Consider the following 71,017-nt stretch of genomic DNA (forward strand, 5'->3'; position numbering starts at 1 on the left):
ACGACCACATCCCAGAAAGCCAGAGGAGTTGGTCGGAGCTGCCGAGCAACGACGACATGGAGCAAGTGAATGAACTCCTCGAATTGATAAAGGGCGTGAAGACCAATGGTGGATTGGTGGCGGCAAGTTTCATAGTGCGCCGCATATAGCCCTGCAAAGAGAGGGCGCACCCAGGCTTTGAATTCAAAGGGGAGACCGACGGTACCCGAGAGAGGCCAAAAATACTATCCAGGAACATCGTCGAAGAGCAGACTGCCAAGTTGTTCGCTCCGCTAGCCTCCTTCAGGTTGTCAGGGTACACAAAGCCCTTCAATTGCAAGAATCTGCCTCCTCAGGTGAATATCCCGACTATATATTTCTGAGAAGTTTTTTGTTTTTATATGTTGTAATTTGCTGAGCAATAAACTGATCCTACTCATGTGAAGATCCATTCACATGACAGGGCAGTGTATTTCTCAGGTGTGCCGAGAAACGATTGGCCGTCGTCAGTGGATGCACGACGACCAGTTCAACCTGAAGAAAGCTCCCTTGTCGTCCCCTTAGAGTCCTAAGGTATGGATACTGGTCGGATGGAGAGTCCTCCCCTGGTGTCGGCGAAAATCTAGGGGAAGAGGCCGGCGGCAGATGAGCCGGCCCAAAAGAAGAGGAAAACAGTGGCTACCACTCCCCACAAACTAGGCAGCATCTCACTTGACGATGATCAGACCAATCGAACACGAAGGACCGCGGTGTTCGATTGGTCTGACGATGATGAGATTATCGTGAACCCTCCCCTAAGGACGAAAAATCCTCCACACAGTCCACACGTAGAGGAACAACCTAGGGTAGGCGAAGAAGTCCATGAAGCTCCGACAAGGAGAGTCCCCGAGCAATGAGCGGAGGGAATTTCTACGTAGCAGACGACGGAAGTCCCCGGGGGACGGGCAACGGAAGTCTCTGAGCAACAAAAGGAAGCAGACCCAGAGCAGCAGGCAAAACCAAGGCCGACCGAGGAGGAGCCAAGAATTCCCTTGCCGAGCACGAGAGTCGACCCCATGGCTGTGCCCGGAGGCTCAGGCTGGCACCGCCGGTTCAAGAAATTGAACCGTCAGACCAAACCGTAAGTGTCCTTGTGCTAACTTGACTTTGTTGTATTTTGCTTACTTCTGTTGTGACTGAATAACTGATTTGATACAGTGCAAGGCGAACAACAGATCCAGCCCCACCCGCTCAGACTGAGCAGCAACCAGAAACTGGCCCTGGAGCGGTGGAGATGCCAGTAGACCACATCCTAGAGTCCATGAGTGCTCAGGAGCACGTGGGGGAGCCAATTGCTGCCCCTGGTGGGCTTGATGGCAGCGAGCGACTATCTACAATTGTGAATGAGTCGGCGACAGCACCTTTGGCAACGGTGGAATCAGGAGCGGAAAAGCTTTCGGCGTCGAAGGAGCAGACGGCAGTCCCCGATGCTTCGGAGGGCATGGTTGGACCTACTATCCGACCATCGAGGCCCCAGGTGGTGCCCCTAGCTGCAATAGAGGAGGACGAGGTGGAGGAGATTGTGCATGATGAACCTCAACCCCAAGCAGTCTGGATCCTCCAAAAGCGCAGTGATGAAATAGTGATCATCGAAGAGGAGGACACCACCAAGGAGTTCAGGAGACTGGAGACTGCCCTTACTGGTGTGATGAAACAGATCAAGGTGAATACTTCGTCTAGAAAGGTCCTGGTTGTTTATTGGAATTGGTTAACGATACTGTCATCATGCATTTTGTAGGAAATATCTCGAGTTGTCGAGCAGCGCCGCCAGCTGATAAAGCGAATGGAGCCCCTTGCTGAGGAGAACGAAAAACTCAAAGAGGCCAGGAACCTCTCGGAGAAGAATATCCAGAGGGCCCAACGCGAACGAGACCTTGTGGAGTCGAACGCGCGGGACCTGGAATACCAAAAGGGGGTCCTGACCGAAAAGCTAGCGGCTGTGTCTGAGCAGGTACGGAGCCAATCCAAGCAGCTGGCCGCTATCTCTGACCAACTAAAATGTGCTTCCGAGTAGCTGGAGAGGAAAACCGAATAGCTCAACAGTGTATCCAAACAGAAAGCAAGTACGGTACATCAACGAATGTACTTTTGTATTGCTGAACAGCCGCATTTTCATTGACAACTGTTGTGCTTGTAGAGCAAGACGCTGAGCTCAGCCAGATGCGCCAGGCCGTCGATCAACTTCACCAGGAGAAGGCAAAGGAAGCAGAGCAGGTGGACAAACTTGCTGAGGAGTTGAAAGGTGAATTCCTCCTTGTCGGAATTACTGTTGAAGTAGCTTCCTTGTATAATGGATCATTGTAATGCTTGTAGGCTATCATCATAAAGCCAAAGCACAGTTTGACGTGCTGGTGCAGGAGGCCAAGGTCCAAAAGGAGAACTTCGATACTGTAATCGCCGCAATTAAGCCGATGCTTGATTGCGTCGACCTGGAACCGGCCGCTCAGCACGATGGCAGGCGGCAATGTCCTGACACCATAATCCAAAGGTGCAAGGCAGCATGGGAGAACTTCAAGACCTTCAACCGTGACGCCATTACGACCGTCGCTACCCATGTCCTCGTGGTTGTTTGGTCCCATTACCCAACCATCGACCTTTAGTTGATAGGGGGTGGGTTCGCCAAAGGACTGGACGATGCAGGGACCCAGCAGCTGGAGGACGAAGTGCAAGACGCGGCGAAGATGCTAGCCAACGACATAGATCTGTTCAGTGAGATGGATGGTAATGGCGGAGCTCAGTAATCTGCTCATAGATTACCATCTGTAAAAGCTTGACAGTGTAATTAGAACGCGCGAAAACACAAGAAACAATTATTTATCGAATAAATGTTATAAGGTGCATGTATATGTAATATATGCAGTTTGCTTGTATTTTGGCAAAAAAGATCTTCACAGTTTCAATCCTGACGCAACTATGCGTAGTTCAAATAACGTCCGAACAGTTGGTCTGCAACTGATCCCTATGGCCTTGGCCATCCCATAGTCCATAACATCGAGCACGGAGCCCGTGCTCGTGTAGGAGTAACAGGCGTGACCCAGGAACCACAGCCGACCACCCATGATGCAGAGCGTGGAGCCCGTGGCACGTGTAGGGAGAGATCGGTGACTGGGTCTTTTCCATAAAAAACAGCGCGGAACGTGTGCTGCTCGACAGTTGTTGTACGAACTTGGAGATGAAAGCAGTATAAGTGGCATTCGAGCAATGTATTCTATGTTGAACTCTTGGCCTTGGCTGACCCATAGTCCATAACATCGAGCTCGGAGCCCATAGACGTGTAGGACAAATGGGTGGACCAAGGAACCATAGCCGACCGCCCATAACGCAGAGCGCAGAGGCCGTAGCACGTGTAGGGAGAGATCGGAGACTGGGTCATCTCCGAAGAGAACATAAAAGAAAAGATGTTGCTCTCCGATCGAGAAAAGTGTTCGGCAATTTGGAGAGAGCGTGTTCGGCGATAACGTTTGGAGAAATCATGTTCGGCGATTTTGGAGAAAACATGTTCGGCGATTTGGAGAAAGCATGTTCGGCGATTTGGAGAAGCATGGTCGGCGTAGTTATGGCGATTACGTATTGGAGTTCGTTATGAAGTAGCATGGAGCTCGGCGACCACAAGTGGATGTTAAACCATAATAGAGACAAATTGGAGACAAGTTATAGAGACCAAAACTTTACTCAATATAGAATTGGAGAATACATATCTAGAGTGTTTCAAGGACAGAAACATATAAGGTGTTCGATGTGCCATGAGTTGGGAACATCAACTCCTTCTAAGTCACTTAGGTGATAAGAACCTGGTAGAGTAACCTCTTTGACGACATAGGGCCCTTCCCAAGGGGAAGAGAGCTTGTGCAACCCTTCAGTTTTTTGTTTTCTGCAGAGAACGAGATCGCCGACAGCAAATTAACGACCTTTGATGTTTCGGTTGTAATACCTCCGCAAGCCTTCTAGATATTTAGCTGTATGGATGCAGGTGATTAGGCGTTCTTCCTCGGGCCTATCGACGTCCTTAGACTGAACTGCCTTGGCCTGCTCTTCATCATAGTTTTCCACTCTAGGTGCTCGGAAAGTAACGTCCGCTGGTAGTATGGCTTCTGAGCAGTAGACCAAAAAGTATGGAGTCATGCTGGTGCTGCGACAAGCTTGAGTATGCAGTCCCTAGACTATAGCTAGAAGCTCCTTTTAGCCATCTGCTCGGGTGCTTTTTTTCTTTCTGATGCAGTCGCTTTTTGAGGGCATCAAGGATCATGCCATTCATCCGTTCGACCTAGCCGTTGGCTCTTGGATGGGCGACGGAGACATACTTGACGAAGATGCAATGGTCTTTGCAGAAGTCCTAGAAGTGATGGCCAGTAAACATACTTCCGAGATCGGTGATGATGCTATTTGGTAGACCAAATGTGTGGATGATATCTTCGAAGAGCTCCACTGCCTTCTTTGCAGTAGCCGAGATGAGCGGTTTATATTCAATCCACTTGGAGAACTTGTCGATGGTGACATATACATACCAGAAACCACCTGGTGCTGGTTTGAAAGGGTCGATCATGTCTAGTCCCCAGCATGCGAAGGGCCAGGAAGCTGGGATGGTTTGCAGCTCATGTGCCGGCATGTGTATTTGCTTAGCGAAGAATTGGCATCCTTCACAATGTTGGACGAGGTCTTCTGCATTAGTGATGGCTGTGGGCCAATAAAAACTAGCTCGGAAAGCCTTGCCGACCAGTGTTCTCGAGGCCGCGTGGTTGCCGTAGGAGCCAGAGTGAATTTTGAGAAGTAGCTTTACTCCCTCCTCTTGGGTAATGCATTTCTGCAGTATCCCTTCCTTGGCACTTTTTCTCATCAGCCTGCTATCCACCAGCATGTAAAGCTTACTTCGATGAACTAGGCATTCAGTTTCAGTCTTGTCGGCGGGTACCTCGGCACTGGTGAGGTACTTGATGAATTGCTCCCTCCAATCGGCGACCGGCGAAGGTACCGCAAGTACCAACTGCTCGACAGGGGGAACTTCTTCGACTTCCTTATCTTCTTTGATGGATGGCGCTGGGAGATCTTGAACAAAGACCCCCGGCGGTATCACGGCGTGAGAAGAGCCCAGCTTGGATAAGTGATCGGTGAGTTGATTTTGGTCACGTACCACATGGTGATACTCGATGCCGTAGAATTTTCCTTTGAGTTTCCTGATTTCGGCGCAGTATGCATCCATCTTGTCACTGGAACAGGACCAGTCCTTGTTGAGCTAGTTGATAATCAGTGCAGAGTACCCGTACACCATGAGGCATTTGACGCCGAGCTCGATGGCTATACGGAGACCATGGAGACATGCTTTGTATTCCACGGCGTTGTTAGAGGCCGGAAAGTGTATACAGAGTATATAGCGTAGCTTAGCCTTGGTCGGCGTAATGAACAGAATGCTCGCACTAGCACCATTGATGTTAAGGGCACCGTCGAAGTACATCACCCAGTGTTCGGGGCAAGTAACGGTGATGGGCTCTTGGATCTCGATCCATTCAGCGATGAAATCAGCGAGCGCCTATGACTTAATGGTAGGTCTGCTTCTGAATTCGATGGAATATGTGCCGAGCTCAATAGCCCACTTAATGATGCGGCCATTGGCCTCTTTATTGCGGAGAATGTCCCTTAGAGGGAACTCAGTGACCACGGCGATCTTGTAGTATTCGAAGTAGTGTCGGAGTTTGTGCGACGTAATAAGAATGGCGTATAACAGCTTTTGTACCTAAGGATAATGAGTTTTGGGCTCATTGAGTACCTCGCTAATGAAGTAAACCAGACATTGTACTTTATAGGCGCGCTCGGTCTCCTCGTGTTCGACGACAATAGCTGTGCTCACAACGTGAGAAGTGGCGGTGATGTATATTAGCAGAGTCTCATCTGGTCTTGGCGCTGTCATGATCGGCGGCTTTGTTAAAAACACCTTGAGCTGCTCAAAAGCTAAATCTGCTTCTTCCGACTAGGAGAAACGCTCGGAGGCCTTGAGGAGTTTGAAGAATGGTAGCCCTTTTTCGCCGAGGCGTGATATGAAATGACTTAAAGCAGCCATGCAGCCTGTAAGCTTTTGTATATCCTTGACGCATGTTGGCCGTTTCATATTGGTGATGGCAAAGACCTTGTCAGGGTTAGGTTCGATACCTCGAGCACTGACGATGTAGCCTAGCAGTATATCGGATGGAACTCCAAAGACACACTTTGAAGGGTTCAACTTCCATCGGTACTTGTTCAAGTTGGCGAAGGTTTCTTCGAGGTCGGCGATAAGGTCATCGGCTATCTTGGTCTTGACGACCATGTCATCGATGTAGGCTTCGACGTTGCGGCCGATCTGTTGGTCGAGGCACATTTGGATGGCCCTTTGATAGGTAGCTCGGGCGTTCTTGAGTCCGAAGGACATAGTTTTGTAGCAATATGCACCGAAAGGCGTAATAAACGATGTCTTGATCTGGTCTTCTTCCTTGAGGGAGATCTGATGATAGCCAGAGTAATAGTCAAGGAAGGAGAACAGTTCATAGCCAGCGGTAGAGTCTACAACCTCGTCTATCTGAGGCAAGCCGAAGGGGTCTTTAGGGCAGTGTTTGTTAAGATTAGTATAATCAACGCACATTCTCCATTCTTTATTCTTTTTTCGAACAAGAACAGGGTTTGCTAACCAATCCAGATGATACACTTCTTTTATAAACCCAGTAGCTAAGAGCCATTTTATTTCTACCCTAATAGCCTCCTTCTTGTCTAGCGTGAATTGGCGGAGTTTCTGCTTGATCGGTTTGGCGGTCGGTGAGACATTCAAGGAGTGCTCGATCTTCTCCCGTGGTACCCCCGACATGTCTACAGGTTTCCATGCAAACACATCGGCGTTGGCACGTAGGAAGGAGATGAGCGCGCCTTCCTATTTGGGGTCAAGGTGAGCCCCAATCTTCACAGTCTTAGAGGCGTCGTCGAGGCCGAGGCCGAGGCCGATCTCCTTGATTTCCTTGGACTTGGCGGAGGCGCGGGGAAGCTCTAGCTCTAGAATTTCCATGTCATCGGTGGGTATTGTCTTGGCTTCAGCGACCACGCTAGCCATCTGGATGGAGAGGTCGGTGGCTTCGGCGAGAGCGAGACTCTCTGTCTTGTAGGCGTAGGCAATGGAAAGGTTGGCCCACAGAGCCAGGACTCCTGCAGGCGAAGGCATCTTCAACACCAGATACGCATAGTGTGGTATGGCCATGAACATGGCTAGAGCTGGCCGGCCAAGTATGGCGTGGTAGGCGGTGTCGAAGTCGGCGACGTAGAAGTTGATATGCTCTATGCAGTAGTTGCTTGCCGTGCTGAATTGTACTGGTAGGGTGATCTCTCCAAGTGGTCTAGATGCCCTTCTAGGTACCACACCCCAAAAGGAGGAGTCTGAGGGTGTGAGATCTATTATCGTGAGGCCCAACTCCCTTAGGGCCCTGGCAAATAGTAGGTTCAAAGCACTGCCACCGTCAACGAGGACTTTTCTAAAGAGCACCTTCTGGACGGTTGCGTCAAGGATGAGGGGGAAATGCCCTATGTAGGGTATATCTGCCCACTGGTTGGCCCTGCTGAAGGTGATGGGGACCTTGGACCATGGGCAATAGCTAGGGTCGATGGTGGTTTCCTCTGAAGTGACGGCGAGCACTCGTCGGGTGGCGAGCTTTCGTTCTCTTCTACTCTTAGTGAAGGCGAGGCCCCCGAAGAAGGTGGCGACCACCTTATTGTGGTCTTGAAAGGCATTGTTGTTGCCCCGAGGTGGTCAGCGACCTCTGGCTCCATCGTTGGTGTTGTCATCGAGTCTCTTGTCATGAAACTCCTTAGCTAGGCCAATACAGTCCTTCATCTCGTGTTTGGCGTTCTTGTGAAGAGGGCACGGGCCATCGAGGATTTTTTGGTACTATTTGTCGTAGTTACACTTGGCGCGAGGTTGACTGACGGCAGCGATGATGTGTTCTAGCCGGCAGCGGTGATTTTGTCTAGGCCTGTGTCCTCCTGTCCGATCATGTCCGCTGTCGTGATGGTAGCTACGGTCATCGGGGTGGCGGTCGCTATGGCATCGGTCATCAGGGCGATCGTCGTAATGGTGAGATAGGCGCTGAGTGCCTGCATCCTCATTGAAATGCACCTCGGCTTCCTCAGCGTTGGTGTACTAGTTGGCGGTAGTTATCATTTCACCAATACCGGTGGGCGGCTTGCGGTTGAATTTGGAGCAAAGCTCGCGATGGTGTAGTCCTCGGATAAAGGCGGTGATGACTTCAGCTTCCGTGATGTTGGGAATAGAGTTCCTCATCTTGGAGAAACACCGAATGTAGCTGTGGAGGAGCTCGGATGGCTTCTGGTTGATGTGGCTGAGATCATGCTTCGTGCCGGGTCGAGTACACGTTGCCATATAGTTGTCGGTGAAGACTTTCTTTAGCTCTTCCCATGATCCGATGGAGTCCGGCGCGAGGCTGGTAAACCAGCTCATGGCGGGTGGTGTGAGCATGATGGGGAGATAATTCACCATGACGCTAGTGTCTCCCCCCGCGGCGCGAACAGCAGTGGCGTAGGCCTGCAGCGACTGAGTCGGGTTCATTCTTCCTTCGTAGGGCTCGACCCCGGAGATCTTAAAACCATGGGGCCACCGAAGCATTTGGAGTGCCCTTGTGAAAGCTGGAGGTCCCTTAGGGTTGTCGACACCATCGTTTGTGGCGTTGCGGTTGGGGATAGGCTCGAGGGCTGAGTCCGGGTTGTCGTACTCCTTTTCGTACTCCTGGTGGTGACGTACTTTGTCTTCATGGCAACCTAAGCAATGTTGCTCGATATGCTGTCGCGCATCCCGGAGGTTGCTGAGATGTACTCGAGCATCCTGTTTGACCTCCTGGTAGTGTTGGCGATGGTGTTCGGCGTGATGCCCCCCGAGACCCCCTGGAGAGGTAGCGATTGGTCGGCGAAACGGCTTTGACTGGGGCGGTGATTGGATCTTGGTGCAGCAGATCGGTGAATCGTGCTCGTAGAGCACAAAGGTCTCTGATCCTCGTAAATCTCATTGACCTAATAGTGAGCCGCTTTAAGCATGGAGGCGATCTTGGAGAGCTCAGACGTTTGAGGGAAATGAGCGAGCTCATTGGCGGCTACTGCCAAATTGGCGCTTGGAGTCTTGAAGACGTCGTGGCCGTCAACATAGAGGAATTCTTCATCGAGGTCGGGGTGGAGCGGGAGTAGTCATCCTTGAGAATCGAGCCGATTATTCTGAGCAGCCTTGGTCCTTGTGATGGCAGCCTCATTTTCTCGCCGCTACGCACGGTTGATGTTCTAGTTCTCCTGAGCAACACGCTCCTCCTCGGTTTCACTGTTCCGAGGAGGGCTGTCAATGCTGACGTTGAAGATCACACCCCCTGGAAGGATGGAAGGAGAAATTGCTCAGAGAAGGTTTCGGCGAGGGTCTTCGTAGAGCCCTGAGACTCGGAGCCCGGAGTTTCTTCTGGGATGGCTTGGAGGGGCGCCCCGGGGCTTTGGCCTAAGTGTAGCATGTTGATGGCTGGCGGAAGCTAGATGGCGACCTGGTCGGCGAGTAGACGGGCGCAGTCCACCTAGTCGGCGAGTTTGCCCCTTAGGGCATGTTGGTAAGCAGCAGCGGCGTTGGTGAATCCGAAGGGTAGGGCCGTAACCCTTGCAGTCTCCCGAGCAGCCTTCGATAGATCTGGATCGGAGGGTGGTCGGCACTGAATCAGAGTGTCTATAGCCGATTTGGCGATGGAGAGACAGTCAACGAGATTCAGTCCGACCCAATCGATAGACTCGATCAGACCATCATTGTTGATCTACCTCCTCTGGTAGCGAGGAAGCGGGCGGTGAGTCATTGCTGAAAGAGACCTCTGAATCAGCTCTGAGATTGGATCTACAGTTGCAGGTGCGGGGGTGGTCGGCACAGAACCGATCTGCCCTGGCTCGACGAGCTCTCCAACTCCGTCAGCGTTGATGACCCACGAGATGGATCCGACCGTGAAGATCTAGCCAGGCTACGGAAGGGACGAAGAGCCTGCGGAAAAAGCCATCTTGTTCGACAAGGAAACAGCACGCACACCCCTACCTGGCGCACCAACTATCGACAGAATATCGTCGGCAGTCCTCTGAGGGGTATCCCATGAAGGTAGATTGATCAGTAGAGGAGCGTGAGATCAAGAACAAGAAGGCAACATAAACACATGAGTTAGACAGGTTTTGGCCGTCAATATGACGTAATACCCTACTCCTGTGGTCTATTGGTTTGTATTAGCTATCATATGATATGCCGCGATTTTAGAGGGGGTCCCTGCCCGCCTTATATAGTCCGGGAGGCAGGGTTACAAGTCGGTTAGATCTAAGAGATAACCAGAAAGTAATAACTAATTACAGGAATCTTGAGATCATACATATCCTAACAAATCTCGTAGTATCTTCAGGATATCTTTCCTCTGACTTGCGGGAGGCGCCGAGCAGAGTTGTGCCCTATAAGGCTTCTTCTTGTGGGCTGGGCCACCCCCAGGGGCGTAGCCCATGTGGCCTGCCATGGGTATCCGGGGTCGTACACCCCACAGATTTAGATACAACAACCAATATCTAGTGGATTTCACCTCCGAAGATGCTAACTTGAAGACATGCCTATTCACCAAAACATCACTTGGGTCGCTATGGCATAGAAGACTTGCTCATATTGGGATGAGCTCACTCAAGAAACTTATAAAGAATGAATTGGTGAGAGGGTTGAAGGATGTGAAATTTGAGAAGGACAAGCTTTGTAGTGCATGTCAAGCCAACAAACTGGTTGCAAACACTCATCCTACAAAAGCTTTCATGTCAACAACAAGAGTGCTAGAGCTCCTTCACATGGACTTATTTGGACCAACAACATATAAGAGTTTGGGATGAAATCTTTATTGTCTTGTGATTGTTGATGACTACTCAAGATATACTTGGGTGTTCTTCCTTCATGACAAGATCAAAGTTGCACCATGCTTCAAGAAGTTTGCCAAGAGAGCACAAAATGAGTTTGAAGTGAAGCTCAAGAAGATTAGGAGTGATAATGGCAAAGAGTTTGACAACACAAACATTGAAGCCTATTGTGATGAAGTTAGAATCAAGCATGAGGTCTCTGCAACATACACTCCTCAACAAAATGGTGTAGTAGATAGAAAGAACCGAACACTCATTACACTTGCAAGAACAATGCTTGATGAGTACAACACACCCGAAGCTCTATGGGCGGAAGCTATCAACACCGCATGCTATGCGTCCAACCGCCTATTCCTTCAAAAGTTTCTTGACAAGACATCTTTTGAGCTGCTCAATGGGAAGGAGCCGAACGTCTCCTTTTTTAGGGTGTTTGGTTGCAAATGCTACATCTACAAGAACCGGCAACACCTAGGGAAGTTTCAAAGATGTTGTGATATTGGTTTTCTTGTTGGCTACTCATCAAAGTCCAAAGCATATCAAGTATGTAATCATGCCACCGGCTTGGTTGAAGAAACATATGATGTGGAATTTGATGAATCTAATGGCTCCCAAGGAGCACATGAGAATCTTGATGATGTAGGTGATGAACCATTGAGGGAGGCTATGAAGAACATTCCAGTTGGAGACATCAAGCCTAAAGATGATGAAGATGATGTACAAGTGATTAATCCACCTTCTTCATCAAATGTGCCACAAGATGGTGACAAAGATGGGAGAGTAGAAAATGAAGATACTCATGTCTCTCATGATCAAATAGTGGCACAAGCACAAGATGTTGATGCTCCACAACCTCTCCCTCATGTGGTTGATAGAAGAAATTCACCTCTACTACAAGCTCATCCACAAGATCTCATCATAGGGAGTCCATCAAAGGGTGTAATGACTCGATCTCAAAAGCTTGCTTCTTTTATTGAACATCACTCTTTTGTCTCTTGTGTTGAACCTAAGAATGTAGAAGAAGCTCTTCAAGATTCTGATTGGATAAATGCCATGCATGAAGAGTTGAACAACTTCGCCCGCAATGAAGTTTGGACTCTTGAAGAGCGACCATAAGGTGCAAGGGTCATTGGAACAAAGTGGGTGTTCCACAACAAGCAAGATGATCAAGGTGTTGTTGTGAGGAACAAGGCAAGACTAGTTGCAAAAGGGTTCTCTCAAGTTGAAGGGTTGGATTTTGGAGAGACCTTTGCACCGGTTGCAAGACTTGAAGCCATTCGTATCCTCCTTGCATATGCATCGCATCATGAAATGAAATTATATCAAATGGATGTTTAAAGTGCATTTTTAAATGTCTTTATTAATGAACTAGTCTATGTTGATCAACCTCTCAGGTTTGAAGACCCTAGATATCCTAATCATGTTTATAGGTTGTCCAAGGTGCTATATGGGCTTAAGCAAGCCCCAAGAGCTTGGTATGAGCGCCTTCGGGATTTCCTCATTGAGAAGGGCTTCACCATTGGGAAGGTCGACACCACACTATTCACCAAGAAGCTTATGGAGAGATCTTCATTTGTCAAGTATATATTGATGATATCATCTTTGGATCATCAAATGAATATTCTTGCAAAGAGTTTGGTGAATTGATGTCGACCTAGATGAGGGACATAAAATGGTTGATCAAACTCTCTACCGCTCTATGATTGGTAGCTTGTTATATTTAACCGCATCTAGGACCGACATCATGTTTAGTGTGTGTATGTGTGCTAGATTTCAAGCTAATCCTAAGGAAGCTCATTTGATTACCATTAAAAGAATCCTTAGGTACCTTAAGCACACACCAAGCATTGGCCTTTGGTATCCCAAAAGAGCTAGATTTGAATTAGTTGGCTATTCTGATTCGGATTATGCCAGTTGCAAAGTTGATAGGAAAAGCACATCCGGAGGGTGCCATTTGCTTGGTAGATCACTTGTGTCTTGGTCCTCCAAGAAACAAAATAGTGTGGCTTTGTCCACCGCCAAAGCAAAATACATTGCCGTGGGTGCATGTTGTGCACAAATACTTTATATGAAGCAAACTTTGCTAGACTATGGTGTAGTTCTAGAAAAGGTACCTCTTTTGTGTGATAATGAGAGTGCGGTAAAATTTGCTAATAATCTGGTTCAACACTCTTGCACCAAGCACATAGATATCCGCCATCACTTTCTTAGAGATCATGTTGCTAAGAATGATATTTCACTAGAAGGTGTAAGGACCGAGGATCAATTGGCAGATATCTTCACTAAACCGCTAGATGAGGCTACATTTTGTTGGTTGAGGAATGAGCTCAATGTGCTTGATTTTATCAACTTCACTAGAAAATGAGCTTGTGTTGTCCCTTGCATTGCATTGTAATATACAACATGTTTAACTTTTGGTAATGCATTTAGGGCTTGTCTAACATGGTTAAGATAACCGTCGAAAAGCGTGTGAAGAAGCTTAACCTTGGATCAAACTTGACAAGCAACTAGAATTACTTTCAAGTATTGCATTGCATATGCATGTATGTTGTTTTGTCATTTCTCTTCAATCACCCTTTTATTGCCTATTTTCTTAAAAAGAATTATAGCCTAAGGCAAAATACTTTGAAAAATTTGAGGGTTTGAGAGAGGTCACTCACATCAGTCCCAATTGGTGTTTATTTGGGTCTTATTGAAGTTGGGACTTGATTGGGAACAGGCAGCGCGAAGGAACATTGAAGATCTACTGAAAAAGAGTGACCGGACGCTGCACCGGACTCTAGAGTCCAGTGTCTGGTGAGTTCATAGGAGGTGAACCGTTGCTGCGAAGGAGTGACCGGATGCTAAAATAATTCTTTCCTTGCTTCCAGTCAGATGATGTCCCTACGTCTGGTCAAGTGAAGAAGAAGATCTAAGGATCGACCAGACTCTGGCTGCGTCCGGTCAGTGGTGATCGAACACATCCGGTCATGACTTGGGAGGTTTTGGACCTCTCTGTTGTCAACCGGACTTCGGGTAGCAGCGTCCAGTCGTTGCCACCGGAGCGTCCGGTCGTTGCCACCGGAGCGTCCGGTCAGTAGAAGTCGTGTGGGTTCCTGTCTCTATTCCGTTTCCTTTTCTCATCCATCACGGGGGCCACCATATAACCGCGCCATTGACCTAATCTAGCAACCACCCATGCCGACTTCACCGATTCTCGAGCCACCGCTTTGTGCCCAAGTCACATCACCCGTGCCCTAACCCTCGCACCACCGTGCTCGCTTCTGCTGCCACATAGGCACGCCTCACCACCTATCCCACCACCGCGCTCGAGCCGTCTGTGCCCGTGCCACTACTTCGCGAGTGCGCAGCATTCCCTTGCCGTTGTGCTCTGCTCCAGCACTGTCGTCGCACCAGCAACCACATAGCCATGCCCTAGCGCCACCGTGCCAGCCACCCTAGCCATGCGCCCGAGCCACATTGCTCCACACCAGTGCCCTAGACCATCACTGCCCCTAACCCTAATTGCCGATTCCAGTGGTGCCCGTGATCAGTTCCTCTTCTCTTTGGATGCCGTTTCGTTAGGTAGCAAACCCTTGACTCTAATTTCGTATCTAATGCTTGCTTCTTAGAGTTTCGTATCTCTAGATTTATATTGAAATTATTCATATATCTAATCTATTCTATTGTGTAGCAAGTCAGTGTGTTTGAGGTCACTTTGGCAGTTGTCAGTTAACTCGAGGCCAAGCTCATGAGTACGGATCGAGGCCAAGCCTCGGAAGTGACAGTTGGCAGTTGTTTCTTGTCAGTGGTAGTTGCTCTTTTTAGGTCCAGCAATGGCACATGTTAAGAACACCGGAGGTGGTCCAGGTGATGAGGATCCGAGGCCTCCACCTCGCTTGCCAGCTGAGGTGAAAGGCAAAGGGACAAAGAAGACTACATCAAAGAAGTGGAAGTTTGCAGATGCTAATACAGTGAGAGCAGCAGCAGTAGCAGCCGCCACAGGGTGTGCAGAAAGAGGAGGTGCTCGGAGTGGTGTTGTCATTGCAGATCAGCCTTCACTAGCATAGAGGGTAGCCATTAAGCAGGTTGAGCATCGTCATGGTAGTCCAGCTAGGACTGTCATGCTTGAGGGACGACGTGTTGTTTTGGAGGAGACTCAGCCTCAGGGGGAGCCATAGCAGCAAACACAAACCACTAGTGCAGTTAGAGGGTGCTGAGCAGACTTAGGAGGGAGAGCAGACAGAGGAGACAGAGCCAGCATCTTAGCCACAATTACGCTGCTCTAGTCATACCCGTGCTCAGGTGACACCGAGGCTAGAGACACGACGGAGGGGTTCTCGTCTACCTCCTAGACCATAGGGTCTGCCTCCAGTGACTCACCTGGATTTGAGGGCCACCACGGCCAAGCAGGTGCAGTAGCTCAAATTCGTATAGTTTGAGGACTGGTTCCCGCCAAGGAGGGATGAGCGTGCTTCAGAGGGTTTCTATACACCACTATAGGAGGATTTCTATAATGCATATCTTAACAGTGGGGTTGCATTCAGGTCTTAGAGGGTCTATTCTATTGAGGCTATTAGCAGGAGAGCAGATCCGTCCTCACCTCTCTTACTTGCCAGGGCTGACAGATTTACTTGGACGGACAGGCAGATATGTACCATCTTGGGTCCATGAGTTCTGTGCTACACTTTGGATTGACTCAGCTCACAGGTTCATACACTTTGCATTCAGAGGCCATGACTACAGGCTGATGAGCTTTAGGGTCAGAGAGATCCTCATGTTACAAGAGTCACCCATTCGTCTTCATGAGGTTTTCTATGGACACACAGTGCCTCCTAGATGCCCTCACGGCGGTCTGTTGCCTCCCACTGATCTCATCCGACCTTGCTTCACAGAGCCATTCAGCGAGGGGTCGAGTAGGACACCTAGGCTAGACTGCTTGCTGCTATCATCAGGAGGACCCTACTATCGAGGATGGGACATCATGAGGGGTTGACTCGCATTCAGTTATGGATACTGAACTCTCTAATTGAGCCAACAATGTTTGATGTATGGGATGTCATTCTATCTAAGATGGAAGATACACTTGCAGAGGGGTTTCGAGGTCACCGACAATTGCCCTAGGCTCACTAGATCACTTTTCTAATTCACAGGGCAGTCATAGTGAGGCCTCCTGAGATGTTGGCAGAGTATTCTGGTGCTACTACTGAGTTTCCAGCTTATAACATGACTCAGATGCTCCATCACAGCAGAGTGAGGAGACCTAGCCAGCTGAGCCATCGACTAGAGGTGCCAGAGTCTGCAGCCCAGCAAGATGAGATTATCAGGGGCATTGCCACGACAAAGGAGGAGCAGCTAGATGCATAGCAGGAGGGTATGGTTGAGAGTGATCCTAGTGATAGCTTAGATGATGACTACCAGACTATCCCTCAGATGCCTCCTCGACGACATGACGGTGAGGCCAGTGGCTCCAGCTCAGCTCCACAGGCACCACAGATAGACCTCTCTCTTCTTGCGATTCTTGAGCTGATGAGGCAGGATCAGGCTCGCTAGGCCTAGGAGACAGCAGCTGCCCTTGTGCAGGTTCATGCCAGACAGGACAAGTTCCAACGACAGCAGTAGGCTATCTAGCAGTAGCAGCAGTTACTTGGATTTATGCAGCATGTTGTTACTGCCATTGGAGCTCCACCGCCACATCTCACACCTTAGCTTGGTCAGCCTGCCACCACTACAATGACTCTAGCTTTTTAGCCTAGTGGGCTTCAGAGTCAGGGATAGCCAGCTACCTTGTTCGCTTCACCTTCAGAGCATGTGTCCCAGTGGTTTGCTTTGCTAGTGCCAGGCTTCACACTGGCTTAGACTTCCTCGTTGCTTGTGATAGACATCCTAGTTTCTAGGAGCCTTGGTGCTATATTCAGTGAGTTGATAGGGTAGCCTACACCGCTAGAGCTATCTGTCCTTGGACCTTCCATCGTTGCTCCAGTCACTGGGACTATAGAGAGGCTCCCATCATCAGTTGCATCATTAGAGCCACCTGCTATAGTCATACCTGCTGAGCCACAGGTCGCACTAGTTCTAGATCTGATCCAGACTGCTTCAGCGTCACTTCCAATGACAAAGGGCCAGACTGCTCAGAGCTCAAGATTAGATAATGATGCTACCTAGTTCTAGATCGCTCATCGCACCTCAGCGCCTAACTCGTCCGCTGCTGCCCCACCAATAGACCCTTAGTTTTTGGTGTTTGACACCAAAGGGGGAGAGAGATCGAGTATGATAGACTTAGGGGGAGCGATATATCTAGGGGAGCTTATTTATTACATCTGGTTTTTTATGTGTGATACATTATTATGCATTCATGTTTACTTTCATGCATTGAACTACATATGTGTGATCATGATATTTATGTGATAGTGATATTAATGTGATATTTATGTGATATGTGACATGTGTGCTCTCTACTTGAATTTTTTATATGTCATGTCACTTGGTTATGCTCATTTGCTTTGCTTCCGCATTTTACTCCGATGCAAATGAGCTTTATTACATGTACTCATGCTTATTTTATATCAATTGAGTACATCATGTTGGCTTGGGTCATATAAGCTTGCCTAACTCTTTTGTTCTTATTGTCAAAAGCTTATATGAACCAAGCATGTTGAAAATCTCATCTCTTTCACATACTCAAGGTTGTATTGTCATCAATCATCAAAAAGGGGGAGATTGAAAGCATCTAGGCCTCTAGTTGGGTTTTGGTGATTAATGACAATACGTGATTACTATGACTAACATATGTTTTGTAGAGGCAATTAAGTTAGGTCATGGTAATGGCAATTGATTGGGCAATCATGGTTATCATGCCTCTATGATGGAAATCGTTTCGGTTTTCAAAGGATGGACAACAAGGTTAAGGATGGACTAGTTCTAAGTGTCAATTGGTGTTGAAGAGACACATAGAGTAGTTTAGGACTTTGTTTTTCCTTTGGCCATACTATTAAGGGGGGTATGGACTAGTAGCTTAACCTAGGTGAGTCTAGTGGGTTAGGTGTGGTGCACACTTGTCCAATCTAGCACTAGGTAGCTCCTAAATAGCCCTAAGATCAATTGGAGCAAACTTCATTCACATATGATTTTGAATTGGAAGTGAATGGAGGGTTAAATGTTGACTGGACGCTGGTTTCGGTTGATCGGACATAGGTAGTAGAGTCCAGTCAGTTCATTTGATCATGGTGAAGTCATCTGGTTGCGACCGGACATTGAGTGAAAAGTGACCGGATGCTGGGTGCCAGAGTCCGGTCAACTCCAGTAAGGTTCTAGAGACGGAGAATCCTGATCGGACGTGTCCAGTCAGTGCTGACCGAACGCTGGTCAGGTTCTAGCTACTGACCAGACGCTGAGTAGCAAAGTGACCGGACGTTGGGTGCCAAAGTCTGGTCAACATCAGTAAGGTTCTAGAGAGTAGATTTTGTGACCGAACACGTCTAGTCAGTGTTGACCGGACGCTGGTCAGAGTCCGGTCACAACTTAACTACTTAGTTGTGGGGAGAACTGACCGAAGCATCCGGTCACCTTGACCGGAGCACCTAGTCACCCCATAGTGGCACATAATGGTTCGTTTTGAATGAGGGTGTATAAATATTTCCTCTATTCATTCAAGGGAGTACTCTTGCCCATTTCAATAGCTAAGAAACACCCTTGAGAGTGCCAAGGAGAACAAGAGTCTAGTGAGGTGATTGAGATTTGAGAATCCAAGATTAAGGCCTCATTAGCAAAAAGAGAGTAGCAAGTGTGCATCCACCCTTATCATTAGGCTTGTTGTGGTCAAGTGAGAGTTCTTGCTTGTTACTCTTGGTGATCGCCACCACCTAGATGGCTTGGTGGTGATTGGGAGTTTGGTGATCATCTAGTGGAGCTTGTGGATAACCCAACTCAAGTTGTGAGTGGTTGAGGGTGATTCACCACGATAGAGTGTCAAAGAATCAACCGGTAGAGAGCACTTGATCCTTGCGCGGATCAAGGGGGAGCTACACCCTTGCGTGGGTGCTCCAACGAGGACTAGTGGGGAGTGGCGACTCTCCGATACCTCGGTAAAATATTGTGGTGTTTCTTCTCCTCTCTTTACTTTAAGCATTTACATTTGAGCAATTCAATTCTCGTCTTTACATTCTTAGAATTGCCATGCTAGAGTAGAATTGGAACTTAGGGTGCTAAACTTTTATGCGGTAGATCAATAGAATCACTTTCTTGGCACAAGGGGTGAAGTGGGCTACGTGTAGGGTTTGTTTATTGCAAAGAATTTTAGAATTAGCCCAATTCACCCCCCCCCCTCTTGGGCATCTTGATCCTTTCACTGCTGCTGATGCTGCTGCTGCCCTCCATGTCGCACGTCACGATGCAATCACGGTCGTAGTCGCTGTCACTACCGTCGTGCTTGGACGTTGGTCCCCTGGCCATGACAACCGCGCCGCGCCAAGGCATGTGCCAGCCGAACCACTGACCGCACCCGCCACCCTTTTTTCTCGCTGCGCCTCTGCTTTTCGCCGCCATCAAGTCACAATCACGTTGAGCCAGAGAGCGAGCACCTCTCATCAATTCCTCATGCCCGCGTCTCCGCCTTTACATACTCTTGCTGATTGCGCCCTCCCCACCTTGATTGCTGCTAGGCTGAGCTCCAATTTTGGAGCTTTGCTTCCGCCACCACGCTATTAAGGCCCAGCCCTGTCTAGAACCCTTCATCGCCATGCGCACCTAAGCTGCACTCCTACCACTATCTCTATGCTGCTGATGTGGCCGCGCCACCGTGACCCATCATTGAACATGCCTGTCTCGCTTGGGGCATCTCTGATCGAGCCATCGCCATGGGTAGGTTCATGGTGAGTCACTGGTGCGCACCAGCTATTTCTACCACTTCTGAAAGGTCGTGGCTCACCAGAACCTAGCTGCTGCCACTGCAGGGTGCCCGTCGTTGTGGAGAGGCCATTCTACTGTGTCCCGTCTCATCCAATCGCTACCCAAAGTTGCGTGTCATCCTGTAGGTGAGGATTGACCTCCTAGGTGTGTCGGAGGGGCTCCGTATTGGTCGATGTGGCTGCCCCATGCTAGCTAATGCCACGCCGGTGAGCGCGGGGTGTCGGGGACTGGCCGGATGTAAAGATGGGTTAGGGCGAGGGCCTATCGGCATAAGGGCTGACTATAGGAACAGGGCGCATAAGAGCTGCGTTAATACTAGAAAGAGCAAGGACATTTTTGCAAAAATGCCACATGCGCAGGCTCCCTCCCGCCGTGGGCCGACCTATGTGCATGTGTGTGCCGCGCGCGAGCGGGCCGCGTCCGCGTGGTTGTGGGCCATGCTGGTGAATTTGTTTTTCCTTTTATTATAAAATAGAAATAGCCTTATATTTTAGTTTCTGCGCTGAACTTTGATAATTAACAACAATTCATATAGGTGTCCAAAAATCATGAAACCAATTTTGTTAGGCTCTTAAATTCTTTATCTATCTGTTAGTATAATTAATTCATACATATTTTTGATGAAACTGAGGTCTATTAAATCAATTGGAAATACTTAATATTATTAGGTTAATAATTATAGGAATTTTTGTGGCAAAATGGTAATAGCTTTAGCTCTAAAAAATTTATGGTAGTTTTCTGGTATTATTATGTGCTTGCTATAATTTTTGTAGCCTTAGAATAGGCTAAGCTTTAGGGTAGTTAGATACTCCTTGCTTTAATATATGTTAAATCGGTAGTAGAAGCAAGAATATATTTTAGTTGTTAAGTTAATACGTGTTAGATGAATTTGTACCTTGTTTGATGAAAATACTAGTTAGCTTAGTATCTTAGTCATTAGAGTTAGCTTAGTAGATTAGTAGATGTATTCTTATTTTAAGAGCTGATGTTGCTAAAATACTAAGTGTTGCATCATCGTTGCATGCATGTAGAGAACGAGTTAGTGGAGTTCGTGACCACCATAGAGCAGGAGTACGAGGAGGTGATTGAGGAGTATGAGGAGGAGGTCCTCATATAGGGGGAAGCCTCGGAGCCACCGACGACTGACATAGCTAACAATCCGCCTACCCAAGGCAAGCCCCGGTGCATAACCCTTATTTTGAATAATCACTAGATATATATATGTGATGTGCATTTATGTTACAGGATTTATATTGAAACTACATGCATAGATAAACCTACCTATGAGTCCTACTAGCATAGGTTGAGTAGCTGCTATGCTTAGGCTATCGGTAGCGTGAGTAACGTACCGTTACTCACAATCGGTGATTATTATTATTATTACTCTCATGATAAAATGATGAAAGGAAATGGAGACCGAGCAGGGATATGGTATGGGCATTGGTGGGTGTAATAGGTTGTGTCCCGCAGCCAACGAGACATAGCTTGGTTACACTATTTTCCCTGTCCGTGTCGGGTAAGGACCGTCCGTTGCTGTGGATGGTAGTTAGGTCTCAGACTTATTATCCTGAGCACATACTTGCTTATGGGAGCGGGAAGGCTTGTTGCTCTCTTGTTGTGGGTTCCGGCTCTTTCAGGACCAACTGATTGGAGGCAGGGATGGTGCAAGTCTAATCACCACACTGAGTCTGGGACTCAGGAGTGGGGGCTTAGAGTCCAAGTTTGGACGGGGACCTAGACCCCTTGACAGGAGAGTGGTGGGTTGATCTTGCTTGTGCCTAGGGTACAAGCGGGGCATGTATTTCGGGGTACCCAGCTGGGATACATTGGTTTGCAAATCGCCGTGTGATACGGTACGACTTGGCTATGGTCTAGCATCATAGTAAGAACTAGAAGATGAAAGAGGATGAATGGATCTGATTGCTCAACTCTTGCTTGAAAGTAGAACAGGTGCTTACATAGAATGGTTAGCTAATGAACTAATTATGACTACTAATAAAACACATATATAAGGATTCACTACTAGTAATGCTTTTCGCAAAAAGAAAACCCAACAAACCATAAAGCTTATCATATTCTTTGGAGTCGGGAAATTATTGCCACTAGTCGGGTAAGTCTTGCGAGTACATTGTGTACTCAGGGTTTATTTACCCCTGTTGCAGGTGCAGCTTGCGGAGTGGTTGTTGTGTGGAGGATTCTTCTGGTGGGCACATACGGATCCTTGTATCTTATCATTAGATGTTTATTTCAATTCTGCTGTTTAAATTTTGCACTCTGAACTTGGTATTGTAAGAATGTATTTCTAAGAACTCTTGTTGTATGAAATAGACAAAGTATTGTAAACTCGTTCTCATTATTAGATTCTGGATTAAAAACATAGATTGTTCGAGTTCTCCCTTGGGGTGTGCTCGACGGAACCGCCTGGTGTAGCTTACTTTCGGGGTGCTTAGTGTCTAGTGGAAGACAAGCGTCTCCAAAGGTGTGTTATTTCGGACGGTTCTGCCACATTACATCTCCAATAACCTTGTAATTCTTGTATGGTCGTACCAATGGTTCATCTTGTGCCAATGCAATACTAACACGCACCATCAAAAATTCTTTGCCTAGCTGAACACGCTCAATTTTCTATGTTGGATCACAACTTAGTACTATAGCAAAGGCAACATCCTTGCTTTGGTTTTTCATGCTCTTTAAAAATACTTTTGTGCCAACCTAGTTCACATAAAAAATTGTGTGAATAAATAAGAACACAATGGAAACATAGTACAAACATTAATTAGACACTCATACCTTCAATGAATTGGCAGCTGGAAAATTTTTGGTACCATGCTGATATTTCTGCAAAATTATATTACGTGGAATATTAGTTTGTAGTTACATGAATTGTTAGGAAATAGGAAATAGAAATTCTTTTTGGAAGATGTGTCTTATACATTAGCAAGTACAGCTGCACTAGCTCCTGTTGACATCTTCTTATTCTGTGGAGCAGATAAAAAGTCACAGCAAGTTAGCTAATAATTTGAAATTTGCATATAACATCAATATATTGCTAAGAGATTATTTACCTAGAAATAAGATGCTTCATGATTTGAGCAATTGGAAGATATTTCCTGGTCCACAACCTATAATATATGCTAGTTTGATTACAACACTCTGGTCATCAATTTAATAAAATTCATATAACAAAATAAATGACACTGATCACCTTGGCTGTAGTATACTTGTTTTTGTCCAATCTTATATCATTTTGGTTTGATTTGGCCTATAATAAAATCATAAATAGTAGTCAATCTCTGCAAAGTATGTGCTGCTAGAAATAAGTATATGAATTTTTTTCTCAAACAGAAATAAGTATATGAATTAACCTTATGTGCAGCAGAAACTTTATTGGCTTGTACTTTTTTTTCATGATGGGCATTAGCTTTCTTGCTCTATAGTTAGATACAACAAACAATCAGAATAGGTGACTTTCATTACTATACAATGGTAATGAAATAAAATTGAATTATTGAACCATAAGTCTAGTATAAATGAATTTGCATGTTATGTCAAGATGTACTAAAATCTTTTTTTAGAATGACAGACAAGTCAGGAGATTTGAAAGCAATATATGTAGCATTGGTATCCACAAATACAAACACAATGAATTGCTTTTCATCCATGTTAAGTTATGTGCACTAACCTTATCTTCAGTAGAATAATATTTGTAGTGTGTCCGCTCAACAGTAGTAGTTTGCTCCCTCTGTAATGGAAAAGAATAACTAAATTTTCTTTACACAAATCTAGTTGGAGAATCATGCCCATTCAATCATACTGTTATACAATTCAATTGATCAACCATGCCAAATTCTTCACTTTGAGGGTCACTATATACTCGCTATTGAGAGACAAAAGATAATACATCAGAACTAATTATTCAAAAAATAATTTTACATAAAAGATTATGTTCTGTTAATGCTCCATAGAGACATACTTTTAGTTTTGAATTTGGCACATCAGTATTAAAGCCATCTTGCAATGGAACATCTAAACATTCCTGTGACAAGAAATCAAAATTTTAGTACAGAAAATGATTACTGTAGAGGTTCTGTAAATTTAACTGTTGGATATGTCTTTGTTCCAAGATTTTTGTCTTATGTTGTAATTCTAGTATTGTAGCATCTTGATTTTGGACTTGACGGCCAAACTTTTCCATTTGAAGTCTTAGAGATACAACATCTTCACTTGATTTGTCATCCAACGAAGTCATATTTATATTCTTAAGGCGTTTTGAAGTTGACAGGTCAAAAACTTGATTTGGATTTGGAACAAGTCCCAAGCCATGCACATGACCAGGCTTCTCTTCTCCTAGTACTCTATTTAGTGCATCTCCTCTCCATGCAACCTTTCCTTGATTAGTGTCTGCTAAATCTGGTTGTTGCCCTATGAGTTTCTTCAAATCATCCTGTACATAGCCATAATATGAATCAAATAAATTTGTAAAGGTAGTAGAATAAAAAACAAAGTTGAGCATTCATAATTAAATTACCACATGTGCATTCGTGTCCTTCTCGCTTTTAGTCTTGTGTGTATGAATATACAAAACAGCCCTGTGAGGGTATTTCTTTTCAGGATCTTTTTCCTTCTGTTGAACATGAAAAATAATATCAAGGACATGATAATTATTATATCATATATATGAATGCAGCCAGAGGTGTACACACAATTAGAGTGGAAAGAATATTACCCACTCCTCTCTATTTCGAGCAAAACTCTTTGTTCCAGCAGTATCGGTTGACTTCTTCTTTGTACAGTTTATCCTATTTGCCTCACTTATATCATGTCCCAAAATAACAAAATACAAACAAAAGCATTTAAGTTATGCAGAATTTTTGGAAAATTTAGTATGCATTGAGAACCACATAAATCAAACAATATGTAGGTACCTGTGATTTTTGGGTCATCTAGTTATTGACAAGTGCAACCCACTGGTCAGTAATTACACTGGGTGGCACATTGTTGCAATTAGTTTCCATGCTCTTGTGCACATCAAAATGAATTGATTTTAGATTTGACATGTGTTGCCTCCATCTCTCTCCGAGGGTTCGCAGTATCCATTTTTTCATGCGTAAAGGGTAAAGAAATCTCATCTGCACACCAATAGCAGAAGGCATATGGTTAAAAATTATAAATTAGATATTAAAATTTAGCGAATAATATTATCGCATAACCACTAGAATTGCATACCTTTACTTGCTTAAGTACATCCTTCTTATTTTTTCTTCGTTGGTGTTTCTTTATTTCTTTCCTATTAGAAGTCTCTAGTCCTTGTAGCTCAAGCTACACAAGCACCCATTTGTAGCCACCGTGCCAAGAAATTTTGCTAGAAATCCAGCTTCTACTCCAATTGGCTGATCAAGTTCATTACATGCAACCACAATTCTATGACCTTTAGGAAGGTTCCAAATATCTTTCAGTTTGGTCCTCCCACGCTTTACTCTACCTTCAGGTTCATCTAGCCAACAGTACATTGCAAAAAATAAATATTCACTGAGAAAAATTGCAGGAAATCAGTTTATATTAATTAGAATTGTAGGTTATGAGTTACCTTGGACATTAACCTCATTGTCAATCTGGTCTCCTCCAGCACTAGTATGAACTTCAGTTGCTGCAACATTTTGTTGAGGGCTCTCTTGCCTAGTATCTTGCTCTAACATATATTCATCATTACTTTGAATTGTGCGCTTTCTTGTAGTCACCGTGTCGGCTGCACAACATCATCACTCCCTTTCCTCGAGTAACATCAACCCATTCACATTTAAACAACACCACTGAGAATCTTCCATAATACTCTAACTCAACTATATTAAGTATCCTTCCATTGTAGGTAATATCTCCAAGGATAGGGTTAGTATCCCCAGCAGAAGAATAACTTAATGTTTTTGCAGTCACAACAACTCCATTATTTTGCGTCACCTTGTCATAACATTTGGCTCTGAATCTGAAACCACGGATGCTAAAGGCTCTGTGTCTTCTTGCTACATCCAATGGACTGTGAGCCAACCATCTAATGTCATCATCAATGCTATCGCAACCATTTTTTTGTTCCAACTGCATGATCTGTATGATCACAAAATATACTTAAGTCAATTTTTCCTATTTTTTTAAGAAAAAACAAACCCTAATACCTACATGTTGTTTGAACCAGTCAGGAAACTCTTTATTTTGTATATTCTCAATTTGTCTCAAAGATAGACGACGTTGACGATTTCTTGTTTTGAGATCAGTGGCATGCTCTCTAAAATGGAAATTAACATGGATTCAGTTTTAATGGAACATATGTAATATGTTGATATGTGTCAGTAACACTTACTTCAAGTACGGAATGATAGCTTCACAATTGTATAGTACATATCTATGTGCTTGTAGTTTCTCTAGATCGGTTAAAATAAAACTGGATGGTCTTCCCAATGGTTTTCCTATAGGAGGAAACAAAGAGGAATCATGTCCATATAAGTTAGATTCAAGATGATCCTGGTTCTCATCATTCCTTGATGGTTTGTTATGCTTTGTGGAGAAACCTTCCAGGTACCTAGAACAAAACACCATACAATCATCTGCCAAAAATGAATTTGCCATTGAAGCCTCTGGATGAGCTTTATTGCGAACATATGACTTCAGTTTACATAGGTACCTGCAACATATGGAAAAGCATCAATTTAGTAGGTTATATATAACAAATGATCTAAGCAATGAACTTGTATTAGTTAGACTCAGTACCTTTCAATGAAGTACATCCATCGATAGCAAACTGGTCCACCCATCTTACATTCAGTTGCTAAATGTACGACTAAGTGAACCATAACTATAAAAAATCTAGGAGGAAATATCATCTCCATTTTTGTGGGGTGTACGACCCCGGATACCCACGGTAGACCACATGGGTTGCGCCCCTAGGGGTGGCCCAGCCCACAAGAAGAAGCCTTGCGAGGCACGACTCTGGTCGGCGCCTCCCGCAAGACATTGGGAAGATATCCTAGAGATATTACGAGTTCTGTTAGGATATATATCATCTCAAGATTCCTGTAATCAGTTATTACTTTCCGGTTATCTCTTAGATCTAACCGACTTGTAACCCTGCCTCCCGGACTATATAAGGTGGGCAGGGACCCCCTCTAAAATCACAGCATATCATACGATAGCTAATACAAACCAACAGACCATAGAAGTAGGGTATTACGTCATATTGATGGCCTGAACCTGTCTAAGTCATGTGTCTCTGTTGCCTTCTTGTTCTTGATCTCACGCTCCTCTGTCGATCAATCTACCTTCGTGGGATACCCCTCGGAGGACTGCCGACGATATTCTATCGACAGTTGGTGCACCAGGTAGGAGTGTGCGTGCTGTTTCCTTATCGAACAAGATGGCTTTTTCCACAGGCTCTTCGTCCCTTCCGCAGCCCAGACAGATCTTCATGGTCAGATCCATCTCCTGGGTCATCAACGCTGACGGAGTCGGAGAGCTCCTCGAGCCGGGGCAGATCGGTTCTGCACCGGTCACCACCACTCCTGCAACTGCAGATCCGATCTCAGAGCCTATTCCGAGGTCTCCCTCGGCGACGACTCACCGTCTGCTTCCTCGCTACCAGAGGACACCGATCAACAATGATGATCTGATCGAATCTATCGATCGGGTCGGACTAAAGCTCGCCGATTGTCTCTCCGTCGCCGAATCGGCACTCGACACTCTAGTTCAGCGCCGACCACCCTGCAATCCAGATCAATCGGATGGTGCTCGGGAAACTATAGGGGCTACGGCCCTACCCTTCAAATTCTTCAATGCCGCCGCTGCTTACCAGCATGCCCTAAGGGGCAAACTCACCGACCAGGTCGCCATCCAGCTCCCGTCGACCGTCAACACCCTACACTTAGGCCAGAGCCCCGGGGCGCACCTCCAGACCATCCTAGAAGAAACTCTGGGCTCTGAGTCTCAGGGCTCTATGGAGACCCTCACCGAAACCTTCTCCTATCAATTTCTCCTTCCACCCTTCTTGGGTGGTGCGATCTTCAATGTCAGCATCGACAGCCCTCCTCGGAACAGTGAAACCGAGGAGGAGCGCGTTGCTCGGGAGAACCAAAACATCAACCGCGCGCAGCGGCGAGAAAACGAGGCAGCCATCGCGAGGGTCGAGGCTGTCTGGAATAATCAGCATGACTCTCAAGGAAGACCGCTCCCGCTCTACCGTGACCTCAATGAAGAATTCCTCCACGTCGACGGCCATGACGTCTTCAAGACTCCAAGCGCCAATTTGGTAGTAGCCGCCAACGAGCTCGCTCGTTTCCCTTAAACGCCCAAGCTCGCCAAGATCACCGCCATGCTTAAAGCGGCTCACTGTTAGGTCAATGAGATCCGCGAGGATCAGAGACCTTCATGCTCTACGAGCATGATTCACCGATCAGCTGCGCCGAGGTCCAATCACTGCCCAAGTCAAAGCCATTTCGCTGACCAATCGCTACCTCTCCAGGGGGACCCGGGGGGCATCACGACGAACACCATCGCCAACATGACCAGGAGGTCGAGCAGGATGCTAGAGTACATCTTAGCAACCTCCAGGATGCGTAGCGGTGTATCGAGCAATGTTGTTTTGGTCGCCATGAAGACGAAGTACGTCGCCGCCAGGATTACGAAAGGGAGTACGGCAACTCAGACTCAGCCCTCGAGCCTATCCCCGACCACAATGCCACAAACTATGGTGTCAACACCCCTGAGGGGCGTCCAGCTTTCACAAGGGCACTCTGAACGCTTCGATGGCCCTGTGGTTTTAAGATCACTGAGGTCGAACCCTATGAATGAAGAATGAACCCAACTCAGTGGCTGCAGGCTTACGCCACTGCCATCCATGCCGCGGGAGGAGACACCAGCGTCATGGCAAATTATCTCCCCATCATGCTCACGCCACTCGCCATGAGCCAGTTCACTAGCCTTGCGCCGGACTCCATCGGCTCATGGGAAGAGTTGAAGAAAGTCTTCACCGACAACTATATGGCCACGTGTACACGACTCGGCACGAAGCATGATCTCAGCCACATCAACCAGAAGCCATCTGAGCTCCTCCGTAGCTACATCTAGTGTTTCTCCGAGATGAGGAACTCTATCCCCAACATCACGGAAGCTAAAGTCATCACCGCCTTTATCTGAGGACTCCACCATCGCGAGCTTCGCTCCAAATTCAACCGTAAGCCATCGACCGGTATCGGCGAAATGATAACTACCGCTAACTAGTACGCCGATGTAGAGGAAGCCGAGGTGTGCTTCAATGAGGACGCAGGCACTCAGCGACCACCTCACTGATACGACAATCGCCCCGATGACCGACGTCACAGCGACCGCCATCCCGACGATCGTAGCTATCATCGTGATAGCGGCCATGATCGAACAGGAGGACACAGGCCTAGCCAAAATCGCCGCTGCCAGTCAACCTCGCGCCAAGCGTAACTATGATGAGTAGTACCAAAAGATCCTCGACGGCCCGTGCCCTCTTCACAAGAACGCCAAACACAAGATGAAGGACTGCATTGGTCTCGCCAAGGAGTTCTAGGACAAGAGGCTCGATGACGATGCCAACGATGGAGCTAGAGGTCACCGACCGCCTGGGAACAACAACAACGCCTTTTAGGACCATGATAAGGTGGTCGCCACCATCTTCGAGGGCCTCGCCTCCACTGAGAGTCGAAGGGAACGGAAGCTTGCTGCCCAACGAGTGCTCGCCGTCGCTTCAGAAGAAACTACCGCCGACCCTAGCTATCGCCCATGGTCCGAGATTCCCATCACCTTTAGTAGGGCCGACCAGTGGGCAGACATACCATATACAAGGCATTTCCCCCTCGTCCTCGATGCAACCGTCCAGAAGGTGCTCTTCAGAAAAGTCCTTGTTGATGGTGGCAGTGCTTTGAACCTACTCTTCGCCGGAGCCCTAAGGGAGTTGGGCCTCGTGATATCAGATCTCACACCCTCGGACTCCTCCTTCTGGGGTGTGGTACCTGGAAGGGCATCCAGACCACTTAGAGAGATTACCCTACCAGTTCAGTTCGACACGGCAAGCAACTACCGTGTCGAGCATACCAACTTCTATGTCGCCGACTTCGACACCACCTACCACGCCATACTTGGTCGGCTACCTCTAGCCAAATTCATGGCCATACCACACTATGCGTATCTGGTGTTGAAGATGCCTTCGCCTATAGGAGTCCTGGCTCTATGGGCCAACCTTTCCGTTGCCTATGCCTGCGAGACAGAGAGTCTTGCTCTCACAGAAGCCACTGACCTCTCCATCCAGATGGCTAGCGTGGTCACCGAAGCCAAGACAATACCCGCCGATGACATGGAAATTCTAGAGCTAGAGCTTCCCTGCACCTCCGCCAAGTCCAAGGAAATCAAGGAGATCGGCCTCGGCCTCGGCCTCGACGATGCCTCCAAGACCGTGAAGATTGGGGCTCACCTTGACTCCAAATAGGAAGGTGCGCTCATCTCCTTCCTACGTGCCAACACCGATGTGTTTGCTTGGAAACCTGTAGACATGCCGGGGGTACCACGGGAGAAGATCGAGCACTCCTTGAATGTCTCGCCGACCGCCAAACCGATCAAGCAGAAACTCCGCCGATTCGCGCCAGACAAGAAGAAGGCTATTAGGGTAGAAATAAAACGACTCTTAGCTGCCGGGTTAATAAAAGAAGTGTATCATCCGGATTAGTTAGCAAACCCTGTTCTTGTTCGAAAAAGAATAAAGAATGGAGAATATGCGTTGATTATACTGATCTTAACAAACACTGCCCTAAAGACCCCTTTGGATTGCCTTAGATAGACGAGGTTGTAGACTCTACCGCCGGCTGCAAACTACTCTCTTTCCTTGACTGTTACTCTGGCTATCATCAGATCTCCCTAAAGGAAGAAGACTAGATAAAGATGTTGTTCATTACACCTTTCGGTGCATACTGCTACAAAACTATGCCCTTCGGACTTAAGAACACCGGGGCTACCTATTAAAGGGCCATTTAGATGTGCCTCGACCAGCAGATCGGCCGCAACATCGAAGCCTACATCGATGACGTGGTCATCAAAACCAAGATAGCCGACAACCTTATCGCCGACCTCGAAGAAACCTTCGCCAACCTAAACAAGTACCGATGGAAGCTGAATCCTTCAAAGTGCATCTTTGGAGTTCCATCCGATATACTGTTGGGCTACAAAATTAGTGCTCGAGGTATCGAGCCTAATCCTGATAAGGTCTCCGCCATCACCAATATGAAACGGCCAACATGTGTCAAGGATATACAAAAGCTTACAGGTTGCATGGCTGCTTTAAGCTGCTTCATATCATGCCTTGGCGAAAAAGGGTTGCCTTTCTTCAAGCTCCTCAAGGCCTCCGAGCACTTTTCCTGGTCGGAGGAGGCAGACTCAGCTTTCGAGCAGCTCAAGTTGTTTTTGACAAAGCCGCCGATCATGATAGCGCCAAGGCTAGACGAGACTTTGCTCATATACATCGCTGCCACTTCTCGTGTCGTGAGCATAGCTATCGTCGTCGAACGCGAGGAAGCCAGGCACGCTTACAAGGTGCAACGTCCGGTCTACTTTATCAGTGAAGTACTTAATGAGCCAAAAACTCGTTATCCTCAGGTACAAAAGCTGTTATACGCAATTTTGATTACGTCGCGCAAGCTCCAACATTACTTCGAATACTACAAGATCGCCGTGGTCACTAAGTTCCCCTTGGGGGACATTCTTCGCAATACAGAAGCCAATGGCCGCATCATTAAATGGGCTATTGAGCTCAGCACCTATTCCATTGAATTCAGAAGCAGACCTACCATTAAGTCACAGGCGCTCGCTGACTTTGTCGCTGAATGGATCAAGATCCAAGAGCCCATTGCCGCTGCTTGCCCCGAACACTGGGTAATGTACTTCGACGGCGCCCTTAATATCAACGGTGCCAGTGCGGGCATTCTGTTCATTACGCCGACTAAGGATAAGCTACGTTATGTTCTTTGGATACACTTCCCGGCCTCCAACAACGCCGCGGAATACAAAGCATGTCTCCATGGTCTTCGTATAGCCATCGCGCTTGGCGTCAAATGCCTCATGGTGTACGGGGACTCCGCACTGGTTATCAACCAGCTCAACAAAGACTGGTCCTATTCCAGCGAGAAGATGGACGCTTACTACGCTAAAATTAGGAAGCTTGAAGGAAAATTCTATGGCATCGAGTATCACCACGTGGTACGTGACCAAAATCAACTTGCCGACCAATTATCCAAGCTCGATTCTTCTCACGCCGCGATTCCGCCGAGGGTTTTCATTCAAGATCTCCTAGCGCCATCCATCAAAGAAGATAAGGAAGTTGAAGAAGTTCCCCCTGCCGAGCAGTTGGTACTTGCGGTACCTTCACCAGTCGCCGATTGGAGGGATCAATTCATCAAGTACCTCACCAGCGCCGAGGTACCCGCGGACAAGACTGAAACTGAGTGCCTAGTTCGTCGAAGCAAGCTTTACGTGTTGGTGGACGGCAGCTTGATGAGGAAAAGTGCCAAGGAAGGGATACTGTAGAAGTGCATCACCCAAGAGGAGGGAGTGAAGTTGCTTCTTGAAATTCACTCTGGTTCCTGCGGCAACCATGCGGCCTCGAGAACATTGGTCAGCAAGGCCTTTCAAGCTAGTTTTTATTGGCCCACAGCCATCACTGACGCAAAAGATCTCGTCCGACATTGTGAAGGATGCCAATTCTTCGCTAAGCAAATACACGTGCCGACGCAAGAGCTGCAAACCATCCCAGCTTTCTAGCCCTTTGCATGCTAGGGACTGGACATGATCAGGTCTTTTAAGCCAGCACCAGGTGGTTTTTGATACGTATATGTCGCCATTGACAAGTTCTCCAAGTGGATTGAATATAAACCGCTCGCCTCGGCTACTGCAAAGAAGGCAGTTGAGCTCTTTGAAGATATCATCCACAGATTTGGTCTACCAAACAGCATCATCACCGATCTCAGAACTACATTTACTGGACATCATTTCTAGGATTTCTATGAAGACCATTGCATCTTCATCAAATATGTTTCCGTTGCCCATCCAAGAGCCAACGGTCAGGTCGAATGGGCGAACGGCATGATCCTTGATGCCCTAAAAAAGCGAGTGTATCAAAAAGAAGACCAGCACCGGGGCAGATGGCTCAAGGAGCTTCTAGCTGTAGTCTAGGGACTGCGTACTCAAGCTAGTCACAGCACTGGCGTAACTCCATACTTTCTGGTCTATGGCTTAGAAGCCATACTACCAGCGGACGTTACTTTCCGAGCACCTAGAGTGGAAAACTATGACAAAGAGCAGGCCGAGGCTATTCGGTCTGAGGACATCGACAGAGTCGAAGAAGAGCGCCTAATCACCTGTGTTCGTACAACTAAATATCTGGAAGGCTTGCGAAGGTACTACAACCGAAACGTCAAAGGTCGTTCATTCTCTGTCGGTGACCTCGTTCTCCATAGGAAACAAAGGACTGAAGGTTTGCACAAGCTCTCTTCCCCTTGGGAAGGGCCTTACGTCGTCAAGGAGGTTACTCGACCAGGTTCTTATCGCCTAAGTGACTTAGAAAGAGTCGATATTCCCAACTCGTGGCACATTAAACACCTTATACGTTTCTATCCTTGAAACACTATAGATATATACTCTACAAATTTATATTCAGTAATGTTTTTTGGTCTCCATAACTTGTCTCCATTTTGTCTCTATTGTGGATTAACAACCACTTGTGGTCGCCGAGCTATATGCTACTTCATAACGAACTCCAATACATAATCGCCGTAACTACGCCGAACTCGTTTTCTCCAAAACGCCGAACTCGTTTTCTCCAAAACGCCGAACACGGTTTCTCCAAATCGCCGAACTAGTTTTCTCCAAAACACCGAACACGATTTCTCCAAAATGCCGACCGCGATTTCTCCAAAATGCCGACCACGATTTCTCCAAAACGCCGAACGCGTTTTCTCCAAATCGCCGAACTAGTTTTCTCCAAAACACCGAACATGATTTCTCCAAATCACCAAACACAATTTCTCCAAATCGCCAAACTCGATGTCTCCAAATCACAGAGCATGTTTTCCATATAGCGAAAACATTTTTTGATCGGAGAGCAACATTTTTTCTTTTCTGTTCTCTTCGGAGACGACCCAGTCTCCGACTTCTCCCTACATGTGCTACGGGCTCCGCGCTCTGTGTTATGGGTGGTCGGCTATGGTCCTTTGGTCACACCTATTTTTCCTACATGTCTACGGGCTCCGCGCTCGGCGTTATGGATTATGGGTCAGCCAAGGCCGAGAGTTCAACATAGAATACATTGCTCGGACACCGCTTGTGTTGCCTTTATCTCCAAGTTCGTATAACAGCTGTCGACCAAAACATGTTCAGCGCTGTTTTTTATGGAAAAGACTCAGCCACCAATTTTTCCCTACACATGCCACGGGCTCTGCGCTCTACGTCATGGGTGGTCGGCTGCGGTTCCTGGGTCATGTCTATTACTCCTACACGTGCACGGGCTCCGCGCTCGACGTTATGGACTATGGGCTGGCCAAGGCCATAGGGACCAGTAGCAGACCAACTGGTCAGACGTTAGTTGAACTACGCATAACCACGTCAGGTTTGAAACTTCGAAGATTATTTTGCCGAACTATAAGCAAACTGCATATATTACATATACAAGCACCTTATGACAAATATTTGATAAGTACTTGTTTCTTGCGCTATCGTGTTTTCTAATACACAGTCAAGGTTTTATAGATGGTCTTCTATAATCAGATTAATGAGCTCCACCATCACCATCCGTCTCGCCAAACAGATCTATGTTGCCAGCCAGCATTTTTGCTGCATCCTCCACTTCATCCTCCAGCTGCTGGGTCTCCGCGTCGCTCAGTCCTTCTGCGAACCCACCCTCTATGGACTGAAGGACGGTGGTCGGATAATGGGACCAAACAACTACAAGGACATGGGTAGCGACGGTAGTAATGGCATCGCGGTTGAAGGTTTTGAAGTTTTCCCATGCTGCCTTGCACCTCTGGATGACGGTGTTAGGGTGTTACCGCCGGCCGTCGTGCTGAGTGGCCATTTTCGGGTCGATGCAGTCAAGCACTGGCTTAATTGCAGCGACTACAGCATCGAAGTTCTCCTTCTAGACCTTGGCCTCCTGCACCAGCACATCGAATTGTGCTTTGGCTTTATGATGATAACCTGCGAGAGTTACAATGATCCGTTATACGAGGAGCTACTACAACAATGATACCAACTAGAAGGAATTCACCTTTTAGCTCCTCAACAAGTTTGGTCGCCCGCTTTGCTTCCTTTGCTTTTTCCTAGCGAAGTTGATCGATGGTCTGGCGCATCTAGCCGAGCTCAGCATCTTGCTCTACAAGCACAGTAGTTGTTAATGGAAATGAGGCTGTTCAGCAATACTAAAGTACATTCGTTGATGTACTGTACCTGCTTTCTGTTTGGATACACTGTTGAGCTATTCGCTTTTCCTCTCCAGCTGCTCAGAAGCACATTTTAGTTGGTCGGAGATAGCGGCCAGCTGCTCGGACTAGCTCTGCACTTGCTCGGATGCGGCCGCCAGCTTTTCGGTAAGGACCCTCTTTTGGTATTCTAGGTCCCACGTGTTGGACTCCGCAAGGTCTCGTTCGTGTTGGGCTCACTGGATATTCTTCTCCGAGAGGTTTCTGGCCTCTTTGAGTTTTTCGTTCTCCACTACAAGGGGCTCCATTCGCTTTATTAGATGGCGGCGCTGCTCGGCAACTCGAGATATTTCCTGCAACAAATATGATGACATTACTGTTAACCAATGCCAACAAATGACTAGGACTTTTCTAGAAAAAGTATTCACCTTGATCTGTTTCATCACACAAGTAAGGGAAGTCTCCAGTCTCCTGAACTCCTTGGTGGTGTCCTCCTCTTCAACAATAACTATTTCTTCACCGCGCTTTCGGAGGATCCGAACTGCTTGAGGTCGAGGTTCGTCACGCACGATCTCCTCCACCTCGTCCTCTTCCATCGTAGCCAGAGAGACCACCTTGGGGCTTGGTGGTCGGATAGCAGTTCCGACCATGCCCTCCAGAGAATCAGGGACTGCCGTCTGTTCATTTGACTCCGAAAGTTTTCCGCCCCCGATTCGACCATCACGGAAGGAACTGTCGTCGATTCACTCACCATTGTATGCAGTCGCTCACCGCTAGGAAGATCACCAGGGGCAGCAATTGGCTCCCCAGCGTGCTCCCGAGCACTTGGGGACTCCAGGATGTGGTCCGCTATCGTCTCCACCGCTCGAGGACAAGTTTCTTGTCGCCGATCAGTCTGAGCGGGTGGGGCTGGATCTGTTGCTCGCCTTGCACTGTGTCAAATCAGTTATTCAGTAACAACATAAGTAAAGAAAATACAGCAAAGTAACTGCAGCACAAGAGTACTTACGGTTTGGTCTGATGGTTCAATTTCTTAAACCAGTGGTGCCGGCCAGAGCCTCCAGGCGCAGCTTTGGGGTTAACTCCAGTGCTCGGCGGTGGGATTCTCGGCTCTTCCTCGGATGGCCTTGGTTCAGTCTGCTGCTCTAGGGCTGCTGTCATTTGTTGCCCCAGGATCTCCGTTACCCGCTCCATGGGGATTTCTGACGTCTGCTGCGCAGCAATTCCCTCCGCTCGATGCTCAGGGACTCTCCTTGTCGTAGCCTCAAGGACTTCTTCGCCTACACTGGTTTGTTGCTCCATGCGTGGGTAGAGTGAAGGCCCTTTTGTGCTCGAGGGAGGGTTCATGAGAATTTCGTCATCGTCAGACCAATCGAACACCGCGGTTCTTCGTGTTCGATTGGTCTGGTCATCATCCAGAGAGATCCCGCCTGGTTTGCGGGGAGCAGTCGCTGCTGTTTTCCTTTTCTTCTGTGTCGGCTCATCTTCTACCGGCCTCTTTCCCTTATTTTTTGCAGGCACTGGGGGAGGACTCTCCGTCCGACCAGTGTCCATTCCTCCGGATTCTGAGGAGACATCGATGGAGCTCTCCTCAATTTGAACAGGTCGACATGCATCCACTGACGGCGGCCAATCGTTTCTCGGTATGCCTGAGAAATACACTGCCCTGTCCTATGAATGGATCTTCACATGAGTAGGATCAGTTTATTGCTCGGCAGTATAAATAAAATTCTCGGAAACATAAAGTGAAGACATTTACCTGAGGGGGCAGATTCTTGCAATTGAAGGGCTTCATGTACCCTGACAGCCTGAAGGAGGATAGCGGAGCAAATAGCTCGACAGTTCACTCTTCGACGTCGCTCCTGGAAAGTATTTCGGGCCTCTCTCGAGTCCCGTCGGTCTCCCCTTTGAATTTAAAACCTGGGTGCGCCCTCTCTTTACAGGGTTGTATGCGACGCAATATGAAACTCGTCGCTACCAATCCGCCATTGGTCTTCACACCCTTTATCAAGCCGAGGAGCTCATTCACTTGATCCATGTTGTCCTTGCTCGGCAGCTCCGACCAACTCCTTTGGCTTTCTGGGATGTGGTCGGCGTTACAATGCACCGCTGGGTGGCTTTGTCTCATGTAGAACCATCTGGTGGTCCACCCCTTCAGCGAAGTGTTCAGCGGTATGGTAAGATATTCACTCGCCATCCCATCCCGAAGCTAGAGATACACCCTGCCGACCACCTTTGAACCAGCACCACCTCTCTTCTTCAGCCAGAATAGGTGATGGAAGAGATTGAAGTGGGGTAGGATGCCAAGGTATGCCTCACAAAAGTGGATGAAGATAGAGATGTGTAGAATGGTGTTGGGGTGAAGGTTGCACAGAGTAACCCCCCAGAGCTCCAACAGATCCCTCAAAAATGGGTGCACAGGAAATCCTATCCCACGCCAGAAATAGTCTTCGAATACTACCGCTTCATCAGTATGAGGCGTGGGAAAGGACTCACCGAGAGCTAGCCACCATCCGGCGGTCACACGGTTGGGGAGAACACCGGTTTCCACCAATTGGTTCAGCTCATCTTCTCGTATTCGTGACGACACCCACTCCTCGTTGTGTTGGGCCATAGCATCCACCTTCTTGGGACTCATCTTCTTCGGTTTCACAGCTCCTCTCTTCGGCGCCATCTCTCAGATCTAGTTAGGGTTCGGCAGCGGAGGCACTGTGGTTGCAGATTTGGCGGCGCGAGAAGTGAGGAGGAAGATGAAGTGGAAAAGGTGGGAATGGGGACTGTGGTGGCACTATTATATAGGATCCTCCCCACCATTCTGCATTCAAGGGTTTTTTGGGAACCGTTCCCGTGATCTACGCCGCTGCGATTTCTTCGATGCGGCAAATGGGCCATTACCTGGGCTTCCACGCAAATCGCAGCCCATGGTGCTCATTTATCGTTGCCTTCAGTTGCTCCACGCTGAAATATCGCCGACATCTCCGCCATTTATTGAGGCTAAGTAACTAACGCTGTCCAGCCGTTACTCCAGTTTTTCCTCCACGATTGGATTTCTCTAATAACTCCGCCTGTAGCTCGGGGACAGGTGGTCTTTTCCATTGGTTTTTGGTTGTTTCTCTGTTTCTAACCCTAGCACCACATGACTACATCATCTGCTGTCAGGCTCAGGGACTAAGTGGGCACACTTCACCTCACGGTGAGTGTGTGGGATTTTTTCTCGAAGACTATACGCCTATAGAGGAAGATTGACTCCAACAAGTTTGTTCGGATTCTAAGTGGGCACACTTGGTCCACTACGGATAAATTTTCGATTCTAAACTTGAGCTCCTTACACCCTTATGGCAAGCCGTACTTTGGTCACTCTGCTCGGCGATGATTCACGGTGCTCGGCAACATGTCGCCCTGCTCGGCGATAGATTGTGCTGCTCAGCAACGGTTCACGTTGCTCGACGATAGCTCACGTAGCTCAGCAGTTCAGCATGGTGGTGAGACCATAAGCTTGACTGCTCGGCGTTGTTCACACCTGCTCGAACAAGCTTAAGACGACGTTGCACAACGGGTACAAGGTGCTCGGGGACTAGCTGTGGGGTGTATGACCCCGGATACCCATGTCAGACCACATGGGCTGTGCCCCTAGGGGTGGCCCAGCCCACAAGAAGAAGCCTTGCGAGGCACGACTCTGGTCGGCGCCTCCCGCAAGACATTGGGAAGATATCCTGAAGATATTACGAGTTCTGTTAGGATTGTATGATCCCAAGATTCCTGTAATCAGTTATTACTTTTCGGTTATCTCTTAGATCTAACTGACTTGTAACCCTACCTCCCGGACTATATAAGGTGGGCAGGGACCCCCTCTAAAATCATGGCATATCATACGATAGCTAATACAAACCAACAGACCACAGGAGTAGGGTATTACGTCATATTGACGGCCTGAACCTGTCTAACTCGTGTGTCTCTGTTGCCTTCTTGTTCTTGATCTCATGCTCATCTACTGATCAATCTACCTTCGTGGCATACCCCTTGGAGGACTGCCGACGATATTCTATCGACAATTTTGCATAGTGTAACTTTAATTGATTGTTCCAAACAGTCAAGGTCATCAACTCAAAGCACTTTTGAACGTATTCCTTGAAAATAAGCAGACAACTCAAACATTACTGCTGTGATATCATCTGGAATAATGCCCCTTAGAGCAATAGGGATGAGCTGTTGAAGTAGAACATGGTAGACATGTGTTTTGTGACCAATAAGTTTTCCTTCAACACAATTTACAAATTTTGATATGTTTCTAGAGTAACCATCGGGAACTTTTATGTCTCGAAGCACTTTACAAAATGTTTGTCTCTCACTTTTAGACATAGCAAACCTTGTAGGTAGCAAGTAGAACTTGCCTGAAGGTTTTTCTTGTGGGTGGAGGTCCTCCCTAATGTTCATCTCTTTGAGGTCTTGACGAGCTTTTAAATTATCTTTTGACTTTCCATCTAAACCAGATAGTGTACCATAACAATTTTTAAACACATTCTCCTCTATATGCATCACATCAAGATTGTATCGAAGAATATTTTCATCCCAGTAAGGCAATGTGAAAAGACTACTTAATGCCTTATAAGTTTTTGACTCATTGAAATCACCTAATGCAGTGATTTCATCCAAAATTGGACAGTCATAATAAGTTTGAGGCTTTGTTCCAAGCTCCACTGTTCCATCAAATGAATTCCCATCCAAATGAAAAGGATGGTCAAGAGGAAGAAATCAACGATGACCCATAAAACAAGCTTTGTGACCATGCTTCAGACGTTTGGTCCATGCATTTTCACCACAAGGTGGACATGCAAAATTTCCATGAACCATATGACAAGCAAGCATTCCCAAGCCTGGTAGGTCACTAATGGTCATTAGCACTGCTGCTCTCAAATCAAAAGTTTCATTTCTTGATGCATCATATGTTGGCATACCATTTTGAAAAAAATCTTTTAGGTCCTCCAAAAGTGGTTTAAGGAACACATGAATTTTGTCCCCAGGACTAGTAGAACCAGGAATTATTAAAGACAACATTAGATAATGCTCTTTCATGCAAAACCATGGAGGTAAGTTATATATTACCAAAACAACTGGCCAACAACTATATCTAGAACTCAACATCCCATATAGATTAAACCCATTGGTAGCTAAGCCAAATCGAATATTCCGTGGATCTGACTTAATTTGTGGAAACTTTTCATCAAAGTTCGTCCATGCTCGGGAGTCAGTTGAAAGTCATAGTGCACCATCCTTGATGCGCTCTTCATCATGCCATCTTAGGAGAGGTGTTGTTTCTTTCCACATAAACAGTCTTGTTAGCCGGTCTTTAATAGGAAAGTATCTTAATACTTTATAAGGCATTGCTTTCCTTCTTTGCTTCTTTGTTAGTTTGGTTTCAGGTTCCATACCTTTCCACCTAGAAGCCTTGCACTTTGAGAAAAAAATCATCATTTTCCTTGTCTTTCCAAAATAGTTCACAATCATTTGCGCACGCATGAATGCTTTCATAGCCCAAGCCAAATTTGGAAATAATTTTCTTAGCCACAAAATTTTTTGGGCAGTTCCTTTCCATTTGGAATAGCCTTCTGCAAAATACCAAGTAGATCACCTAATGATTTATCTGACCATTTGTTCATGGATTTTACATTGAACAAAAGAACAAGTAAAGTTAGCAGCGTTAATTCACATCCTGTCCATAAAGGCTTTTTTTGAATCTTCAACCAATTTATAGAACTCTTCTGCTTCTAAATTTGGCCAGCTGACAGGTGGATTCGGAAGATTTGCGGTATCTGTCATAGGTATGTCATCATACATGTGATAAAATGCATCATGAAGCAGCTGACTCATGTTATCATGCCTTTCTTCATTCTGAGATTATGGTTGTTCATCAACGGTGTGCTGTACTGAAGGGTCACTATGAAAATCCCAATCTTCATAATTCTCAAGTATCCCATTGCAGACCAAATGTTCATATATTTCATCCCTGGATAGGAGACTAGTATGCATGCATGTATGACATGGACAATAAATCTTGGTATCTTCGGGCTTATCTTCAAATGCAAATTTAACAAATCCTTCTACACCAGCTATGTACCGAGTAGAATCTTTAGGATAGCCCAAAAGAAGCTTGATGATTTTTAAATCCATTGTGAAATCATAAAAAGCTATTGTTGTATAAATAAATAGAGGCCGTAAGTTCAATGCTAAGAATCACATATAGCAACTTGAGCATTACAAACACTGTGGTCATATGCTGTGACTGAATTTTAACAGTAATGCTTCAATAAAGAGCTAGCGGAACACAATAGTCAAGTCAGTGAGGGCAAGCATGACCCTTGATTTCGATTTAATTAATTGAATGGAGTACTCCCAGCTCATGATTCGGGGTCAAATTGCACGATATCAACGACAAAGAGGGTGTGGTTTGCAGGTTGATTGACTTAAGCAATTGGAGACTTGAAGACATACGCACCGGCCTGTTGCTCAGCGCTCACAGTCGCTATCTCGCCGGTGCCCACGTCTGCCACTACTGCCGTTGTGGTGTCGCACAACTTGCACGGAGCCACGAAGAATACGGAGAGGATGGGGCGACGCGACACCGATAGGATCACAGGGGTGGACGGGGTACCACACCACGGCACCATGCAGAGCGGCAGAGGCCGTTGTGTTAGGCTGGGGGCGACGGGTAGGGTACCACACCAAGGCACCATGCAGAGCGGCGGCAGCCATTGTGGTTAGGCTGTAGACCCTAGGGAAACCACGAAGAGGGTTTTGTCCTGCTCACATCTGTTCTTAAATAAAAGAATTAGTGAATCCAAGTTGGACAAAATAGAGTTAAGCTTAGTTGGCCAGCGTGAATCGGAGGCATGTAAGAGGTCAGCTGTTCGATTCTCGTTGAAATCAGGTTTTGATTTTGTTGTTGTACGCCAGTACCTGGTGATATAAATTTAAAAAAAAAACTAAAAACATGGAACTTGTTACGTCGGTAGCTGGTGACGCCGGTAGCTGGTGGAGGGAAATAGAAAATAAAAGAATAACAGTAGATGGTGGGGGAACTAATAAAAAGTAATAGAGCACACGGTGAGCGGAGGGGCAGAAGATGCTACCGCTGGAACACTTAAGATATGGATAACATGTTCCTAACATTTCACATGCATTGCTGCAGTGTTGCCGGCAACACATAAATTAAACGTTGGTGGGTATCCGTTGTTAAATGGGGGTTTGTCTAGTAGTGATAGCTCATCTATGAAAGTCGTCTCCACATATGGAGTGAACTGTACCTCTTTAGAATCTACTCTGATGGTCTGCTTAGAAGATGTGTATCGATGAAAGATGGCATTAAGATCATCGAATGATGCCACTCATCACCATATGGAGGACATTATGATTCATTCCTCACTCATTCAAAGATCTAGCAAAGTGGATTCTTTTGGCCAACCATGTATGAAGACATGAAGGACTTTATTCGAAGGTGTAGAGCGTGTCAGAGGCATGGGAATATCAATTCAAGAGATGCCAAGCCACTTACCAACAACCTCTAGATCGAGCTCTTCAATGTCTAGAGAATCGACTACATGGGACCGTTTCCAAAGTCAAAGAACTGTGAATACATCTTGGTGATAGTTGACTATGTCTCCAAGTGGGTTGAAACCATGCCATACAGAGCTGCTGATGCTAAGAACTCCAAAAAATGTTTGAAGAGATAATATTTCCATAATTCAGAGTTTCGAGAATGGTGATTAGTGATGGAGGTACTCACTTCACTGACAAGTTCACAACTACTTGTCAAAACATGGGATCTATCACAATGTCGCTACTCTACCATCCTCAGACAAGTGGCCAAGCAGAAACATCAAATAAACAAATCAAGAACATTCTGCAAAAGACGGTCAACGAGATGGGGACTACATGGAAGGATAGACTACTCGATGCACTATGGGCTTACAGAATGGCCTATAAAATGCCACTTGGAATGTCACCAAACCAACTCATCTACGGGAAGACTTGTCATCTGCCTGTTGAGCTAGAATTCAAAGCTTACTAGGCCATCAAGCGATGGAACATGGACTTTGAAGCCGCATGAACCAAGAGGAAGATGCAACTCTCTAAGCTTGATGAATGGCGTGAAAAAGCATATCATAACGCCAAGATATACAAGGAGAGAACCAAAAGATGGCATGATAAGAGGATCAAGAAGAAGGAGTTCGCCCTAGGAGATAAGGTATTACTTTTTAATTCTAGGGTGAAATTATTTGGGCATGGAAAACTTCGAAGCAAATGGGAAGGACCATTCAAGGTTATAAGCACCTTGTCACATGGAGCGGTAACACTTCAAAATGATGAAGGTACGTTATTCAAGGTAAATGACCACCGTCTCAAGATCTTTCTAGAACCTAAAAAACCACCTGAGGATTTGGATGAGGTAGATTTTCTAATTTTACCATAGATTTACACCTCTGCCATCCTCTTTACGTTTCGTAACGGATAAATATACTTTTCGGGATTAGATAGGGATTAGAAACCACCGCGAGAAAAACAAGTGCAAGAATATGAAGTGTGGGACCGGCTGGCCCCACCTACAGGCCGGCCGGCCCACCTGTCAGTCCCTTCGCGCCTAGTCAATTCTCTCGTGTCTTCTAAATCCTTCCTCTCCATAATCCCATAGTTTTTCGACGCATTCATTTTTCTTTCATCACGAGACCTCTAATGGATAGATCTTTTCCCCCTATATAAGCGAGCCCCTGCCTGCCTCCATAGCCATCCCATCGAAGCCTCCTCTCTCCAACAGTAGCAAAGCTCTCCTTCTCTCTAGTCCCCATGGCCAACAAGCAGATCGTCCCCTACGGTTTTGATCTAAACAAGAAACCCGACGTGCTTGCGCTGAGCGTCGTTCCTCCAGAGATCACCCCCATTCACTCAAGCTAGTCTTACTTCATCCAAGCTGTCCGTCATCCAATGATCGCTCTGCCACCACCACACCCACTTCTTGAAGTCAAGCCTTGCTAACAAGAGCCTCGTCTAGATGTCCAGAAGCTGATCAAGGTGACAAAGGAGATCAACCTCCTTCCTCCAAAGGGATACGAGGTGCTGACTGGAGTCAAGACCAATAAGTTTGGAGATGTTACATGTGAGAAATATCAGTCAGTCACCCCTCGTACAACCATCAATGGAGTCCGGGCTATTCTGGATCAGATCAAGGTTATTCCCTCGAAGGAGAAGAAGAGGAAGAGGCCATCAACTCTCCCAGAGAATAAGGAGAAACACCCTCAGATGACCATTGCCCTCTTAGAGAAGAAGATTGAAGATCTAAGCGATGTTGTCTATACCTTAGAACAGAGGATCGACGAAGAACACGTTTATCGCAAGAGCCTACAACAAGATTTAAACGCTTTGAATCATTTTGTTGCTAAGATGAGGAAGTGAGAATTAGGTAGTTAATAGTAAGGCACGAGTGGTTAGGTCAAGTGTTTAAAGATAGTATGTTACTCGCCTAGCTCAGATTGTTAGAGTGGTTGAAGTTTATGCTAGCTAGTCAAGAGTTTGTGTTTAGGTTGGTTTATGTAATAAAGTGCTTTATGATATTAATGGTGTCTTATTATTATTATCTGCTCTCTATTTCTTTTGGATATGTGTTTTGTCTCTACATGTTGTGCATAAAGGTATACAGGAAAACAAGTGTGGGGGAGACACCACGACAATAAGACAGAATTCGATCGCGAAAATTGCAAAGCTCAGAAAATAATGAGCCAAGGACCACATCCAACGAAGTGGGCCTCGAGTAGCCCCTATAGCAGGCTGCTCGGCCTCCTCTTTGGGCTGGTCGGCCCATCATAGTGACGCCTCTCCACGAGCTATGTCCTCGGTCAGGTTTGAACCCAATACATTCTCTTTTCACATGTTTCGCTTACCGTTTTGAACCGAATTGAAAATCCTTTGATAAACAACTTTAAAACATGAGGAAAGATTATTTTAGTCATGACTAAAGGAAAGACTCACATAATTCTTTTTCTGGAAGTCTTGCTACTGTTGAAAACTTATTATTAGGGACCCCATGCTACTTAAGTTGTTGTGGAATGAGATATAGTAGAATAATGAGAACTTGATTCATGATGTCTTGTTAATTAGAGAATTTTATTTCAAAAAGTTAAAAAATAGCTACATTTCTCCTTTGTGGTAAGCAATATCCCACCAGAGCCAAATATGACATATAGACTAGGAGAACATTCTACATATACTACTTGTCATTGTATTGAGTTTGGTCAAACATTGTGACCATTGTTGAGAAACTTATCATGCTCTCAAGATTAAGATCACATACACTCCACATATATCTGTTGCTCCTACATTGGAAATAGACACAAAAATATGCTTGATAGGATAAATGCTCCAAGTTCTTGTAAATGTCTCTCTTGAAAAGTTTCAATTGCAGAAAAAAGCATGGGCTATGCAAAAGTTATTCATAAAAAAAAGAAGAGAAGAAAAAGTATTGAAAAAATAGACAAGTGTCCGAGATATCTAAAACAATGGGTACTCAGATGTCCGCCTGAAAAAAGAAAATAGATGAATAAGATAGCTCATGTTTTCTTGCAAAAATTTTCTAAGTTTTAAACAAGAGAGATATGTTTAAAGGAGAATAGTAGAATTAGGTTAACCACCATATATGTATCCACACACATGCACATCTTGATCTAAGAGTATGGCATTTTTCTCCTTGGATCCTTGTTTTGACTTTACAATATATGCAATGCAAGTATGTTCTCACATTCATCCCTACCAGAACTCCATACAAGTTGTTTAGAAGTAGGTAAAAAGAAGGCAAGAACATCAACACCTTGGTGAGGATCCAAAAATACCATACATATATATATATATATATATATATATATATATATATATATATATATATATATATATATATATATATATATATATATATATATATATATATATATATACAGAGTGATTTGAGAGTACCACAAAAGGAGAAGGTAAGCTATGTTTTGTTTTCAAAAATTTTAAAATATTTCTCCAATTGACTTGACTGAAGGAAGATGACGATCTGTTTCAAGCGCCTAAAGTTTCATGGTAGACATTTTGAATCCTGTAGAGCATGTATGACTCGGAATAGTTTTATGTTGATGATTTGTTCTAAGGTTATGTCTTGAGTAAACCATCCTTTTATCGAAGATGAATAAAAGCCTAAGTTTGGGGGAGCTTGTTGACGGTAGTTAACATTCATCACAAAACCGTCAATATAACTTGCATAAATGGCTCAAATGGATCACCATTGTATACTTAGGGGTTTAAACTGACAAATTCTATGAGTTTTGATGAATCCATGTTGTTAGCAGGATTTAATCAGAAAACCGCTAAGGAGGACCTATTCGTCAAAGAAAAATACGGAATTCTGCCGCGTAAATAGCGTGGGAAGACTCTAGGAGGCTCTCCACCGAAGCAGAGCCCTGCCCCTGACATGTGGGGCCGACCGGCCCCACCTGCAGGCCTACCAACCTGTGGGCCCCCTATGTCAGCCCCCCGTTGCTATGTTGGTTCTCCACTGCCTTAAGGATTGCATCTTCGCCATTTATTCAAGTCGGTTTGATCCGAGGGCTCAGGATTGACGCTCCATCCTATATATACCTGCCTGCACCCCCTTCTAGGGCATTGACATTTGATCCTGAGAGCCTGAGGGCCAGAAACCCTAATCCATATTTCTACCAGGATCAGAGCTAGCAATCAAGAGAAGATTAATCCTCAATAGAATCTAGTCATGTATTAAAGATAGAGAGATAGAGTGAGAGAGAAGAGTTTCGAAGGAGTCTCGGCCTGTCAGTGCTCTCTCTACGGCTTGTACCTTGGCAGAATCAAGTTCTTCATGAGCTTGCTTCTGAGATTTCTCAGGTAATCGACTTCTAATTCAAGTAAACATCTTGTTTATATTGTTCTTCAGGTTTGTGAGTCTCTTTTTGAGTACTTTAATCCTTGTAACTCATGGGTTAAAGTAGTATTCGTAGTGTATGCGTAGTACTTAGACTTGGTTACTCGTGGATGTACCCTATTTTCCGGATCGGTGGTAGCTCGCATGGGTGACTCTTATAGTCTCGTTGAATCCTTTATAGTCCACCTCCCGTTGGTAGGTCTAACAGGACCTTGTTACTATAGGGAATATACTCTGCTTGTGTTTTCTCTAGTAATATTCCCAGAATTGAACAATAGAAGACAAAGCTTACCGAAGTTAGAACTAGAAGACCTTAGCAGTCTCCTCTACGCTCCTTTTATGTAGCTTTTATTGTGAAGCTGGGTTAAGTTAGATTTGGTTATTCTCACACATGTTTCTTCGAGTTCGATATAAAACTGGGTACTCCCGATGAAGTACTACATCGGTATAATATCCGTGCGCTTACAGATTATTCTGTGTACATTAATTTATAGCAACAAGTAGCTAGCGACGAACGTTGGCGCTATGGCGGCAGCAACAACGATGACAATTTCCTCCACGCTCGCCGTGGTGGTCCTCTATGCCGCATCCTTGGTGGCAACCGGCGCCGCCGGTGGCCACCATCTTGAGGCCAACAAGGCCAACTAGCTGGTGGTGAAAACGTGCGCCAATGTGACTAGGCGCCACTACAGAGGGCCTGGGCTCACCAGGCAGTTCTGCGAGTCGGCGCTGCGGTCAGACAAGCGCAGCATGGCGGCTAGGGACCGACGCGACCTGGCGCTCGTGGCCATGGACCTCGTCCAGAGTGGCGCCGCAGACTCCAAGGTTGATGGCGCGCTGCGCTCTGGCACCACGGCGAAGTGGAACAAGCACACGATGCTGCCGGTAGGACCACAACGACGTGGCGCGCACCGTCCCGGAGTGCCGCGCGTTGGTCCAGGAGCACAATCTACGGCGTGGGTCACGGCAGCGGCAACCTGATTCCCTCTGAGTACCTGGAGTGCACAGGCAGGCTGGTGCACGCTGCAGATGACTGCTGGGTTCACATGTTGTACCAAGACGGTGAGGCAAAGAAGGCGGTGTGGAAGGAGGTCGTCGAGGTCGCCAGTCGGGCCAACCTCGCCAAAGCTATGGTCGAGCAAATGGTTGGCGTTGCTGACGATGATGATCATTACAGCCTTCTACTAATTTATTTACGGAGCTATAGCTAAAACCATGTAATTTGATAACTTGCTCCTATATTATGCGAATAACAAAAGAGTTATAATTAACAAGGTGACTTAAAAATATTACACATGCATATATAAGCCTATTTTCTTTGCCGTTGGATCTAACATCTGTGCAGCACTTCTTCTTGATCTAACTCACCTTGCTTAGCAAGGATCGATGTTTGTTCGCTAGATGAATACTGGCTTCGCCAAGCAATCTGGCCAGCTTGAACAAAGAATAGGTTGCATTGTCAACTAGCAGCGGGAAAATAAGAAAAATTTTACCCTTAATTTGGCAGACTCTAATGAGCATCTCTACTAATAGCCATCGGAACTATTTTGTTCTTTAAAATGATATCTTTATCATTATGAAAAATACATCATGTAACACCTAAATTTGCATCTAAATTAAAGTAACCTATCAATATGAAATTAAGATACACTACTCTAGATCAAGTTTGAGTGTCGGGGAGTGTCTAAATGCCTAAGTGGCTGAGTGACTGAGTGGTTGAGTGACTTAGTGCTAGAGTGGTCGAGTGATTGAGTGGCTAAGTGATTGATTGACTGAGGCTACTATATTATCCATGGCTGAGACCGAGTGACTGAATAACAAAGTGGTCTGAGTGTCTAGGTGACTAAGTCTAAGTGCCTTTGTTTTTTTTTCGGACATGCCATTGGCACGGTATTTATTAAGCAGAATGAGAGTTTTATAATTTAAAGCTGGAACGGTAATTTATGATTACCAAGCCGAACACCGACAGAGGTCACATGGTTGTGATTACAAAAGAAACGAAACTACTTAGCGACCGTGAGGAGGATCAAGCATAGGGACACAGTAGGCCTGGACTCAGTGGCTAAAGAGCGTCGTGTTCGAAGCCAGTGAGGTTCAGCTTCATGGCAACCGGATCGAAATCTGGAGCGAAGAGCGCTTGAAGGACCTCCTGTTTGGAGGGTGATAACGGTGGTGAAGAAGGCCTTGATACTGTCCAAAGCCGCGGGGTCCGACATGTCTACGATCCTCGGCTTTTGCTTCAGCACATTTTGTGCTTGGACAGTCGGGTTGGAGGCATTGGTCTTAGCAGCCAGCCTCCCACTCCGATGCACCGATATCACCATTGAAGGTGTCCTGGTCCTCCTCAGCCTTTGCTTGCGGATCAACGGGGTCTCGAGCAGGATGCATATTCGCGCCTCCAACTGTGCCAACAGGGACACATCAATAGATGGAGGTTAAGCGTTGTGGCGTCAACAGTTCAAGCTCCGTGACTCTGAATCCGACGGAGGCGTCCGCGGCCGTAACAGCTCAACAGCTCAAGCTTCGTCATAAGTCTAAGTGCCTCTGTGGCCGAGTTCCTAGAAGGCTGGTCCCAAAGTAACTAGCTAACTGATTGAGTAACCAATTGGTTGAGTGACGGTGCGTGCGAGACTACTATGGACCTGAAACTTGACTGAAACTGGCTGAAAACACTGTTCTGGCTGAATTATTGTAAGAGAAAAACAATGTTCCGACTGAAAAAACAAGCCGAACAAACCGGTTTCTAGGTAAGCCGAACGGGAACTATATTATCTCTGGTGGAGTGGCCGATTAACTAAGTGCCTAAGTGATTAAGTGGCCGAGTGGTTGAGTGCCGACTGACTAAGTGATTAGTTGTGGATCCAGGATTTTGAACTTAGGTATTCAAAACCCTGAAGAGGTATTAATCTTTTTTATAATCTAAAACCAAATGGTGAACGTTAAAATTTTGTCAAATCCTAGGTAGTGGCAGACTCGGAATTCTATAGGGTATGCCATGCTAAAATTTTGATTTGTATCGGTAAAATTCGTTTAGCAGTTCAAACTAACTCAAGGTGTGCTCTACAGGGACAGAGCACGATGCCGACCAGAACCTGTAGCCCCCCGTGGCGCCGTGCCCGGTGCCCCTAGGCACTGCGCCCTTCGGCTCGCGCTCCGCCGACCGATGCTCGCCGAATCGCCGGTCAGGTCACACGCTCGCAGCCCCGTGCACCACTATCCTTGGGTAAGAGACTGAGCGGCGGAGTGGTTGAATAGCCGAGTAGCTAAGTGGCTAAATGATCAAGTGACCGAGTGATTGAATGGCTAAATATATATGTTATACTGTAATCCATTAAAAACATTCAAGTTTTATCCATGTTACAACCAGTTTTCTGCTACCATGTTATGTGATAGTAGTGCTGCTACGCCATTTAAATTACCTAGTTTGTAAATGCGAATACTTAAAGTGTTCCACTTGATTCTCTAAATATTTTAAGAAAATAATCATGTCATTAACAAAATGGTTTAAGTATCTAATATTAATAGACGTCATCTATCGCAATCTATAAATGTCCGGACGTATGTGCATGGCTACAAGGACGCTGAACAGGGGGAATACCAAGTTCATGTTCATCCAGAGGGAGTTATAAGAACCTATAAAAAAAAGGAGTTATAAGACGGGCCATTTAGACAGATACAGGAAGGCCCACCAACAGCCCAGTAAGCGTAGAGGTCATCCATCTAAGACACGGAGGCGCCTTGGGGAAAAGTAGCCGGCCCTCTTCCTTCCTGTCCGCACAGCACAAGGGGGATTTCGTTTCGTTTCGTTTCGTTTCATTTCGTTTCCTCCCGTTCGTTGAAGGAGCGCCGGCGGAGAGGCGAGGCGAGCGGCAACGGAGACGGGACCTCGCGCCACCAGCCGCCCGAGCTCCCCGCGCCATGGATCCCATCATGAAGCTACTCGAGGACGACGAGGTGCCCCGCCTGACCTGGGCCTCTCTTGCCATTTTTGCCTTCGGATTATTGTGGCGGTGATTTGATTGGAACGGTGCCCGTCTTCTTGTTCCGAATTGCGCAGGATGAGAGCCTGCACTCGGGTGCCGACGTCGAGGCCTTCACGGCGGCGCTGAACCGCGAGGTGGAGGCCAGCGCCAGCACCAGCACCAGCGTCCCCGCCGGCTCCTCCTGCTCCTCGTCCCAGCCCACGGATCACGGTGCTGGTGAGCCCCCAGACCCCGCTGCCACTTTCTGTTCTCTGTTCGAATTCGCGGCGTGCTCTACTTTTGGCGAGAATTGGGGGTTATAGGAATCAAGAAACGGCACGGGTGGTTTTGGATAATGCGGCTCTTGGGTTGGGGGAAAACATGACTTCGACCAACGTTTGTTCTGTCTATGGTAACAGAATGCAGCTCCAGAGTTGGAAATGCTGGACTCCAGTTTTCTGTTTAGTGTGTGCACTGCATAGACAACCTTCAAAAATAGGTTGGCTCAACTATCTGATGGAGTCTCTGACATCACAAACAAGAAGCAAGTTTCTTTGAGTTTGATTTGAATAGGGTTTGACATTTATGTCTTCTTGCAGTACAAATAAAATAGTAGGGAAAGCAATGCTGAAGTACAAACAAGAAGCAAGTTGCTTAATGCTTCTTGATTGCATTGAAATAAAAAAAAGGTGCTCAAGGCGTTTGGGGTCAAATAATAGTCTCTGGATTTGAAAATCATGTAGGTTTCTGAAGTTAGCCTAAGATTTATTAGAAATAGCTATGGGTGTCTGACTTAATTCAGTTATTGTCACCAATATGTAGGTCTTATTTTAAGATTATCTGTGCTTGAGTTTGAATCAGATTGGATGATGTTTGTACTGTTGGTCATGGAGGTATGAAGTCTGCCAAAAAAACTCATTTGAACTTGAAGACATGTTAGGGTTTCTGATACAAAAATTATTGTAGAGTGGTTTCTATACGAGTGTTTGTGTGGCCCTTGGACTATCGAGATTGGAACAGAGAATGGAATTTACACTTCTATTCTTATTGTGATGGACTTTGCAACAAAAATAGAACTTGAAAAGAACATAATTAGGGAGTTCTGATGGTATTCTCTTTAGGAGTATGGTATTTATGTTTCCCTTTTGTTTGGAGGATCTGAACCAGAGTTTTTTTGGCATTGGTGTTATGAGTGAAGACTACATTACGAACATTTTCAGCAAGTAAGCAAAAGTACAATTTTTTTGTATCCATGTCTTAGCTTGGCATGTGATGCTATGTTTTTTTATTTCACTGTCCTCAGTTTTTCTAACCTAAACTCGCTTGATAAGCATTACTTCATATGGAAGCAAAAGTATAACTATCATGTGAAGGAAGCATATATTGGTATATATGTATATTTTCAAAAGCTGGCCTCTTCCAAGTTTCAACATAACTTTTAGGTATATTTCCATTTTAAGGGGCATTATCAAGCTCTTGCTTGAGTTGTGACATAGTTGGATCTTCCAATGACTTCAATTGTATTGTCAATATGGGGCCCTTCTGATTTGATAACTGCTCTCTCTGGTGTACTAATAATAATGACTTGACACCAGAAATCCAGGATGTCCCAAAAATCTAGATTAGTGTCTGGCTTGCACAGAATTTCTAGTTCCATGAGTAGATCACAGACATGCACAATTTTCAGCACCCATGGTGCATTTTACTCTTTTCCCATATACTATTATCTTAAATGCCCCCCTTTGGTTGCTGACCTATGCTGTGATTGTTTTTATCAATTTAGTCTAATACTCTGTACTTACATTGTTCCTGCATAATTTGACCTCCAATTGCAGGACTTTTACCTCAGGAACACAAGTCACTATTAAACCATGGTCATGGTCAGTGGCAAGATCCAGTAAAGAATGAAATTGTAAACCAGGAGAGCCAGCAACAGGAACAGACACATGCACTTAGAAATGATCAGCCGTCAAGACCTGAAATGGTTTCTCAAGGTTCTAATAACAACCCCCTTCCTACTAATACACCAAAAGAATGTGATTTACTTAAGGCAAAGCAAGGGCCTGGGACCACATCTCAACAAGGTATTGTTGCTCAGCAGCAGCCTATGCAGCAAATGAAGAGTGAACAAACACCAATTGTCACTCAGCAGCAATCTATGCAGCAAATGAAGAGTCAACAAACACCAGGCACAAACCAAACAAATGGTGCAACTACAACAGCAAAAGCCCCAGTTGTTACATTTCACATGTTAATTCCAATTTTGAGACGCTACCTTGACAAAGACAGGGATATGCAAGTGCAGTCCATTTTCGCCAAGTTGCGGGTTTGTATATTGTTTTTTCTTAATTTTATATTTGGTCATTGCTTTTTACTGGAAACTTTCGGTCAATCTGTCCAAGGATGAGAAAGCTCTAATAAACATATCGGAATCACAGAACAATAGAAATATGGATTACAGTATTAACTTTTATTTCCTACAAAAATCGGTTCGGATATTTTTATTACTACTGCACTAGAGTAATACTAATTTTCTCTTATAACATACATATTGATTCAAGTCAGTAAGTCTCAAGTAATCACATGGGATTTTTTTATTGGTTTTTATAGAACTTCATTGAAAGCCATTAATCTGCTTATCCTTTTTCTAAATTTGATCTTTTATTTTTAATAGAAAAATGAAGTCAGCAAGGAACACTTCTTAAAAGTTGTAAGGAATATTGTTGGTGATAAATTGCTTAAGCAAGCTGCTTCACAATATCAAATGCAGGTAAATAATCTTTCGACTTCATTTTGTTATATGTAAACATAGTCTGGCTTGCCGCCATTTATAAGTGTTGCTTAGCTTTGTACTTTTAGTGTTTATAAGTTAGGTCTGCCTGTATATCTATCAGCATTGCATGTAGTCTTATTGTAGTCATTCTTACCAGCACCTTTTGTTTTGGGGGGTTACTTACTCATGTTTGTCAGCACACTGCTCAGGCACAGCGAAGCCCTCAGACAAACCCAAGCAACTATTCTTTATCAGGTCAAGTTTCTGGTCAGCAGACTGTTCCCAGTGGTTCTATGATAGGAGACGAACAGAAGGGATATCCAGGGGCTCACACCATCCCTATGAAACAAGCTATTGACAGCACTCGACCACCTCAATTTTGGCCTTCCTCATCTGGCCAAATGCAGAGTAATACGAGTTATCCACCTTCAGAAACCAATTTGCATAAGGCTAATGAAATGGGAAACATGTCGGATGGGAAAGGGGTGCATATGTTACAAACTCGTCCGCCCAATAACTCCATACCAGTACAAACAATGCAGCATCCACAGACATCCTCACCAGTGTTTGGGGCAAATAGTATTCATGCACGTCCATTTCCGCGGCCAGTTGGAGGTCCAGCTGCACCATTTAGACCACAAATGGCAGATTCCAATCCAAGAGCACAATTGGTCCAGGGAGCTGTGACCACAGTAGCTGGGAGTGTGCCAACACGATCCATAGTGTCTGGAAATGCGCCAAGTAATCAATCTACAAGGCAACAATCAGCAAACAAGGAGCAAAAAACTCATTCTTTTGCTCCAACAGCACATATGAATAAGGAAACTGTTAGCCAAAACTCTGAATCTTCACAGAATTCTTTTGCTGCGATGCATGCAAAACAAGTCAATCAAGCCCTGGGATCTTCAAAAGTCGGTGCTGGCACGGAAAGCCAGCCACCACAATTGAGTGCACCTAAGCCTTTAACCACAACAAGCTTAAGTCAGACTCAATCTCATGGCATTCAAGAAGAGCCTAAAATTCAGGTATGTATTAATTTGCTATTGTGTTGATATGTTTTCTTGTACTTTTAGTTGCACATAAAAAATCATTTCGGAAACATTACTTCCCGAAGGTTTAAATTGTTTGACAATTTGCATTATCTTTCTTATTAAGTTATATGAAGGGGAGCCTTGGTTCAGTGGTAAAGCTGCTGCCTTGTGACCATGAGGTCACGGGTTCAAGTCCTGGAAACAGCCTCTTGCAGAAATGCAGGGAAAGGCTGCGTACAAAAGACCCAAGTGGTCAGACCCTTCCCCTGACCCTGCGCAAGCAGGAGCTACGTGCACTGGAGCTGCCCTTTTTTTCTTATTAAGTTATATGAAACCTTGAAATGTTCTTGGCTGATCTTGCCAATGCCAAACTTCTATGTGAAACTCATATGACCATACCAAGCTGCATTTACTCATAACTACACTTGAAACTTGATATTGATCAGTTGAGCAAGTTCACCAGTTAGTTTTCCGGCCTGTTTGCCAACTAAAGCAAGGACAGCTATCATAGATAGAAGCCTATGTAGGGATACTACAGAGAAACTTGGAAATAATAGCAAGGGAGGACTATTTAGTGAAAAAGCGGAAAAAGCCTTGGCAGCCGACGCAATTTAATGCACATTGCCCTTATAGAGTGGATTGTGCTATTTCTACTTAGGTAATTGGCTAATTGTCTTTCTTTAAGAAGAAAATAATAGCCTATTGGACTTACCATGCATTGGAAAAACGATCGGAAAATCATATGATGCCCTTGTTAGCTAAAATACCATGTTACTATGTTTCAAAAATCATCTAAAAAATCATGTATGCAGCACACCTAAAGTTAATTATAGCCACAACAATTCAGTTTGAAATTCATCTTTGATGCTGAGATTAAGAAAACAGAAGCGTCAATGTCAGCACATGATGAACAGTGCCAGGTTGACTGCTTGTCTATTTTGCTTCTTGGCATTTAGGATGAATTTCAAACTGAATTGTTGCGGCTATGCTCAACTTCATGTGTGCTACATCCATTATTTTTGTAATGATTTTGAAACATTGCAACATGGTATTTTAGCTAACGTGGGCACCAGCCCCCCTGGGCACCAAATCTGCACTCAAAACGATCTAACTATGCCTCCTTTACCAGGACGTGTGAAGTTCTGAGTAACTTAGCAGTAAGGGAGCAACCTGAAGCTTGTAGAGTCAGTAGTTGGAACACATACTTGAAGGGTAGACCTGCTTTGATTTTTCTTGACTTAGTTGAATATTTAGACCATAATTTGGATCTCAAGCTACCTTTGATGTATGCTGTCAAGGTTATAATAATAAATCATAGGGTGAGTAGATCCAAATAATCTTGCTATGAAACTTGTGGCAGCTCTTAAAGGTACCCCTTACGATATAGCAACAGGCAATCTGATTGATGCATGATCTAGTAAATGAGTCTTCTGTCACTCCATGAAGATTAAGTTGTTGCATGCAGAGTTTGATCTCTATTAACTAAGCAGTGTTTTGAGCAAGGACAAGTAAGTTTTGTAATCAGCATGTCATTTGAATGTGTCTCCTTTAGATCACTTTGCTTCAATGTGCAATGAAATAATTTGTGAAGTGGAACGTCAAGAATTAAATTTGACTTACAGTTGATCATAAACAAGTAACTGCTAATCACTTGCAACAGCTTATATTTCCACTACAAGTGCTATACTGCTATCCGAAAAGTTTTTGCAAACACCATAGAATATTCTTTTTGGAAAGCTCTCAATTTCTGAATATGTATCTGATAGGGCTAGATGCCCTACCGGTGTTACTGCGTAGGTTATAGGGGTGGAAGAGAGGAGGACGCGGTCTGTACTCTCGACGCCGGCGAGGGGCCATGGCGGCGAGAACGCGGCTGCTGCTGCAGCCCTAGAATTCCCGCGGGTGCTACAGTAGCGGCGGCACTGTTCGCGCGAGACACAGCAGGAGGCGGCTAGGGTTAGGAAATCCCGGCTCCCTTCAGGAAGCCGGAAATAATTCTTGTTTCTGCTTGATTATAACTGATACAGGGTTCTCTTTTTATAGAGATGACTGACTTTACCCCTAAGGAAATATCCTAAGCGAATCAATCTAACATATCTCTTTCCTAACAAATAAACCAATCTAATCTTCACGCGCTACAGTACCGCGTGCTACAGTACTCGTGGCCCCTGGGCCGGCTCCGCTTGCCATAACATGGGCCTACGCCTTGTATAATGGGTGCCGGTCATAACAGTATCACTTGATCCTATCACGAACACAAATTTGAATGGCTTTAACTCCACAAGGGTTGTAGTCTTTACTGAGATGTGATCAACTCATGCTGTCTGATAATTGCAGAACATGCCATATGCAACAGGGAAGATTATTGTAATACCATGACCAAAATTCTTTAAGTCCAAGGTTACTTCAGGAGCTTGCGTTGGGTATTCGGGTGGCCGAGTAGCGTAGGACATGGCTAAGGTGGCGGCAGCTCGTGATCTTTATGGCTGGCGGACAACGGTAGCTCGTGCTTGTGGCTGGGGTGGTGGCTCGTCCTCGTGCTCATGAGCTCATGGCTGCAGCTGCGGTGGCCGTGCAGGATGGCACAAGTCAGCTTGCAGTGTCACGATAGGGTTGGAGCAGAAATCAGGAAATAAACAAGGGGTTATGGCTCATAAATGGTCTTGGGTTGTACCAGCCTGAATCCTATGAGGGTTTTTTTTTCATTTCTATTTTTGGGTATGTCGGCCTGTTCGGGCTACCTGAAGTTGAAATCACAAATTCTGACCTCAACCCAAAGTTTGCTCTGAGATGAATATCAAACCTGGGCCCTCCCAAGGACCAAGACAGAGCCTGATGGGAAAGTTTTTTCCTGGTTGGGTTTGCAGTCCGAGTTGGTTGGGCCTGACTTGTGAGCCTTGGATTTCCAAACATAGCACCTCCAGGTTAACTTTTTGACATAATGCAAGGATGAAACTGGAAGCAGTGTGCTTTGAACATGAGGGCTTGCCCCACATTGGGTTAGGCCATAAGGGAATATTAGACCCCCGGTGTTACAATTATTACAAACCTTTGTGATTTGTTCCAACAATATTCTGCATCTGGACTTTTTCTTTAAGAAAAGAGACTAAAAGGTCCTGACGGTGTTGGGTTGTAGCTTCCTATTCCCAAACCTAAGTGCAATAAGTCCTAGATGTGTGCCCCCTGCAGATGAAAAGCTCAATATCAATGACTTCCCTACAAATCCATACTCCTTAGTGTTAGATATAATTTGCTGCTCCCCATTTCACCTTGGTTGGAGACTAGTCGGCTCGGCCGACCACTCCCTGTTGGGAGTTGGGGACTGATCGGCTCTGCCGATCAGTTCCTGTAGCAGTAGCAGTATTACAATAGGCCACCTCTAGTACATTAGTTGGTAGCTATTACATCAGCCATAACTTGGTAGTGGGCTGAGGTAAGCTTTGTACTGCTAGGAGTACTTGATATACTCTGTACCTTAGGAGTAGGTGGTTGGTGTACCCTGTACCTTAGGAGTAGGTAGTTGGTGTACTCTTGTACTCAGAAGTAGGTAGTTGGTCAACAACTATGTACCTGGTAAAGGTACAGCTAGAGTTGTATATATTTCATCTAAAGGGCAATGGAATACTCAATTCAGTTGTCACAAACCAAAGGGTAGGGCTTCGGCCAACGCTGGTGCTTGTGCTGAGTGTGTGTGCGCTGTTCTCAATCTCTTCTTCTACCTCTAGCCATAGTGAGTGAGTGTGTGTGCTGGTAAGCTAGTTGCTTACCTGTGCAGGGTAGCCAGGGATCAACAAGTGGTATCAGAGCTGTACAAGCCCCGTCGCCGGACTAACCACTGACGATGACAGACGGTTTGAAGATGGGCGACAGCAGCGGCGCTGCTGTGGCTGCCCAGCCATGACATGAGGTCGTTGTACGCATGGTGCGGGAGGTCAGCGGCACCAGTTGGCCGACGCTGACTCGCACCAACTATGACGAATGGGCGGTGACTATGAAGGTCAAGCTCAGAGCCCGACGACTCTGGAATGCCATTGACGAGGGCATCGACAACAAAGAAGACAACATGTCAGCGTTGGAAGCCATCCTCGCTGCTGTGCTAGCGGAGTACAGGGAGCTGTTGGGGACGAAGAGCTCTGCTAAGGAGGCGTGGGAGGCCATTGCGGCGATGCGCGTTGGTTCCGACCGCGCAAAGAAGGCGACGGCCCAACTGCAGAAGCAGGAGTACGCCAACCTCAAGTTCAAGGATGGTGAATCGGTGGAGGACTTCTCCCTCCGCCTGCAGACGCTCATCAGCAAGCTGAGGAGCCACGGCGTCACCATCGACGAAGAAGAGGCGGTCTCCAAGTACCTCCACCCCGTGTCGGCGAAGTACATCCAGATTGCTCTCTTCATAGAGACGATGCTGGACTTGTCCACCCTCACCATTGAGGATGTGACAAGTCGTCTGCGGGCAGTGGACGAGCGCATGGAGCAGGCAACAGCAACGACGGACAGCGGTAAGCTGCTGCTGACAAAAGAGGAGTGGGCTGCCCGGATGAAGGAGAAGAAGTCCGGAGAAGCCTCCTCCAACCGCGGTGGCGATGGCAAGCGCCGCGGCAAGGCTTCTTCGGAGAATAAGAAGGTCGACCCCAACGCCTGCCGGCGCTGTGGGAAGACGGGCCATTGGGCAAAGGAGTGCCCAAATCGCAAGCAGGAGAAGAAGGCTGAGGCTCATCTGGCGCAAGCTGATGATGATGATGAGGCCACTCTTCTGGTGGCGACGTTCTATGCACTGCACGACGTTGAGGCCAAGGAAAAGGGAGAGGGGATGGCGGTGGAAGGGCCTGGGAAGGCTCTGAAGGCTGTCAACCTCGACGAACCGCGCGCCCAAGTCCACCTCGGACGTGTGGGCGGCGAGCAGGAGCAGCGGTGGTACCTGGACTCCGGCGCCAGCAACCACATGACGGGCTCCAAGGCAACCTTCTCTGAGCTCAACGACGACGTGACCGGCACTGTGAAGTTCGGTGATAGCTCAAGGGTGACGATCCGAGTGCGTGACACCATTATCTTCAGGTGCCAGAACGGCAAGCACCGCGCACTAACGGATGTATATTACATCCCGCAGCTGCGTTCAAGCATCATCAGCATTGGCCAGCTGGATGAGCGCGGCAGCGCGGTACTGATTAAGGACGGCGTCCTCAGGATCAGGGACCGGGAGCAGCGGCTTCTTGCCAAGGTGAAGAGGTTCCGGAATCAGCTGTACCTAATCGACCTCAAGGTGGAGCAGCCCATCTGCTTGGCTGCACGGAGGAGCCATGGTTGTGGCATGCCCGATATGGACATCTCAGCTTCGACGCTCTTGGTCGGCTGGAGAAGATGGTGACTGGGCTGCCTCACATCGAGCACGCAGGCGAGCTGTGTGACAGCTGTCTGGCCGGGAAGCAAAGAAGGCTGCCGTTCCCATTGCTTGACAGTCGCTGAAGCAATGCACGGTGAAGTTCGGTGACAGCTGCCTGCGACGGAGCACCTCCGGCGTGCTCGTCTTCTTTGGAGCGGCTCCCATTGCTTGACAGTCGCTGAAGCAAAAGATCATGGCGCTATCGACGTGTGAGGTGGAGTACGTCGCAGCGGCCACGGCGGCGTGCCAGGCTGTCTGGCTGCGCCGGCTGCTGGGTAAGCCGACCGGCAAGGAAGCTCACCCGCCAGCTCTGATGGTGGACAACTAGCCCGCCATCGCCCTCGCCAAGAACCATGTCCTCTACGATCGGAGCACAAGCACATCGACATCAAGTTCCACTTCCTCTGGGACTGCATCACTGGAGGACAAATCATCATCGAGTTTGTCGAGACCGGCAGACAGCTCGCTGACATCCTCATCAAGTCACTCGGACGCCTGCGGTTCATGGAGCTGAGGAAGATGATTGGCATGGATGAAGTCAAGGCATCGGGCTAGCAGCAGGATTAGGGGAAGAATTGTTAGACATAATCTGCTGCTCTCCATTTCTCCTTGGTTGGAGACTGGTCGGCTCGGCCGACCACTCTCTGTTGGGAGTTGGGAATTGATCGGCTCTGCCGACCAGTTCCTGTAGCTGTAGCAGTATTACAATAGGCCACCTCTAGTACATTAGTTGGTAGCTATTACATCAACCATGACTTAGTAGTAGGCTGAGGTAAGCTTTGTACTGCTAGGAGTAGTTGGTATATTCTGTACCTTATGAGTAGGTAGTTGGTGTATCCTGTGCCTTAGGTGTAGGTAGTTGGTGTACTCTTGTATTCAGGAGTAGGTAGTTGGCCAACAACTATGTACCTGGTAAAGGTACAGCTAGAGTTGTATATATTCCATCCAAAGGGCAATGGAATACTCAGTTTAGTTGCCACAAACCAGAGGGCAGGGCTTCGGCCAACGCTGGTGCTTGTGCGCGCTGTTCTTAATCTCTTCTTTTATCTCTAGCCATAGTGAGTGAGTGTGTATGCTGGTAAGCTAGTTGCTTACCTGTGTAGGGCAGCTAGGGATCAACACTCAGTACTTCCATGATCCATGTAGAATTTGTGCCAGAACTCATTAACCTATTCATCCAAGTCCACTCCGTACTATATTTGTGATTGTATATGATTGATGACCCATATCAGATCTTTCAGAGTGGCTTGTATATGTGTGCAACCACATAACCACACAAGGAATCTAATTTATATGTTATGTAGTGAAAACGTGCAATTATTAAAAACTAGCAATGCAATAAATATCCTATCGGACAAAAGGATGGAGTGGATAACAGTAAAAACATTGTAATTTTATGGGGGCATTAATGGTATGTTTATACCTTGTTAAACCCATGTTTGCATGGGTTTAACATGCAAACATGGGTTTTGCATCCATGGTGTTCGAGAAATAAAATGTTTGCATCCATGGCTGCATGCTTGGTTGAGTTCTGTTCATTTCTTATAGAATCTCATGTGTTCGCTCTTTTTTTTTTTTTTTGCCTTTTATTGATTCTCACATTGTCACAATTCAGCATTGTGGGTGATTTTTTGCCATTGTATTCTAATTAGTTTGCTTTTATTGTTAGATTCAATCTTCTGTGCAAGCACCTCCTGCAGCAGCTTCTAAAACACCTCAGAGGAAGGCATCTTCTGGACAGAAGAAGCCTTTGGAAGCATTAGGCTCATCCCCTCCACCATCTAGGTAAGTTCAATGCTTTTTCTTAGTCTATAATTACAATCTGTTTTGCCTCTGATGTGTTTTATGTTTTGTCAGCAAAAAGCAGAAGGTATCTGGAGGTTTTCATGAACAAAGCATTGACCAGCTTAATGATGTCACTGCAGTTAGTGGTGTTAATCTGAGGGTACATGACTTCTTATTCACCTGTTATGTTTATTTGCTTTGTGCATGACATTTGCCATGTAGCACCTATTATTTGATGAATTTTGAAGGTATAACAGTTTGTCCTTTCTGCCAGGAAGAAGAGGAACAACTTTTCTCTGGTCCAAAGGAAGAGAGTCGAGTTTCAGAAGCTGCTCGGAAAGTTGTTCAACTAGAAGAAGAAAAGCTCATCCTACGGAAGGGACCCCTGACCCAAAAATTAGCAGTAATCAGTTAAGACCTCCATCATTTTATGTTTCACTTGATAAAAAATTCTTTTGGCATCTATTCTCTGACTATGATGTTTGGGCAGTGAGTAAATGTAATTTGAAGGTCATTGGCACTGATGTGGAACGCTGTCTGTCCATGGTGAGATTATCCTGTAAAACGCTAAAAGCCTTTCCTGTTTTGGCTTATGTATATCTAACTTAAAATTTTACCAGTGTGTTGAGGAGAGGTTACGGGGGTTTATAAGCAGTATAATAAGGTTCTCAAAACAGGTATGGTATCTTTAAATTCATTCAGTTTTCCTTCCCAATAAACTATCTGAGATTTTGAATTCACTAAACATGTTCTTATTGTCTGTAGAGGGTTGATGTTGAAAAGTCAAGGCATCGTTTTTATCCGTTATCCTCAGATGTTCGCAGTCATATTATGAGGGTGAACCGAGAAGCAAGAGAACAGTGGGAGAAAAAGCAGGCTGAAGATGCTGAGAGAATTAGGAAACAAAATGATGTTAGTTCTGTACGATGTTTCAGTTTGATTTTTAATCTCTGTTCACATAAATCATGATTTAATGATCTAAGTTGAATAAGGAACGCTTGCCTCTTTTACTGGAACAGTTTTACCACTTATAATATTCATTTGCCAATATATGTCATGTGCAAGGTTCTTAAGGAGTCACCTAGCCGACAAGGCATATCTAGGTAGGCACAAGTGCCTCTTGCCTCCTATGTGTCGCCTAGGTGACAAGGCGTAACCAAGTCCCCACAGGATGATTACTACCTTAAGAACCTTGGTTATATGTAGTTTAACACTTCTCTAGTATGTGCTAATGTTTATGTCAAGCAAGTTTGCTAGTAAATATATGGTTAATAACTGGAGTTTCTGATTCCAAATCACATCCATTGTTGTGAATGATACATTTGGTATCCCACACCAAACTACATGTGGCTGATCAGTAACCACATATAGCATGAGGCAGATTCCAATTGGCCACCTTTTTCCCCGTTAAACAAAAACTGTTTTGACCTCTTTCTTAAGTGAGATTCCTTTACTCATACTGCCTTAAGAGCAATGGCCTCATGCTTCTTCAGTGCATCATCTTTTGGAAGATACTACGACAATTATCAGATGTCTGAATTAGTGTTCTTGGTGTAGCTTTCAGGACTGGGTAGTTTTAATGAGTGTATTTGTATGTGCAGGGAGATGGCAATGCAAATGTTGATATAGAAAAAGACAAAAACGAGACCCATGGTTTGTCAAAGCATGCAAAGGTTAGTCTCTGTCCATAGTAATGGGATACTTGTACACTAGAGCTGTTGATGATTCTGTTTATTGTATACAGACTTACAAGGAGGAGGATGATAAGATGCGAACTACAGCTGCAAATGTTGCTGCACGTGTTGCAGCTGGGGGAGATGACATGCTGTCAAAGTGGCAGTTGCTAGCTGAACGAAATAAGCAGAGAAGTGAGGGAGGTGATGGTTCTTCTGGCTCTGTACCAGGTAACATGTTGCAACACAGGCCATCACTGAAATCTGGGAAAGACTTGAGGGAAGAACAGGAAGTTGAAACGAGAGGCTACTCCACAATGCTTGGATCTGGTAAGCCTGATCTCCTTTCTCTTGTATTCTTGCTGTTAAACAAGAGTGCACTGCACATGAGTGGTCTGTATTCTCTTGTTTTGAATTTTGAACACATAACCATATAGTCTTATAATAATTATTAGAATAGTGATTTGCAACTTGATATAAACACTAAATTTGCGTACCGTGAGCCCAATTTAGTCGGTCTATGTTGTTCAAGGTTAGTAGTAGGGTTCCGAGTGTGTGTATGCTGTCTGGGTGGCTTGTCCGCTTGTGTATGTCAAGTTGGCTAAGTTTACCTTTTGTATTCAGGTGGTACCATGATATTAGTAGTTGAGACATTTCTCAACAATAAGATGCTTATTCTGCTATTTGTTTATACAGACTGAAACTTCAAACTTATAGACTTCCCTGGTAACAGGGAAATGCAGTGCACAGCATACTTTGTATCCTTTTATTTTCATTCATTGCTGTTATAAGTGTGAGATGGTGTGGGTCAGCTCAATGTTCTTTTGGGAAGAGCTCCGCAACTCTTTTTTTTTTTTTTTGAACGCAATAGAACTCTGTAACTCGCTCAAGCCTCACATGTTACCTCATATGGTTAAGATTTTGTTTTTATTGTTATAAATCATCAATTTGTTATTCAAATGGTAGCATAGGGTTGTCAGAACACTACAGAACCTAAATTTTGTTTCTGTGCAATTGCAATTATTTTAGTTTTTTTGAAGGAATCTGTCTAAGATATATGTGCTGATTAAAAGGAACTTGACGCTTTTAAGCCCATTCATTTATGATTTTTTTAAATGAAGCAAAAATTCAGCAGTAGTACCATTTGGGATTCATTCTAAACAAACTCTGAATGACATGAAAATGGTGAAGGACTTGAGAGATCATGTTCCCTACAAAGTTCGTGACGAGAAAATATGAATGGAGTGCTTGAAATAGCACTCCCAGCTCATCGTCCTTGTACTCAAAATAACTTAAACATCTTATGCAAAGAAAAATATATTTGCGTCTTTGGACCCATTAAATGTTAATTGGCGAGTTGCAGATGTAGAATTTATGAGCCTAATGTGCAAAACATCTGTATGCCCTGCCATCTATGTCATCCCTGGATTTCTATTTTGAAGTTGTGTACACTTATCCATTTTAAAATGTTAGTGATGTGCCATTCTACCAACGCTAATTCAGTAAAAACTAGAAATATTCTTTAAAATGGCCTCATTTCAAATTCGATAGAACCTAAGACGATAATACCATTCCTTTGTTATCAGGGTTCCACCAAATAATCTAAGTTGATTAAACTTGTATAATGTATAAACAACACATATTCTAGAATGTAAGATATGAACAAATTTATTTTAAATACTGAATTTTCTAGGTTAGGTCAAACTGAGTAATATCTACCATGCATGTACTAGTTTGTTTTCTTAGTTATAAATCTTTTGCAATTTTTCTAGGTGGTGTTAGAAGGTCACCTCTAACAAAAGTGGCACGGAGTGTTTCCATAAAGGATGTGGTCGCAGCACTTGAGCGAGAGCCTCAGATGTCAAAATCCTCGTTACTTTTCCGGCTATATGGAAGGCCATTGACAGAACCATCTGCAAAGTAATTTGCAGTAAAATCATTGCAGAACATATTACAGAGGGGCATCTTTTGGTCAATATGAGGCCCAATCACCAAGCGATGGGGCTGATTGGTTGACCATCAATATTGCGGGGATTTGACGATTACTTGCAAGCCAGCGTTTCCCTGGATCCATTTTTGTTTTTCAAGGGAATAGTCTGCAAATGTTTCTTTTTTTCAGTATTTTTTTCTCTATATAATTATCTGTTGGTCACAGTGCCCAGCCAACTTCAGCTGGCATGAACAACGTGATCGTTTTGTATAGCAGATGGAGTAGGATGTTCCTTGAGATGCTTATGACTTGCCAAGTGTCCTATTCTTTTATCATGCGATAGAATTATAACCAACATTTTTCACCGTTGTACAGAAAACATGAAATGTATGTATTGGAGGCTTGAATTTATTCATGAACAATATGTACCCTCATTTCTGAATGGATTGTTTGGGTTTGCAAAATATCAACACAGCTGCATAAAAAGCAGCTATCCATCGAGATAAATCAGCCAAGCAGAACTTGTCTGAATACATTTTTTTATGCTGTTGTCTGAATGCACACAGAATATCAGGACCTGCTATGACACCCTCAAATCTTGTCTGAATATTATACATTTATATAGTCACGGTATTCTTCAAGCTAGGTTTCTATTGGTACTACTATCTTGTTTTTCCTCCTTACAACTAGGGACGGGATACATTGTTGATTGTTGTGCATCAGCATCGCATCTAACATCCAAAGTCATAGGGAACCAATCCTTGTAGCTCTGGACCGTTGAGCCTGCTGTTGTTCTCAAAGCTGGAAAGTAGAGATGTGTTAGCGCTTTATCAAAATCATAAGGATTCACATCGAAGTTCTAGTGGTTGAGGAAAATACAAATTCAACGATCTAGCATTGAAACAATGTGATATCAATGTATAGTCTAGCTGACATAGGTTCTAATCAATCTTGTGCAATGTTTGAGGATATATCAACCCAGTCATAAAAACATGTCATCTAGGATAAGATTTGGTCAAAACTGCAAACATCAATAACTTTTAATTTATTTAATTGGAAACATGTACGATATATGTGTAGATTTGTATCGGAACACACTTGCAAAATCTCATAAATTTGGAAGATCTTAAGAGCACATTCTCGAAGAGAAAAGCGGTCAGAGATGTGCAAAGTCCGGAGGTAGTATTCCTTTAGGGATGACATTAGAGAATCGAAATCTAGCAAAAATGCAAAATCCAGCTGTTGTTTCAATCTGTCGGCGTTTTCCACAACATATGTAGTCATATATATTGAATACTATCTGGTACTGGTAGTAAGTCAACTTTGAGGCATACCTTCGGAGAGGAAAGGTTGAGAAAGGTCCATCAACAGGAATAGTTCCACAGAGATCATTGTTAGACAAATCGCTGCATGTCAGGATATACCAACAATCAGTGACCATGGAAACTAAAGAAACAGCTGAATATGATAAAGGTCTACACTAACATGACTTTCAGGTTGGAGAGCTTGGCAAACTCCCTTGGAATTGATCCTGTAAGCTTGTTGTTGTTCAAGCGCCTATCAAGAGAGACACAACTAAGTTTCAGTAATCAGCTGAGAAAAGCTTTTTGTCGTGCTCATAGAGATCCAAACCAAATCCCTTATGGACTTGAATTATCACAAAAACCACTTGTCCATTTCTAACTCAGAATGAACTGAGAGTACTTGACTACTTGCTCTTCTAAAAAGCAAGGCATGGCTTTTGTGGTTAGCAAAGCAACCGTTGAGAAGATACATACATGAATCTGAGTGAGTCGAGCTTGGAAAGTGACTTGGGGATTCCTCCAGTGAGCTTGTTGGCATACAAGTCCAAGCTGATCAGATTCTTCAGGTTGCCCAGTTCCTTCGGGATCTCGCCATCAAGATTATTCCTGTATAGCTCCCTGCAGATGAAAATCCAATTTCCATTAAAACTCAATCAAGCTCCACTCTCCATCAGAAATTGTAGAACTCAGATAATACGTACAGGTATTTGAGGTTGACGAGGCGGCCGAGCTCAGGGCCGATGGAGCCGGAGACGTTGGAGTTGCCTAAATCCCTGAAACAGTTGTCACAAAGGACAGAGTCAGATAACATGATCATCGAATTCTTAACAAGATACAAGTTACGGTACGAAAGCTTGGTATTCGTAGTTATGCTCCTAGAGATGTTTTGGGGAAAAAAAGAAGAAGAAAAAAAAAAGAAATCCCCCCGTCGTAGGAATGGGCAATTTGGGGGCCAACGGACCAAGAAATTGTAGAAGAACAGGTCATTGGAGGACTAGACCGTCCAATCATCCATTGTTATGGCTCCACACATAATCTGTGAGGCACATATCAGCTGGGCACCCTGGATCTCGGAAACAAAGATTTGTCTCCAGGCGGGTCGCCGTGTGATCAATTCAAAACAGGGGCCGATGGCCTTTCTCCTTTTGAAGATGCAATCCAACCATCGAATTCTTATACCAAGAGCCAAAGTTACCGAACAGAGACGTTCAATCCATACAGGAACACAAGGAACCTCGGATGGATAGCGGAAGCAAGGGGGAGATCGCCGCCGGTGGCGTGCAAGAGAAGAGAGAGAGGAGAGAAGAAGAGAAGAAGAGAAGAGGGAGAACTCACAGGCGGACGACTCGGCTGGCCTGGTCGCAGGTGACGTGGAACCAGGTGCAGGGGTTGACGAGCGTGGGATCCCAGCTCTGCAGCACGCCGTTGGGGTCGGACAGCCGCTGCCGCAGTGCGTAGAGCGCGTCGCCCTCGTCGTTGGACGCCCGCGCGGGCGCGGTGGAGGCGGCGAGGGCGAGGGCGAGGGCGAGGAGCGCGGCGAGGACGCGAGCCGCCATCGTTGCCTGTTGGTTCTGCGCTCTGCTGCTCTCCGGTGTGAAAGGAAGGAAATGGGGGCAGAGGAGAGGAGGGCAGCTCGGAAGCGGCGGAGCTAGGAAGGATGGGGGATGGGAGCCGCCGGTTCAGCTTCAGCTTTGTGCTGGTGGAGGGAGTGGAAAAGGGCAGGAAGCTGCGTGCACTGGGTTCAGCCGTGGCTGTGGGCCTGTGGGCGGTCAAGTCAGCACAGCTACAGTACAGCGAGGACGGCGACGGGCGGCAGAGGGCAGTGCAAGTCCACGGTCCATTGTGGACCAAGCACGACGAGGGAGAGGGACCGAAATGCGATGCGTACCCGGCGGGGGTTCCCGCTCATACTCTCTGCACCTGAGCAGTAACCCTTATATTCATGCAAATTACTCGTAGTATGAATGGGAAGAGGCACGGAATTTGTGCCTCACAGATCTACATTCCTTTCTCCATGATTCCGCCGGAGTCTCCCCCAGGCCCCAGTTACGTAAACTGAAAATCAGGTTGGTCTTGGGGAACTCCTCATGTCTGGCTCAGAGTTCAGACCATGCATGTTCAGCGCTGGGTACATGTTATACTCTTAGGGCGTGATTGGTTGTAGACAAGCCTTGAGCCAAGATGGCTAAGCTATGCAGGACCAAAGAAGCTGGGTTGAGCTTGTGCAAGTGGTCGTGTTTGGTTGTCTTTACTGTTGGTCTAGTACGAGACGGGATTATGTTTGGTTGCATGCATGCATTAATTTTTTTTTGTTGTTTGACGCATGGGTCCCTGCATCCTGAGTAAATCAAGTCATCCTGCACCATGAAGGAAGGAGAAATCCAGAAGACGAAGACGTACGGAATGGAGGAGGGCAAACGAATGAAAAGATGCAGGCAAAAGGTGCGAGCAGGGCAACCAAATACGGCGCAAGTGCACGGAAGGATCATCCTTCGGACACCCTGGTTCGGGCAACCAATCACCCCCTTAGAGACAAAGGCCCTGCTGCACGCAGTACTTTCCAGCGAACGAACAATGTTTTTTTCTCTCACAACCAGCATAAGCCAAATTCCAGCGAAACAAACAACAGCAAAATAAGTAGCCCGGTAAAAGGCCACCTTACCTCTCACTAATTAGGATGAAGGGAGTAGTTCAATTGCTATTTCCTTAACTATCGACCAGTTGTTTAGTATTTCCTACCATAAAGACAGAGGAGAGAGGGGGTTCATGATATAGAATATTTTGTATTTTGGTACAAATTTTCCTTAATTCGGTGTACTTTATATTTCAGGGTGGAGGGAGTAACTTGTTTCTATAGTAAAATCAATCCTCCACGCTATGTTCTCCGTTATGTATTTTTTCCGCATGGTATTTTCATGTTGTTTTTGCCAAAGAACATGGGGAAGACATTGTCTGCTAAAGCTAACATGCTCTCACGAAGAGCGTATTGGTTTTGGCTCCGAGCAGTGCCGGATCCAAAAATTGTCTTGGACCAGGGCTAACTCAGCTAAATTAGTCATAATGTTTTGAAATCTTATAACGTCTACACTTTTTATTAAGCAACTCTAGTGATTTTTTTGCTTCTCTAGGACCAGGGTTGCAACACAGCCAGTCCAGGCCCTAGATCCGCTTCTGGTTCTGAGCCACTAAGTATATATAAGAAGATTAGGGTAGCTATAACTTTTTGTTTCAGTTTTTTTTTTCTCTTTTTTGAAAGAAAGAAAGAAAGTGGAGCTTTGCCAACTACTCTTTCCGTCCTGAAATATAGTGTGTTATGACTTCTAAAATTTATACTGAAATATAATACATTTTATATAGTGACATATATACTCATATTTGGCAAAGTCTGTTAAAAAGAAAACCATAATTTGAGAAGAAACTCTTCATTGGATTTAATCCATGGATGCATACATCATTTAATAAGTATTTACTTAATTCATCTTAAAATTTGTAGAATATGTTATATATTACACGATAGAGGGAGTATGTATTAATAGAAAAGGAAGACGATTTTGGCTTTAAGTCATCACAAAAATAAGATGGCGAGATGACAGGGAGATAATTGTTTGTAACTTCTTTTTTTTCCTCCTTCAGTTTATGCTTGGGTTCAATTTACGATTGAACAGTTGTAGGATGAACATAAGGGATAATAACAATTATTGTAACATTTTTTTCCTTTTTGTTGGGTTTTATAGTTCAGGAGGGGCGGGGGACGTAGCTTTGTTTTAAGCAATGTCAGTGTGCGCCTGAGGGCATGTAATCGATGATAATGACAGGACAAGTAATCGAGTGGAATGCACACACTCGATCATTTTCTCTTCGGAACTACGCGATTCATCAAGTACAAGTTCCTACATAAGTTAGGTACTAATCCACATCCACACGTGATCTATCTATATATCTTGTAA

At 45.5% G+C, this 71,017-nt stretch overlaps 3 protein-coding genes and 2 pseudogenes across 5 annotated transcripts; 1 reads left to right on the forward strand and 4 right to left on the reverse strand.

Annotated features, from left to right (window-relative positions):
• Positions 1–23,869: 23,869 nt before the first annotated feature.
• Positions 23,870–25,508, reverse strand: LOC136536956 (uncharacterized; annotated as a pseudogene).
• A 10-nt stretch (positions 25,509–25,518) lies between these two features.
• On the reverse strand, positions 25,519–26,690 carry LOC136536957 (uncharacterized). The gene is made up of 4 exons (XM_066529082.1): positions 26,572–26,690; positions 26,165–26,485; positions 25,984–26,089; positions 25,519–25,911 (listed from the first exon to the last, which is right to left on the reverse strand). The coding sequence occupies exons 1-4, from the start codon at positions 26,688–26,690 to the stop codon at positions 25,519–25,521; spliced, it is 939 nt and encodes a 312-aa protein (XP_066385179.1).
• Positions 26,691–39,380: 12,690 nt separating this feature from the next.
• Positions 39,381–41,444, reverse strand: LOC136536958 (uncharacterized; annotated as a pseudogene).
• Positions 41,445–51,027: 9,583 nt separating this feature from the next.
• On the forward strand, positions 51,028–66,232 carry LOC136528740 (transcription initiation factor TFIID subunit 4b-like). Of its 3 annotated transcripts, none has more exons than XM_066521718.1 (14): positions 51,028–51,189; positions 51,293–51,434; positions 53,033–53,523; positions 53,872–53,967; positions 54,168–54,995; positions 62,048–62,163; positions 62,236–62,323; positions 62,438–62,573; positions 62,654–62,709; positions 62,784–62,840; positions 62,929–63,075; positions 63,765–63,836; positions 63,908–64,166; positions 65,609–66,232. In XM_066521718.1, the coding sequence occupies exons 1-14, from the start codon at positions 51,154–51,156 to the stop codon at positions 65,758–65,760; spliced, it is 2,676 nt and encodes an 891-aa protein (XP_066377815.1). In that variant the 5' UTR covers positions 51,028–51,153; the 3' UTR covers positions 65,761–66,232. The 3 variants fall into 3 exon arrangements, with proteins under 3 accessions (XP_066377815.1, XP_066377821.1, XP_066377829.1); XM_066521724.1 differs by having other exon boundaries at positions 54,180–54,995; XM_066521732.1 differs by lacking the exon at positions 51,028–51,189 and having other exon boundaries at positions 51,297–51,434; positions 53,033–53,191; positions 53,299–53,523.
• Positions 66,233–66,263: 31 nt separating this feature from the next.
• Positions 66,264–68,782, reverse strand: LOC136528756 (leucine-rich repeat protein 1-like). Its single transcript, XM_066521742.1, has 6 exons — positions 68,406–68,782; positions 67,772–67,843; positions 67,545–67,688; positions 67,252–67,323; positions 67,101–67,172; positions 66,264–66,567 (listed from the first exon to the last, which is right to left on the reverse strand). The coding sequence occupies exons 1-6, from the start codon at positions 68,624–68,626 to the stop codon at positions 66,498–66,500; spliced, it is 651 nt and encodes a 216-aa protein (XP_066377839.1). The 5' UTR covers positions 68,627–68,782; the 3' UTR covers positions 66,264–66,497.
• Positions 68,783–71,017: the final 2,235 nt, after the last annotated feature.

Source organism: Miscanthus floridulus, chromosome 2 (genome assembly GCF_019320115.1).
Source record: "Miscanthus floridulus cultivar M001 chromosome 2, ASM1932011v1, whole genome shotgun sequence".
Lineage (NCBI taxonomy): Eukaryota > Viridiplantae > Streptophyta > Magnoliopsida > Poales > Poaceae > Miscanthus > Miscanthus floridulus.

Coding starts and splice junctions, on each gene's coding strand:
- LOC136528740 (XM_066521718.1), top strand. CDS start 51,154: ATGGATCCCATCATGAAGCTACTCGAGGACGACGAG. Junction 62,574..62,653: donor CCAAAAATTAGCAGTAATCA/GTTAAGACCTCC, acceptor ATGTTTGGGCAG/TGAGTAAATGTAATTTGAAG. Junction 62,710..62,783: donor TGGAACGCTGTCTGTCCATG/GTGAGATTATCC, acceptor AAATTTTACCAG/TGTGTTGAGGAGAGGTTACG.
- LOC136536957 (XM_066529082.1), bottom strand. CDS start 26,690: ATGGAGATGATATTTCCTCCTAGATTTTTTATAGTTATGGTTCACTTA. Junction 26,486..26,571: donor TGGATGTACTTCATTGAAAG/GTACTGAGTCTA, acceptor CATATGTTGCAG/GTACCTATGTAAACTGAAGT. Junction 25,912..25,983: donor CTGACTGGTTCAAACAACAT/GTAGGTATTAGG, acceptor GTGATCATACAG/ATCATGCAGTTGGAACAAAA.
- LOC136528756 (XM_066521742.1), bottom strand. CDS start 68,626: ATGGCGGCTCGCGTCCTCGCCGCGCTCCTCGCCCTCGCCCTCGCCCTC. Junction 67,324..67,544: donor CTCGACTCACTCAGATTCAT/GTATGTATCTTC, acceptor CTCTCTTGATAG/GCGCTTGAACAACAACAAGC. Junction 66,568..67,100: donor TCAACCTTTCCTCTCCGAAG/GTATGCCTCAAA, acceptor TCTACTTTCCAG/CTTTGAGAACAACAGCAGGC.